Genomic DNA, 62,103 nt, shown 5'->3' with positions numbered 1-62,103 from the left:
CCCTTGTTGAAATAATAATGGCCCTATAATAATCTTCATAATTTATATGATTTAAAAAAAACAAAAAACAAAAAACAGGACATATAGCAAGCCGTTAAAATTGTCATTCACACAAAATTCCCTTTTGGAAAATGAGTGGGTCTACCTTTGTTGTACAAAACATTATTATTATAATAATGTTGTGAAATATTAAGCCTAATGTATCTGTGTTAAAATCAGTGATGAAGGAAGTATTTGGTTCCTTTACTTAAATGAAATTACTAATACCACACTGTGAAAATAGTGTTAAAAGTCCTGCATTGAAAATGTCACTTAAGTATAAATAAGTATAGTCAATAAAATGTTGCTAAAGTATGAAAAATAAAAGTTCCCAATGTGGAAAATAAATAAATATTTTTAAAAACACATGAAAACTCCAAATAACTAAAAGAAAAACCCACAAGAATTCTCTAAAACATTTATCAAAGTAATTGCCAATTAATTTCCTGTCTATTTAATTGATTAATTGACTAATTGTTTCAGCAGTACTTGTATAAACTATTTGGTAGATTAATATATAGCAAAACATCACATTTTCTAAACTCATGTTTTTTGTTTGTTTTTGAGGGAGTTTTTACCCCCAGAAAATTTAATTTATAAAGTAACTAGGAAAAAAACAGACAATGAAGTAAAAAGCACAATGTTGTCCTTTGAAATATAGCGAACTAAAAGTATAAAATGGTATGCTCAAGTAAAGTAATTAAGTATATTATTTGAATAAATGTAGCAAGTTACATTCTACCACTAATACTGTATAGTTTAATTCAACTAGATAAAAAAAAGAGTTATAAAATAAAATTCAAGTTCCACATCTTTTATTTATTTATTTATTTATTTTCTCCGATATGTATAGGCTACAAAAAGATTTAGCCATGACTTTTTTGATATTTTCCACATTGGTGTAAATATTGACCGACAGCCCCAGGACCCTGGTACCTCGGGTACTCGGGTTCTGTCGGATTTTCTGGGATGATCTGAATCACGCGCCTGGAGTCAGATTATTCCGGGCAGACCGTCGGTTGTGTTTGGTTGGTGAGTCAAACAAATCCGATCCCAGATCTGTGTCTGCGGACACTCTCCGCTACTGAGTGGTAAACAAAGGGCGCGCAAATCTCCCTTCGCTAACGCTAGAGTGCCGCACAGGCACCTGCTGCAGCGCTTCCATTGGCTGTTTAACACGCCAGTCACTTTAAGCCCCGCCTCTCGTCCGTTAGCATTGGCTAATGGCGGAGATACTTGCGCTAGCGCTAACGCCATTTGTCGCCGCACCCATTTCATGCCAGTTTCGGGGCGGAAAGTTTTCGTCGTATCATTGAGGCGGGTCTACTGCTCGGTTGTAGATTTTCATTGGAGTTATTTCTCTCCGAGGCTTGACTGAAAACCGTCTCCTCGTACCTGGTTGGTGTGCTAACAGGAAGTAGCTGCCCTGAGTTGAAGCCGTCGCCTTGCCCTCACTGCTCTCTGTTTTATTCTCATCGAGAAGTGTGAGTGCGGCTCCACTGAGAGAGCGGTGCGATGATAAAAGCCGCATATGCGGTAGGCTACACACCTATCAGGCAGGAAAATACCCGAGAAACAGCCTCACCCCGGTTCTCCTCGCACCACAGCCTTATCCACGACTCAGAGCGGAACCTGAAGGTGAGAGATTTAATTGCCTTTACCCTAATCCAACTCGTAAATAGCCGGTGTAATATCCTGATCGTATCATATTTCAGTTGGCGCTGGCTAACCTCGCTAGGTTGGTCTAAATGCGGTGGCATAACGGCTAAAAATGAAACGTTGGTGGGACGAGAGGCGATCATACTGCTTTGATCTTTATCTTCGGAGAGAGGCTTAAAAGATGACCTGAAGTCTGGTCAAGGAAAACTGTCTGTCTAATGGACACATTAGAGGCGATTTGGACCCATATAATTAAAAAGCATCGACCTACGATGATCTTTGTGTCATATAATTATATTCTGCTCGGGAAAAATGCCTTGTGGCTGCCACATGCATGCGGCTCACACAGTCAATTAGGCCCATGTGATTGTTCATGTCTTATGTTCAAGGTGTGGTTCGTCAGTTTCTGTGCTGGAGACCTGAAATGCAGGTAATTTATAGATAGGGGTCACTCCGCATCTGCACTGTTCTGTCCTGCAGCCGCACTGTAATTATCATCAGTGGCTTAATAATGTCACCTCTCCTCACTGGTGTACGCAGATGACACAATATCATCACCGATGCAAAGCTGAAGAAAAAAAAGGCGTCTCCTGCTCCCCCACCCGTTTAACAAAATCACGCGCAGGCTCCCACACATTAATTACACACCCACAGACACATAGATAGACACACAAACACACACAGACCAAAAGACCCCCCACGGTGAATGACCTCAGTTCAGACTCTTAAAGGTATTGTCTGTGGGCTGCTGCTTAGTGTTGCTATGGAGGAGAGCAGTCAGGTTTTTGGCAACTCCAGCTGCTGCAGGACGAGTTTGCTGGTCAGTCCAAAGCTGTACTGCGACAACCTGTGTGTGTGTGAAGACTTTGCTTTAGGGAAATCATTATCATCGATGGGACCCAGTAGCATCCTATACTGCGGTTATACTGTAGTGTTGGCATGCAAAGTCTTTTTCTGTGAGCAATGATAAAGCTGATGGAGTATGGTTGAATTATAAGGAGAGTTGGTCAAAACAAAGGGGTGATGACAGTAATTATTTTTACCAAAATTGATAATGAACATATGCACGTATTGGAGGATGAACTCATATCTCAAGAGAAATACTTTTTATTTCTGTAGCTGCAGCGATTATTCGCTTATTTGTTGACAGTTGAATTAATAGGCAACAAATTTGATGATCAATTTGAGTAAGTTTTCAAAAAACAAAGAAAAATTCTCAGATTCCAGCTCTTTAAATGTGCATATTATCTGATTTATTTACTCCTCAATGACAGCACACTTCATAGTTTTGGGTTTAGGGCAAACTAGACTTTTGAGGATGTCATCTTGGGCTTTGGGAAACACTAATTGTCAATTTTTCACAATTTTCTGACATTTTATAGACAAATTGATTAATTGAGAAAATAATCGACAGATTTATCAGCAACTAAAACAAAAATGAGTTCAAGTCCTCGTCTGACTATGAGTTCAAAACCCAAACATATTAAGGTACGATTCTTGATTTATTGTTTGGTCTTTTGAAAAAGTGACAAATGTCCAACACAAGTTCCAAGAGACCATGTCCAAGTCTTAAACTGTTTTCTTTATAATTCGTTTTTCGCCAACTAATTTGATATTTAATGTAATGGTTTGAGTGATTTTTAAGTTAAAAAGAGTAAAATTTCTATGGCAGCAAACTAAATATCTTTACTTTGAGGACAAAACAAGACATTGGAAGATGTTATCTTGTGCTTTTAAATCACTGATCAACATTTTTTTCACAATTTTCTCACAATTTGTAGACGGAACGACTCCTCAATTAATCAAAATGCCGACAGATCAATCAACAAAGAATAAAATCATTAGATGCAGTCCTAGATTTCTGTGAGGCTTGTACACAATTTCATATTTAAAGACAAAAAGGCTGTCATTATTCTTATTTATCTTATTCTTAACAAAATTTATGTAGAGACCAAAAGCCACAATGAAGTGATGTGATAACGATAGACAGTATTGCCTGTGTAGCCAAACCCTGATATAATGTTTATTCCTCCGCATAGAGCTTCACTGTTGTCCAAAAACAGTTAAAAACACATCAGTCAGCCACAGTGACGCACAGGGCAGCATGTTACTATATTACCTTCAAGTAACTTTTGCTAAAAAACTATGTTGCTTGACTTATGTAGTAAATCAATAGCCACTAAACCACATTTTTGGGACCAGTTTCTAAAGATGAAAATCTGAACAAAAAGCAGATGCATAGCTGTTTCATGTCACTGAGGGATCACATATTTTCCATACTGAGTGGCTGGGTGGTGGCAACTCTTTTGTCAGCGTGTGTACTCCACACCCAGAGTCATATTGGAGTAAAAGGTATGGTAAAGGCAGGGTTTATACCGGGCCCTGTCATGAACAGACAGAGCGGAAAAAACTAAGACTGAGATGCATAGCAGGAATCAAGCCAGATGACATACCTGCAGAGGCACGGAGACGCCTAACAGTTAACAGGCCGGCACAATAGCCTACCTGTGTGATCAGCGTCGACATCAGTTGTACTTAATCTCCTCTGTTTACTTAAGATGACCTTTTGTCAGCTCATTAACTCCTAACGTCTCATTTTGATAATCATAAAGACCTGTTACACATCATTTTAATATCAAAACTTTACCAGTTTACTCATTATTCTGTCAAACAGCAAATTAATCCACTGAGAATTGTTGCATCATTCAGAGCTCAGCTGGGACTGCTTGTAGGGTTTCATTCCTAAGTTGTAGCTGCCACATGAAATTCAGGTCATCAGCCTCCATAGACTCAGATCAACCTGTCCATAAAAATGTCCCTCCAGTGTATCAGCTGTAGCTAATGAGTCATTCACTTTCTATTTGTTGTATTTATTATTAAATAATCTAAGACCGAGTTCTCTCTGTTTTCAAAAGAAAACACTGCCATATGTTGTGATCAGTCATGTATTTTTTTATGTAGTTGCTATGTAAATAGCCCATTAGTTAGACTGTGAAAATGCTCTCATATTGCCTTTTGCTAATATACATTATGGCTTCAACTAATAACATTTTCATTATTGTTTCTTCTACTGATTTATTTTCTCAGATAATTGTTTGGCCTTTAGAGAGTCCGTTAATAGAGACAAATGCCAATCACCAGTTTCAAGAGACTATGTTGATATCTTAAAATGTTTTCTTTTGTCTGAATATGAGTTCAAAACACAAACATATTTTGTTTACTACTGTAGAAAATAAAAAAAAGATAAAAAATACTCACATTTGAGAAGCATGAACACCTACATCTTGACTATTCTTGTGTAAAAAAAAAAATTACTTAAATCGTGAATCGATTGAAAAAAAGTCGCTGATTCATTTTTTGTTAGTCATAGGGATGGGATCTGACAATATTTTATAGATATCAGTCATATTATCGATTCTACTCATCGGTCCGATTGCTTATGAATTCCCTATTGATTCTTGATCAATTTATGTATTGGGAAAAAAGTAGGCCTACACAGATTTTCAGCATTATTATAAAACTGGTTATTCACCTTCCTTAAAAGACATGCTGCTCGGCTGCGATGTGCGTATAGTGTCAAATGCATGACATTCCTGAAATTTAACTTCATGTTGCATGGAAAGAATTCTCAGCATGTTGCTGGTGTTTCCCCCCTTACTTGAAAATACCAATTTACTGACGTCTCAAGCGTTCCTGTTGTCATCTTTGTTTGTGAAATGAAGCCACGCTCAGACCATTTCTTCCTCTCCGCCATGACTCCTTTTGTCATCATCATCATTACTCCTTCGTCACATGCTGACATACATAGAATTGATAAACTTGAAGTTATACGATTCCAGTTGGAACTGGTTCTCAACTGGAACTGGTTTTCGTTTCCCAGCCCTAGTTAGTCGACTTCATTGTTTCAGCGCAAATTATCTAATATCTTGTACTGACACTATATGATCATTATGGGAAGGGGTCGACCAATATTCTTTTTTCAGGGCCAGTTCCCATTATTAGTAGTTAATCAGACTGATAACCAATATTTAGAACTGATATGCATTTACAATAAAAATGAAAATCTTTCTGCCAATGTTTATCATTTGGAATATAACAAACTCTGTTTAAATGCCAAGTGTTTAATCAAAACTGAAGCGCTCAACATCATATACAGCAAGTTCCAAGCAACTTTTATTATGAAGTCAAGTGAAAATTTAAATAAAAAATGAATAAATAAAAATAGCACCCCGATTCCCCCCATGTTGACCCTTTCTTTGCACTTTTTAATTATTAATTTTATCAGCGATCATTAAAATAAAATGCAGACACAGATAATCAGCAAATGTCGACCCCATATTATGGGCTATCCTGGACGTGGCAACAACCAGTCCATCTGAAACAATGTCACTGGCCTCAGAGGAAAGTTTTCAAATTCTCCTCCACCGAGAGAACTTCTCTCGTGAAATCGTCGCTCAGCGTTATTTCTCAGTTGTCAAAGCAAATCTCGAGACCTCCTGTTGTAGCGCAGCAGTCACTGTGACTGGAGTTTCCTTCATGTTTCAGAGCAGCAGCCACTTCTAGCTGCTGTCACCTCGTCTTTCACAGCATCCTGGGTCTACCGTGTCCACAAGTTCTCAGTGGGGGGTTCAGTAGAGTTTTATCTCTGCTGAGTGGCCTGTAGACGAAGGATGCTTCCTTTTTTTTCCAGTTAACAATAGATTCAGTCCATTTCCATCCTCTCTGCTGTCCCACCCTCTCTCGCTCTTCCTCGTTATCCCTCCCCCTCTCACTGTCATGTCAGTTTACTCAGTCGATTGATGTATCTCGCTCTTCCTCCACCCTCCACCCACCGATCTCTCTGTCTGTCTTTCCTCCTCCACTCTTAGCTGTCTTTCAACTAGGCCATCCCTGACCCAATCTCAGCTGGATGTGGCCTGCATGCTTCTTGCGTGCTACGACTGCTCTTCAGTTACGTGTGGTGGGTGCACATTGAGTGTGTGTGTGTGTTCTGACACAGAATCACATCAGTGTCACTGTCCGACCCTTCGTCGCCCTTCTCAGCGCTCCAGTTTTAAGCCTCCCACAAAACAGTAGTCGCGTGAAGAAAAAGTCTTGATAAAGGCTCACTTCTAAATGTCTTTTTTTTTGTTTCCCTCTTTCCTCACACAGTGCCAGTAGAACCATGTCCAAGCCAACGGGGGGTGGTGTCAATGACGTCACCCGTTTCCTGACGTCGGGGGCAACGCCGGGGTCCCCCACCTCCAACTCGATGTTCTCCGCCGCCAGCCAGGCCGACTGGGCGGCCAAGAGGCTGGTGTGGGTGCCGTCAGAGAAGCATGGCTTCGAGGTAAGGCGGTACTGGCTTTGAGAGCCTACTAGAATAATATAATCAGTTGTTTTTTCAGTTCACTAGATATTTGAGGGTGTTTATTTTATTTTTTTATATCAATTCAATATCACAAATACAGATTTAACATTTGAAAGCCTACTAGCCTACTCTATATATGAGATAAAACACATGTCGACAGAGTTTTCCTTTGGAGCCATAATTTGCAGTTTAAAAACAGTAGCAAATCGCAGTATATTGTAAAATATTTTATTGCAATACTCAGCATTTTGCAACACAGTAAAAATCCCAATGATATTGTATGGGGATAATATCAAATAATCTGACTTGTGGTGATTTCCACCCCGAGTAGATATATTTTGCTGCAATAAAAATTATTGAAGTGAAATAAACGGACTGAAAACTTTATCTTATTAGATGAAAGAGGTGTTGACAGAGTTTTCCTTTGGGATTCTCAGTTGAACAAAGAGAATAAATTGCAATGCATCACAATATATGTTACTGTAATACTCAGCATTTCGCAACACATTTAAGATTGCAATAATATTGCATTGTGACTTATGCATCGTGATAATATGGTATCATCTGGCCTCTGGTGATTCCTTCCCCTATTATTAAAAGAAATGGAACGTTTTTTTCTTTCCAAAAAGCTCAAACATCTAATTCGAATCATACTAGGTGTAAGGAGATGAAATTGTATGAATTTTAGGGCTAAATGCAATTTATTTTACACTTTTTTTCTTTTTCCCTACCATGTAAGTATTAATCCTCTGGTAAATAATTAGCTGTGAGTGTATGCCTTCGATTCAAGGTGTGTCAAACAGGTGAGGCGAAGCAGCACAGGGTGTGTGCACATCTTTGTGTGTGTGTGTTATCATGTTTTATGAGGTCTCTGTTTTCTGCTTTCCTTCTTTCTGTTAGATTCCTCGATGTGCCTTGTGATGCCCTCGAACACATTTAGGCCTAATAACTGTCACATGGCCATTGTCATAATATTAATTTGTTCCGCTTTTCCTCGGTACTTGTGTAATGTGCATTAGAAGCTTTCAGTGGACGTGACATATGAATTTAATGTCCTATCTCAGAGTCTCTCTCTCTCTGCTGGACTGGTTTCACAGAGCGCTCTATGAATAGAACAATACGCTCCTTCAACGTCCTAATGTTAAAGAGGCCGTTGTCGAGACACTGACTTCATTTTACACTCATGATCTGAGAATGGCACTGTAGGACAAACACATACCAAATATACACACTCATGCAATATAACACACAGAGTGACACACACGCTTTTCATCCACATTCATATTCTGAGCATGTATTTCAATCTGTGACTAATACGCGCCCACACATGCGCAAACACAAACGCACACATATTTTGAGTGCAGTGCATGTCAAGTAGCAGAGAGAATAAAGTGTAACGCAGCAGAGTCCTGTGACCTGGTCAGACCCTGAGTTCACCACTTCCTGTCCAGCAAAGCACAAGACCGACAGCACGATGAGAGAGTTTCTCTCTCCTCTGTCACCATCTATTCTTGTCTGCTGTCAACACAAAGACCACTCAGACTCTAGAGCTCAGTGTGGCAGAGATACTGTCAAACATTTTCACACAGATATTCTCAATGTTTGCTTCATTTCATATGCAGGCCAGCTGTGTTGCTGTAGAGTTAAAGGACTAGACCAGATTTTTTTCTGTATTTTATAGCCCAGTATCTACAAAAAACAGCTACTTTGATTTAGATTTTTGATTGCTACATGACGTTTTTAGTCATTAAAAAGTCATTAAATAGAATAGAATTAAATTTGAATTTTTGAGGTCTTAATTGCCACAAAGATTTGATCTAATTTCATTGTTGTTAATTTTTATTCAAAGTGGTATAAAAAATGTCTTGGGATTGATTTCCTGAAAGCAAATCTGTTAAATGCATAGCTTGTTAAGATAAGATCGGGGGGGAAATTTGCATTGTTTTAGCAGCAAAACGAGAGCGCAAAACCAAGAAGCATAAGCAGGAGATAATAAATAAGTAAACAGTAAAAACTTAAACAAGTAGAGAGACCGAAGGGTTAAATTCACATTATTGCACCTAGGAAATATTGACATTGCACAGTTAAATATACATTGAAATCCACGTGAGTGAGTCGTCAGTTTAGGTCTGTGTGGACTACTAGGTGCAGTGTGGATTTTTTAAAGTCTGACAGCAGCAGAAAGCTAATTGCTAATTGTGTCTCACATTCAACAGAAACTCTCCCAAACTGTCTTTGTAACATCACTCTCCTCTTCTGCCCTCAGTCGGCCAGTATTCGGGAGGAGCGCGGTGACGAGGTGGAGGTCGAGCTGACAGACAGCCAGAGGAAGGTGACTCTGTCCAGGGAGGAGGTGCAGCGGATGAACCCCCCGCGCTTCAGCAAAGTGGAGGACATGGCCGACCTCACCTGCCTCAACGAAGCCTCTGTGCTGCACAACCTGAGAGAGAGATACTACTCCGGCTTGATCTATGTGAGTGCACAAAACAATGAAGGGTGAAGGTGTTCACATCATGATAAAGAACCTGTGGACACGGTTCTCACGCCAATGCACATGTTCACATACGTGCATATTAAATGTTGTTGTGTACATGCATGTGTTAGCTCCCTGGCATCTCCTGTGTAACTGATATGAGGCAGTAAGAGAGGTGAGGAGTCAGTTTACAGGACTGTTCGTGTGTGTGTGTGTGTGTGTGTGTGTGTGTGTGTGTGTGTGTGTGTGTGTGTCTGGTACCAGTGGGAGGCAGCTCTGGTTTCGCCTGCACAAATGGGGGACGAGAGAGCAAAGAAGACATATGAGTCAGATAGATACAAATGAGAGTCAAAAGCAAATTATTATTGACATACCAAGGAAGCATATAGCGAAATAGAATAATATATAGGCACTTTGATGTAGCCGAGCTGCCTATGAATGGTATGAATGATGGGGGATGATGCTGAGAGGAGTAGGGATGGATTGTTGAAATAGCTGTGAGAGGCGTGTTACAATATGACAAGGTGTTGTGGATTATGTATCATCATGACTCGGAATGCATTATGAGAACAGTAATGTCTGGGTGTGGATGGACACAGTGTAGAAAATGTAACCACAACCAAATGTTTCTGTTTGAATCAAGTGATACTTTTTCCAGTTTATAAAAATCTGCACATCCAGAGATGTGCCCTCCATGGCTTAAGAGTCTGCGTCTGCATGTTTAGAGTTACAGATCCTTTTTCAATGTGTTCGTGTGTATTTTAATCTGATTGGAGTGATGTGTGTGTGCAGTAATTTGAATTGCACATGGAGCATCAGCCTGGAAATGCATGACTGTTTGTTTACTTGATGGAAATCAGTGATCAGGGACGATCGGGCTGACCTGCATAATATACTGAACCGAGAGTTGTCCAGGGTTCCCAAGTCTCATAAAGTACTGAAGACTTATTTTAACTTAGCACTTATTTTAAAGTAAAAGCCTTACTTGGTATTGAAATGTCTTAAATAAATCTTTCAAAAGTTTTGAAAGTGCTAACACACAGGAAATAGGATTTCATGAATCCCTTTTTTTCTTGATGTTCCATTATAAAATATCTAAATAACTGGTAACATCTATTTGAAAAAAACAAAACATATGTATTATTATTATTATCATTTTCAATTTTGTATATTTTAAAATTGGTCTTAAATTTCATTTTAGTGGCATTATGAAAAATCTTAAAAAAAACCTTAAGCTTAAGGCAATTTAACTTGAGCTGTAGTAACTCAGAGTTAATACAAGCTACAAGGTACCTGGTAGATTTATTTGTCATTTTTTAAACATAAAAAAGAATAATAATTTATTAGACAATTTCAATCACAAAGACATGGGATGTCGGGTTTATTTTTCGGCTGTTATATTATAAAAATCTCAAAATAAGTTCACCAAATACCCATCACATGATTGCCATGCAGATCAGGATAGCTGAACCAACAACACACACTTACATTTACCACATCCAATCCAAAGACAAATGAACTTTTTCTTGAACAATACACATTTGGGCCAAATTGTCCTTGCTCTCAAGTAATCAATGTTGGTTAATGTTTTTTTTCTTCAGTTTTGGTTAAATTTAATTTCAAATGGCATTTAAAAAAGTCTTAAATATAACTTGCCTAAATCTGTGGGAACGCTGTGAACCAAGTCAACGTCAGAGCTGCTCGTACACTTGACACCACAGCTGTACTTTCTGTTGAAACGAGTTTAATAGGAACATGCCACTCCTGCAGTTATCAAACAGAAGTCAAGTCGCCCACAATTATTGACAGTCTTCTTTAATTGAGCACAAACCACTTAACTCGAGTGACTGAGCATGTTCAGAGAAAACTGTTCTGTCAAAAACAAGAACATTAAACCCAACTAAAACAAAACGATGCAGATTTATTCTGACATGACCGATATTGTGACATAAAAGGCTCCACTGACTGCACTTTGTTCTGTGTGTTTTTCCAGACATATTCAGGGCTGTTCTGTGTGGTGGTGAACCCTTACAAGAACCTGCCCATCTACACAGAGTCCATCGTGGAGATGTACCGCGGCAAAAAACGCCACGAGATGCCCCCGCACATCTACGCCATATCAGAAGCCGCCTATCGCAGCATGCTACAAGGTGCTCAACACTGCTATCTGTGACCTCTTACCCCTGTGACACGTTTGCTAACCCACACATCTGCTATCAGCTCAGCTGGGCTGGAATGTGGTGTCGAATCCCATCTGTGATCTTTGATCGCGGAGCCACACCACGAACGCTATTTGAAGGTGTGGTGCCGCGTGGCTGTTATCAAAAGCATTTAAAGTGAAAACAAATAGGCAAGACGGTATTTTTTACAACAGAGATTTCCAGTAATGGCACTCCTTTTTACGATCTGCGATATTGTGTATTTGTTGTGGTGATGATAGTAACCACATTTTATACTTGTGACAGCGATGCATGGCAGACATTTTTTTCAAGCCCTACCTGTAATGTTGAGCTCGTGAGAGAGAATTCCCAGCAACCATTTAAAAGCAGTTACGGGCTGATTGGGTAATGTCTTCGCCTTAGGGTGTCTCCCAGTGATAACAGGACGGAACAGATGAGGCTCTGTGTATTTGCCACCTCCCGCCCCTCCCTCAGGGGAGGTTGTAGGTGTGTTACCACAGTGATTGAACCTGTAGGACCAGTATGAATTCCTCCAGACTGAGCGTGTGGGAATCTTTAATAATACCAGGTTACAGTTCAAACAGTGTCCACCCACTGACTGACAGAGTCGTGTGGTCTAGGAGCCCGGAGAGACCAGTTAAGCTGGTGACCTGCTTCTGTCTACAGTGCTTATTAGTGAAGGAGTGACTGACATGTCAAGAGTCAGACTACAGTCAAATTTATCTGTGCGCATTTTTATATGTATCATGATCAAAACTCGAGGTGTGAGTCCCTGTGGAGGCTTCCAGGGTACGTCATGCCTCAGTGTAACATGAGCCAACAACTGGCATTATAACCTCCTCACTCCCGCGCAGCACCTTACAGCGTGTTATTTCAAGGAATCATACGTCAACATGCGTAGACTTTCACATAGTTGAAATCCTTGTTTGACGTCGACTTTGCTGTCTTGTCAGCCACTTCTTAAATCACACGTTTTTAACTCTCACTGACATACATCAGTCTGTGTGTCACTCATTTGTCCTTATATTGTTTTTCTCTCACAGACAGAGAAGATCAGTCAATCCTCTGCACGTGAGTAGTCTAACTGTGTCTGTCTGTGAATGCTTTGTACTTTGCCGTGAGGACAATCTCTGTACGGGTCACATTGAGACTGTCTGCCTCTGCTGGAGTGTCTGTGTCTGGTGTGTTTTTAGGTGTCTTCATTTGTGTGTATTGCCGGCTCTTTGCATGTATGTGTGCAGCTGTGATGTATCCAGCTTCTGCTCTTTTACTGTGTCCCATCTGTATACAGCTAATAATACATCCGCAGCTCTGCCTTTTCAAACTTATTGGCCTTCTTAAAGGAATAATCCACACACCCATACGAGTGACCACTTGCATGTCAATAAGTCACCCCATGTTTGGTTACATTTCCAATACATACGTTACAATCCAAAAATGGCGGAAATTCTTGATGAACTGAAGTAATAAGGTTCCACGTTTTATTTCTCCCCTTCATTTTATCAAGTAAGTCGCATTGAGATTGAGATCTCAAGAGAAACCGGAGTGCATAAATAAAGACATAAAACAAGCAATTTAACGTGTACAATATCAGTGGTAGTTAATAAAATAATATAAAATGTATATCTTTTAAATCATAAAGTAATAAATGCAATAATTAGTCAATATAAACAACAGTAAAACTATATCAAAAATATATCAAATCATTCAGTAAAATTCAGGTCATTTATTCAGTTGTGTGCAATATATGCAATAATGAGTCATTTAAAACAACTGGATTACAACTTTGGGTTAGTTGTTCACCGTGGAGGTACAAGAGAAAAACAACGTTTTCTTTATGCATTCAGTGTAACAGGGGGGACGTAATTGACATACAAATGTGTTTTTGCAGGATGAAGTATTTCCTTTTACCATATTGCATTAATTCACGATTAACTGTTTTGCGTGTGTCTAATTTGTTGCAGATATTCAAAGTTAATGAGAAATTGTTTTTAAATCCAAATTTATACATGCAGGACATATCAATGTTTACACATTTTTATGGGCCTTATGGGCCTAGAATTTAAAGAATTGGGACAGAAAAAACACTTCTTCGCAAATAATGTAATGTGAATGCACCCTGCTCTCTGTTTGTCTACCTACCTGCTTACCCGAGGGCCTACCATCCGTCTCCCTGTCATCATGTCTTCCCGCCAGACTCTTCCTGTCATTGTCAAGGATCCCACTTTAGGTTCATCTTGAATCAGTGTATTTGGGACAAGGCGTCTGCTTCTTTTAGATCTTTTAAAGCTGCTATTTTTACTCCATTCTCCTTCGCTCTTCTCCAAAAGCAACAATACTGACACAGCCTGTATCCTCCACACCTGCTTTCTGTTTAGACCTGTGGCTTTGAACGCACTGCATGGGCTCTGTATTTATTGGTGTGATGAATGTGTGTTTGGCCCCTTGTTCCTGTGTGTTCTCGCTCTTTAAAATGCTTCTGTGTACCATTCATAATTGAGACCACGTGTTCAAGATGGACCGTTTTGTAAAGAAGATGGTATTTGGTGTTTGTGTGTGTGTTCCTCACTCAGTTTTGTGTGTGTGTGTGTGTGTGTGTGTGTGTGTGTGTGTGTGTTCCAGAGGCGAGTCTGGGGCCGGGAAAACAGAGAACACTAAGAAAGTCATCCAGTATTTGGCTCACGTTGCTTCCTCTCACAAGGGTGGCACTCTGGGTAGGAACAAGGAAGCTGTGCAGGTACGTCACAGCAGAGACACTTCATGAGTAAGGAGAAAAGAACAGGATAAAAGAGACGAGGTGTCATCTAAGAACATTAAGAACTAAGCAGGGGGGCTGGTAAAGATGGAGAGGGTTAAAAAAGTGACAATGGAGCGCAGAGGGAAGCGGAAAAAAGGCAAGGGAAAGAAATATGTAGAAAGACTTCTTTTTTACATTTACAGTGACACATAATTTAAAAGGTCTGAAATAACAGGGGCCCATTTAGTTAGAAATATATCTGTTGTTAATTGCAGTTTAGCAGCAACACTTTCCATATAAAAGACCATTGCTGTTTTCAATATGTTGCCAAGACTTGTGCCCTTAAAAATTCAAGTCACTTTACAGTATTTTTTTTTACCTAAATACCTGGAATCTGGTCAGAAAGCTGTGAAATGTTGCTATCTTTGGTCTACATGAAGAAACTGTTTTTCACTTTCTTTCTGAGAGTTTAACATAAATGGGAGAAGTCTTTTGTCTTTGTGGTACATTAAGCTCGTAAGACTGGAATCACAAGGTAATTAGCCTAGCTTAGCATAAAGCAGAGGGAAATAACAAGTCTGTCTCTGTACAAAGTAAATAAGAAACAAATGTTTACCAACGCCCAGAAAGCTCACTAATTATCACATTGTGTCTTGTTTAATTAAAGTCTGAATAAATAAAAATGAATACGTGTTATCAGCTTTTCACACTACAGAGAAACATGTCCCGAACCGCAGAGCCAGTATATAATATTAGTCTTCAAAACTGTGAAAAAATGAGCAGTATTCTCTGCTCTGAGACACTAAAAGAGCTGAAATAAGCTGCTGCGATGCAACAGACTCTTGTTAGCAGCTAACCCAATAGCACATCAATACAGCTGCTAATCACACAGCACTCAGACCTTGCTAACCTAATGTTAGCACAAAGTAGCCAATATGGGCTTTAAGACTGAAAGGTACATTACTGACAGCTATTTTAGTTGTATTTATATGATTGTGGCATTTAACAAAAGATATTGATTAATAATAACAGCAATAGTACTTATACATTTTATTTGTAATGCACTTAACATTTGGAACAAATCTCAAAGTGCTACACGGTGAAAGCATCAGCATAAAAAAACAGCTAAAAACAACTAGCATCAAAGTATATTTAAAAGTAGAGCAACCAGCAAGAGGTTACTTAAAAGCCATAGTATTTCAGGTATTTATTTGCCTGAAAGAGTTGAGAGAATTTATAGTATGTAGAAATTTCGCCGCTAGCATATGTTGGGCGAACCAAACGTTACGTTCAGGATCTCTCCAGTGCTTCATCAAGCCATGATTTCTGCCGGACCAAAAAATCTTGGGACACAGAAACTGTGCAAAACAGTTTAACGGTCTAACCCCATAATTCAGGACTACGCAGTTTACAGACATATTTTTTTTACATTTTCATTGCATATTTTCTATCATGTGTTATGTGTTTAGAAAGAAATCCCTGATTTTGCTTCACCCTGACTTTGAACTGAGCTCAAAAAGCACCGTAAGAATGAAGGTTTGGAGCTTTTTGGGGAGTTCTGTTCTGTAAATATGTCTTGGTGAGTCTCTCTGTGACGAGTCTTGTCGTCACAGGGAGGACGGATTGCGTCAATTAATGTTGTTGACCTTTGAACGGAGCCAGGCTAGCTGTTTCCCCCTGCTTCCAGTCTTTATGCTAAGCTTAGCTAACTGCCTCCCTTCTCCAATAGTGGTATTAGTCACTCATCTAACTGTCGGCATGACAGTGAATAAATGCATTTCCACAAAATGTTGAGCCATTTGACCTTATATGACACCTTTGTTGCAGTGTTTTCAGTAATGATATCATTTAACCCTTTAGCACCTGCATCATCACTTTTCCTGCGCTGCATTCAGAATCTTCTCACTGTCATTTAAACCTCTGAAACCTGAGAAAATTGTGTGGATTTATTTCAACGACACAGAAAAAGCATGATGAGCAACTTGCCAAAAAATGTCCCACAAAATGTAAAAAAAGTAGTAAAAGGTGACAGGAAAATGATCTGAAAATTTAACTGGGTGCGGTATAGATTATCAAAAGATGATGGAAAATTGTCGAGAAAACTATATTTATAATTCTCCGAATTGTAAGTTTAAAGTGATGTTACAGATAAAAGACAAATATATATAATTTTTTAAGCACTTTATTGAAGTCAATTCCTGTTGTTGTTTTTGTCGTTGTTGAGTTTTTTTTGCTTATTTTCAGGTAGTTTTCTTGTTCCTTTTTTAAGAATGCTCTGCTGTTTTTCGGGGCCATTTCTTGCTAAGTTAATCATTGCCTTCTTTCTATGTTTTTGGAAGAAGTCAAGCCAATCTGCTCAGGGAATCAAAGGACTAAAATTTCACATCACTCTCTCTCAAGACTGATTTTATTGATTCTAAGACATCATGGGTTTTCCTATGGGTGTTAATTTTAACCCTTCCTCTGTCAGTCCATCTTCTTTTTCTACATTTTCTCAGCAATTCTCCTGACCCTCTTCCTTCCTGCACTTGTTTCCCCTCATTCTCTTCTCTCTGCATCGCCCCTCTCTCCTTCCTGCATGCTCAGATGGACGGCTCTCGGTCCTTAACAAGGGGCAGTACTTTGGGGAACAAGGTTAGTTAACTCTGTCCTGCTCTCCTGTCCTGTGCTTTCCTTCTGTCCTATTTCCTGCTTAATGAGCTCCACGATGATACTGACTAAACCAACACAGTAACCTTTTAACTGTCCTCACTGATGTTGCTCCTCATAACAGTCAAGCCTTGTACTGTATATTTGAGTTTGCTTGTTTGTTTTCCTTTATTTGTTGTTGTTATTGTTGTCTCATTTGTCTTTTTTGCTTGTTTATCCCATGCATATATCCTCCTCACCCCTAAAACCTCATCTTTCCCCCTACAATTCGACAGAGTATGCAGTATGTGAGTATGAAAGTATTTAGAAAACTTTGGGTTTATTCACTGGTGGGGTCACATTTTATAGAAACTTAACATGTAGAACACTCACCAGAGCTTATATGATTCTCTTGATATAACGAGAATCATGTCTTCTGTGCAAAGTGATTTCCTTTTTGACTTTTTTTTTCCCCCTGAATGAATTTCCTGGGTTTTGGCTCGTTTTATTCTTTTCTTCTGATTACACCCAATGCGCTGCTGGTTGGCTTCCCTTTCCCAGTGACTTGTAAATGCCACAGCTCTCACACACACCTGTAGAACATGACCTGTGCAGTATGTGTGTCAGTTGAATGAGTGCAGATTCAGGTTTGGGTGTGGCTGTGTTGTTGCAGCCGTCTCTGTGAGTATGTTGCAAGTGTACACACTTATGTGGTTTGGTTAAAGTGTTCACTGAACACTACTAAAATTGCTGACCTCTTGGTCAATGTGTGTGTGTGTGTGTGTGTGTGTGTGTGTGTGTGTGTGTGTGTGTTGGCCGGCATTCCTTGACAGTTTTCACAGTAACCACCCCCTGTAACTACAATAACTCCCCATCACTGGCTGCCGCTGCCGCTGCTGCTGCTGATTCTGCATCAACAGCTGCTGCACTCGCAATGCGACAGCATTAAGTAATGCATTGCAGCTAGCTAGAATCAGCCATTATGTAGCTTGTGTGTGATGTTAGCATCTACATCTGCAGCTTCCCTCTGCCCTTGTTTCTCTACAACAGTGGTTCTCAACTGACTCATAGTTAGTTCCTAGAGATTGCCTTTTAATAATGTAGGAGATTAAATTTTAATGAATTAAATGTGATTGACGGCCTTATTATTGATGGCAAAACTAACGAGGGCCCATTACTCTTACTGACGTTGAGAATCATTTGTTCCTGGGTGTGGGGATGGTGTGTGTTCGCTATTTTGGGCCCTAAAATGCACCATTTTGTGTCACTGCTCTTTAACGATGAGTCATGATTTTGTTGTTTTACATAACAGATCAGTAGTTACTCTAAAGAGAGCAGGATTGGATGGTGCATTTTAGGAGATAGGCCCTGTGGAATTCTTTTGTTGAGGCTGTTGTCTTTGTTGTGCTGTGAATCTGATGTGACGTCTCCTGTGTGTCTCAGGGTGAGCTGGAGAGACAGCTGCTGCAGGCCAACCCCATACTGGAGGCCTTCGGCAACGCAAAGACCGTCAAGAACGATAACTCTTCCAGATTTGTAAGAGCAGACTGGATACATTATACAAACAGAATCTATCTATCCTGAATCTATATTCAGTATCATGAATTTACACTGAAATTAACTGAAACGTAAAACTTTTTTTTTTCTTTTTCAGGGTAAATTCATCCGCATTAACTTTGATGTGGCGGGGTACATTGTTGGTGCCAACATTGAGACCTGTATCCTTTTACATGTCTTCAAAGTTTTTTTCAAGATTGATTCATTATCTCTCTCTTAAAGTATGCTGCCTCATTTAAAGCATAGCTGGACAAAATGGCTTTTTATGCCTCTGCAACAGCTGTGGCCATAGGGATAATGTTTTCACGTTGTTCATTCTGTTCTCGTGAGTGCGATATCTCAAAGGATTTTCTTTTTCTTTTCAAATTTGTCACAAACGTCCACTTGGACTCAGTGATGAACTGATTAGAAAAAGTTTCAGCTGTAAGTATCCATGACCATATGAATTCAGACCTCCTTGAAAAGTCCCGGGCCACCCGCCAGGCCAAAGATGAGAGGACGTTTCACATCTTTTACCAGTTATTATGTGGAACTTCAGAAGAGACCAGAGGTGAGCCAACATTCAGAAGCTGATCGAAAACGTACCATATTTACTGCACTTACACTACTCAAATCTATCTCTCTGTTGCAACTTTTTTACTCCCTTCCCTAGCGGACCTGCTTTTAGGAACTGCTGATGAGTACCGCTTTCTGAGTGGAGGCTCCATCCCTGTTCCTGGTCAGAGCGATTCAGAGAACTTCACCCAGACCATGGACTCCATGTCTATAATGGGCTTCACTCCAGAGGAGTCGCTGTGTAAGAGAGGAGATGATTGAGAAAAGAGAGAAAGTAATTTGCTTTGTGCGTATTTTACCCCTGCTATAAATCACTGTTCCTCTTCCTGTCTCACCTCTCCTCAGCCATGCTGAAGGTCATCTCCTCTGTGCTCCAGTTTGGGAACATTTCCTTCATGAAGGAGAAGAACCAGGACCAGGCCTCCATGCCTGATAACACAGCTGCTCAGAAACTGTGCCATCTGCTGGGTATCAACGTGCTGGAGTTCACTCGGGCCATCCTCACTCCCAGAATCAAAGTGGGTCGAGAGTATGTGCAGAAGGCCCAGACGAAAGAACAGGTAATATTTTTGTGCATCGACATTTGTGCTCATACAGACAAGCAGACATGTGTCCCCGTGGAGTGTGTCTTACGGTGTGTCCTTCCTCCTGTAGGCTGACTTTGCTGTGGAGGCCTTGGCGAAGGCCACATATGAGCGTCTGTTCAGATGGCTGGTCCATAGGATCAACAGAGCTCTGGACCGCCGACAGAGACAAGGAGCCTCCTTCATAGGCATCCTGGATATCGCTGGATTTGAAATCTTCCAGGTTTGTTTATTTGATGATCTTGTGATTGTGTTTGATAGTTTAACATAAAGGATGATGGCTGAACTTTAACTCAGGCTGCATTCTTACTAAACCAGGCATTGTGGTGATTAGCTGCAGGGTTGTTCAGCAGTGTGGGAGTGTCACTAAAATGACCCATTTGTGGGGGAGTGGAGGGTGGAGACCAACAATAGAAAGCCAATCTGCCCATCTCAGTGACTTAGTGTTTGTCTCCAGTAAGTTTGTCTTTGATGGCTTAAAAGATCTGTAGATTATCACTGTTGTATCTTTATTGCCACGAAAAGACGTGCACACTCACAACCAAAGCAAGTGCTCTCCTTTGTGGCATCATACACACCAGCTGTTAATAGATACATTTAAATATAAAGAAACTGTGTTACAAGGCCTATTGTGATAACTGCTTTTAGATGATGATATATTTTTCCAGAAATAATTGCAATACAGTAAACACTGATATATTGATAACATAATAGAGGGCTCCCACAGTCAAGGAAAACCTGGAAAAGTTATGGAAGTAGTAAAAATCATTGAAAGTTTTGGGAAAGTCATGAAATTTTGTAATGTGTAATGAAATTGTAACAGTAACATCCTGATATAACCTTCCCTGTAGTGTAACATAACGGCAATTTTTTTTCCTGTAGCTGCTGACCTGACATAGGTCTAATATGCAGGGATGTTTGACAACATTTTGTTTATCATCATGTATTTTTCTTCACTTTCTCCCTGCGTTCTTTCTCTCCCTTCAGTTATGCCAGCTAGCTGAAATAATGTTTGAGTAGAGTCTGAATCTTATTCTGGGTCTTCAAAGATTAATGGAAAAGTTTTGAAATGTTGTCCATGATAATGTGTTGGAACCCTGTAATACAAGTACACGCATTTAAAAAGCAATTAATCATTAATTCTGAAGACTTTTCATGCATTGGAATTTAAAAGTTAAAAAAAGACTTTGACGCTGTGCCCAAGTCTTAAAATAGTTTTAAAAACCCTGCTGTTTATTCTGGCATCATGTTCGCTAAAACATCGTTGACGTTATGTAAACAAACACACAGTTAAACACAACAGGCGGTATTGTATAATATATGGACAGGACATGGATAAAGCTGAATGTAGCCCTTCCTCATCATTGTGAAATGTTTGCAATTAGAGAAATTTCATTTTTTGATTATTAGGTTTGAGCAAGTGTGATAAGATCGGCATTTAGTGGTGTGGGTTATCATCAGCGTAATGTCCTCACAAACGTTAGGCGTAGTGTTCATGTTCTTCCATAGTTTACTACATATGAATTATTGAGTCTTTGTTTACTCTCCTAAATCCCTCCTCTGCAGCTCAACTCCTTCGAACAGCTGTGTATCAACTACACCAACGAGAAGCTGCAGCAGCTCTTCAACCACACCATGTTCATCTTGGAGCAGGAGGAGTACCAGCGGGAGGGCATCGAGTGGAACTTCATCGACTTTGGCCTCGACTTACAGCCCTGCATTGACCTCATCGAGAGACCAGTACGTGCACACGAAATCAGTGATTTTTTTTTGATAATCTCACAGTATTAGCTGTCAAATGATGAGAATATAGATGCTGATAGTCCAAATTTACTTACAGTATGAAGCCGTGTTCGGGGATTGTAGGTGAATAGCATAATAAAATTTAGTTTGCAGATTTAGCATGCAGCCTACAGAACATGTTCACCTCGTCACACTTCAACCACACCCATAGATGAAGGAGTAAAAGTGAATAAAAGAATATAAATAGAACGACAAACATGCAGGCACACACTCTGCTTTGATCCCTTGTCATCTCCAATTATAATGTCCACATTTCACTCACAATAAATGTTCTTTCTCTGCGTCTGTCAGGCCCACCCGCCGGGTGTTCTGGCCCTGCTGGATGAAGAGTGCTGGTTCCCGCGAGCAACAGACCGCTCATTTGTGGAGAAGCTGTCTGCCGAGCAAGGCAGCCATCCAAAATTCTTCAAACCAAAGCAGCCACGCGGGGAAGCTGACTTCTCCATCATTCACTATGCTGGCAAGGTATCCCATCATTTGTTTAACAGCTTTCTGTGTTTGCCATATTTCCCACTCAAAGCAACCAACTGAAAAATGTCACCTGCCCTGCGATGTTTCTCAGGTGGACTACAAAGCACATGATTGGTTAGTGAAGAACATGGACCCTCTGAACGACAATGTGGCGTCTCTTCTCCACCAGTCTTCTGATCATTTTGTCTCAGAGCTTTGGAAGGAGGGTGAGACTGATTTTACTCTGGTGTTTATTCACCATGTACAGTTAACCTTTGATTTGTGGACTTAAAGGATTAATTTAGATTTCTGGAAGTGTGATTGTATGAGGTATTTATCCATAGTCAGTGTAGCACTTACAGTACGTAGTGGTCGGCACACCCCCAGTTTGGAGAAGCAGGCAGGAGGAACCAATGCGATGTACTGCTGTGGACGAGGGCAGCAGTGAAATGTATATTAGCCACCTAAAAAATGGCCACCAAAAATAGTCAATATCAGTTTTAGTGTATGCTATATTTAGAATATTTTCACTGCTTTACCTTTCCATCGACCAGCCCTTCCCAACGGGGAACCCAGACCGTTATATCCTCCTTTGACCAAATCAGTATATTTTTCCTTACAGAACACATGAGCTGCTGGTCTACTGCGGCCTCAATCGGTTACTTTTAGGTTTCCCACGGTCATGGAAAACCTGCAAAAATCATTGAATTATACTATCACATTTTTCAGGCCTGTAAAAATCATGGAATTATTAAAAATCATTTAAAGTTTTGGAAAAGCCATGGAATTTTGTTGCGTGTAATGAAATTGTTGCAGTAATTTTCTATGGCCAACCTTAACTCTTGATGTTAAGTAGCTTTAATATGCCTTGATGTGCGATATTTTGTTAACCTCAGATACATTTCTTCATTTTGTCCTCGTCCCTTAATGCATACCAGCTAGCTGAGATTATCTTTGGATGGAGTTTGAATCTCATGTTTGGCAAACAAAAGTCTTGAAAAGTCGTCGAAAAGTTTTGAAATTTTATCCATGAGAATATGTGGGAACCCTGATGTTTGTTTGTGTTATTATGTGACTTTGGTGCTTAAAGAGTTAGTTCAGATTCACCAAAGTCACGCAATAATACAAACAAACTAACTGATCGAGGCCACCAGCAACTCCTGCATCCTGTGAGGTAAAATTACTGTTGTTGTCAGTGGAGTCTGGTGGCTTTGAAGAGAACATAAATGCATATAACTGCTTAAAAAATGCCAAACCGGGGGAGTGCCAACCGCCATCTACTGTAGGTAATACACTGACTGTGGACAAACACCTCATACGACCCCAATTCAAAATATCCAAACTATCCTTCTAATACATGTACAGTATGTAATAACGTATGTACTGAATGAGTACTTTAACTGAAAAAGATGCCCTGTATTTTTAAGCATGTCAGATGTAAATAATGAAGCTTTATGGTGCAAAATGTTCTAACTTAACTGTATTTCTCTCTCTTCTCTTTCTCTATCATGCAACTATTCTATCTGCTCACTCATCTCTCTGTTTTTCCTCCTCCTTGTTCTCTCCTGTGTTTGCTTGCTCTCATCTTTTTTCCTTCTGTTCTTTTCTCTTCCCTCTCCACTGATTTGGTGCTCACTTTGGCTCTGTCTTTCCTGCCACCTTTTCTTTCTCCCTCTTCCTTCCTCCCTTCTGCATCAGATATACAAACTCTTCCTCGTGTATACTTCTTTGACTCCTATGCCACACTACAGGCTAATGGCTCCGACAGTAGGTTTTTCTCCTTTGCGTGTCACACTCACATTCCTCACTCCCACCTCTGCTTACATCACTCCTTTGTTTTCTGTCTGCCCAATTCCTAATGAATGTAGTGTGCCTTTGTAGTTTGCATTTGTGCTGTAGTGTCATGCGTTGTTATATGTTCATTCTTTTGTCATGTTGTCGCTGTGCTGTTTGCTCAGTTCTCTCTTCACTCTTTCATCACGTTTTTGCTTTTAGTGACAGTGCTGTGACTGTTTGAAGTAGCTTTTTCCATCGATGAAGAGACAATCCACCATGGCTGTGTAGAAATTCAGCCGTGTCAAGTGACAACGTTTACATGCACAAAATATTCCATGTTTTGTTCTTATTCCAAAAAATATTTCTGCTAAGCTGTTTACACGGCTAATGAAAATAAATATTCCACTAAAATTCCTGTGTACACGCAAACGTGCGCACACAGATTAACGTGCCAAAACATGATGTTTATTGAGCAAAATGTGGAAAAGTGGCTGGAGCATCAAAATAGGATTTTTTCACGGTTTTTCTACCATTGGCAGACCATATGAACACAGCCCCCTACTTTCATTCCTGCAGCTAAAATGTTGGCTTTGCAATATTTGTGCATATCCAAAAACATTTTGATATCCATGTTTTTCATAATGTTCAACAGAGGGTGTGTTTCTTCTGCTGACCAGATAATGTGAGCTTTGCTTTGGGTATGCATCTCTAACACAGCACTCTAAACTGTTTGCAAGGTGGTTCGTGTACAAAGTTTCCATAACCTCACACAGAGCTGACTGTAAACGGACAATAGGCCACGTATTAAGAGGCATATCCTGAATGGGCTGTATACATACCCAAATAATTCTGTTAATATCCGAAAAATAGCTGCATATCCCACATGTCTTAAAAGAAAAAAATGGAAAATCCAAGTGGAATATACTGTTTACATGACCTGTAACTAATAATTGTGGAATACTAGTGTGCATGTAAACGTACCCAAGGTAGCAGCATGCTCTCGATTAGTCACAAAAGCCACATTCAGGATCACATAAGAGTTTTGTACTGCCACAAATGACTGTAACTGGCATGGTTTTGTAAAAACCAACCAGGCAGAAATGTGATCCTGAATGAGCTATAGAGATGCAACATATCGGCGGACAGTACAGCCATTTAAAATGTTTAAAGAGTGACCTCAGAGCTGGTCTAAAGGTGTTATAAGTGTAGATATTTGGCTGATTGTGGGAAAGTTTTCTCACAGTACATCACCCCATTAAACTGTCAAAAGAGGAACAGATGAAATCATTATGGTCTTGTTTTTTTAGATGACAGGCAAACCCGCAGGCATGCCTGTCAAAACATGTCCAAAACTAACAGGCTAACTTAGAAAACTTGATATTCACCTGCACTGTGCTAACACTGTGTATGTGTGTGCCAATGGCCGATATGCTGTTAGAATTGGCTTTTAAAACATATCATTGCATCTCTAATGAATTCCTCTATGTTCTACCATCTGGTATCATCCGTCCAGAGACCTGATAACAGATGTGTAAGCAGGTGTGAAATCATAATGCCATGGTGTTCACACAGACATTGTCATGCCAGATCAAATCTGGAAAACGCTCAGTTCACACCACAAAACTGATAATTGTTGCTGAAACTGAGACTCCGTGTTTTCATCCAGTGGACAGGATCGTGGGTCTGGACCAGGTGTCGTCAGGAGAAAACAGCGGGCCGGTCACGTTCGGAGCGGCGGGGCTGAAGACAAAGAAGGGAATGTTCAGGACTGTTGGTCAACTTTACAAAGAGTCGCTCACAAAGCTGATGGCCACGCTGAGGAACACCAACCCCAACTTCCTGCGCTGCATCATCCCTAACCACGAGAAGAGGGTGAGACAGGGGATTGGAGGGGGAAGACATAGACATGTGGACACAGTTTTAAGTCAAAGGAGACTTGAAGGAAGTAAGAAAGGAAGAAACATCTGAGTTAATTTACTTTCTCTTGTCTGCTTGTGGTCAGGCCGGTAAGCTGTCCCCCCACCTGGTTTTGGACCAGCTGAGGTGTAATGGAGTCCTGGAGGGGATCCGTATCTGCAGACAGGGCTTCCCCAACCGCATCCCATTCCAGGAGTTCAGACAGAGGTGATTTGTGTTTGTATCATATTCGAGACATCGATGGGCCTTTTTCATTGCACTGTCATGCAGCGCCAATTTGCATTTCATCGTCAGTGTCAACAAGCCGCGACAAGGATGGTCTGTCTCTATAGTAGGGCCAAAAGGATGAATGGCAGGATGAAAAAACACCTAACCACCTAATTTTACCGTCCTGCTCTAAAAATGACATCCGGTTTTCTGTCTACCATGGGCCGGATTCCATGTGAGCGCAGCATCAGAGTTTTGTTTCTTTCCTGCGTTCTGTTTTTATATCTACTATATTTTACTTTTCATGTTCACTTTCAGTTAAGTTGCTGCTGATCGAAGTCGAACTTTTCCTTATTTTCTTGCTCCACAAAAAAACATTTACACAACAAAATAACAGGGGTCTTTTATTGTGAAGATCTATAGGAGATTAAATGTATTTATTTATCGAATTAGCTAAAATTTGTTAGCAGCTTGTCTTCAATCAAAACTAGTCTACTAATGCCATAATGCAGGAAGGAAAGTCAGAGCAGAAGCAGCCACAGTGAGATGTTAGATGAAGAGCTGCAGTCAACACGCTAAACTTATTTCACCTGCCATGCTTTGTGATGCAAAAACACAGTTTTAGCCTGAATCAGCCTGGTGCTTTTAAATGTCACCACTAAAGACAAGCCGTCATCAGTCAAAGACACTCCTTCAGGCAGGTTGCCCTGTTGTAATGAGACGCAAATCTGTGCCCCGCTGGGCTGATTGACTAAAGCAAACTAAGCAAAGTCAGCTTATGAGTGTGGAATCAGAACAAAAAACACACTAAATGCTGCATTAGACGGTGTCTGGCTCCTGCTGATGAACTTTATTAAACATCTTCAGTCTTGTGTCTCTTGCTCAAACACACACAGTTACAAAACCACATTTGTTTTCCAGATATGAGATCCTGACTCCTAACGCTATCCCTCGCACCTTCATGGATGGAAAACAAGCATCAGAGCTCATGGTGAGTGTGTTTTTTTTTTCTATAGCTATAAGAATTTAGAACAATGTAAAATGATTCAAATGGTTAAAGTCTCAAACCGCTGTTTCCTTGTTCAGATCGCAGCACTGGAGCTGGATAGCAACCTGTTCAGAGTGGGTCAGAGTAAAGTCTTCTTCAGAGCTGGAGTTCTGGCTCACCTGGAGGAAGAGAGAGACTTAAAGATCACTGACACCATCATTCGCTTCCAGAGTGCTGCCAGAGGCTACCTCGCACGCAAGTAAGAGCATTACCCAAGAGAGATCACGATTTAATTTCATCAGTCCATTAACAATCACTTTCTTACTAGAGTGATTGGAGGAGACAATGTGTCTCTCTTTAAGGAGCGCTCACTTGCTGCTGTTTAGGACGCAGTTTTGTATTTCGCTCTCAATTATAAATATTTAATTTTTTGTCAGCCCCTGTCCGTGTCTCAAGAATTGCAGCAGCATTGACAGGCATTTGGCCTTTAAACAACATAAATAATGAAGTCATATTTTTACAGTGGAAGCTAACTAATTAGAGGTAAGTTTATTTGTATAGAGTATTTCATGAACAGAGGAAAAACAGTGCTTTATCTCATACATTTGAGACGTCAAAATGCAAATTAAAAATTTGCTTAAAAACAAAATGATTGTTCCAGTCAGTCAGTGTTAGTCCTGTTGCATCACTGCACAGTGTACATGTTAGTAGAAAGCTGAAGTGGAGGTCAGAAAGGAGGTTATCCAAATCTCAGCCCACACAAAAGTAGTTAGTAAATTTACTTTGATGTTGATGTTGACAGATGTTATTTTCTGCTTAGTCCCACAAACAAAAGAGTAAAACATTTTGAGTTGGCATTTGTGAACTCTATTCAGTTCTGTTATTTCTGTGTCTGAAAGACAATGAGATCACATAAGACTTTATTCATCCGGAGGGAATTTTCTGTGCAGCAGTTGCAAGACAAAGTTGAAAGAGTGAAGATAAAAATAGTCAGTGCAAAATATAAAAAACTTGATCACATTAAGGTGCAAAGAGAGTGCAATCTAAATATATACAATGCCAATCCACCACCTTGAATCATTTCAGAGATTTCCCACACATGGATGATTTTTTGTTGTTGTTGATTTGTTGTGGCATTTATTTTACTTCTCAGAGCTTTCATGAAGAAGCAGCAGCAGCTGAGCGCTCTGAGGGTGATGCAGAGGAACTGCGCTGCGTACCTTAAACTCAGGAACTGGCAGTGGTGGCGGCTGTTCACCAAGGTACCATTCACACAGCTACATTACAATACAGACATGAAATGTAACTTTATTTTCTGATGCACCTTTCAAAACCAAAGCTACAAAGTGCTTTGCAAAATACAGCAGCATATAATATAGGTGCAAAGATAACAAATCATAAAGCAAGAATATTGTGCACAGAAAACACAATAAAACAGGGATTCCAAGACATGCTCAAACATAAAGAGATAAAAATGTTTTACTTTAACTTTTAGAAAAGAAAAAAAAGTGTCGGTTTGTACAGTTGGGTTAGGGTTATCTATTTGCAAAAAAAAAACAAGATATATACAGAGGAAGTCATTTCAGTGCTGGAGAGGCAGGAAGCCTAAATAGCTTATTCGTAGTCTTCCCCTATTCAAATAATAGAGAAAAACCTGACATTACTCATCGAGACAAAAAAAAAAGGCAACACCATTTTTACAAGCTTTTTAAATTGAGGCACTGACTCAGCTGATCTGATATTGAGGTGGAATTTATTTCTCCACGTTGGAGCTAAAATAGTAAATCCTGACCCCCTTTGATAGTCTAATCTGAGGTGTCTCGGAGCAGAATAAAGGGTTTGGAGTTCTGAAATACAAAGCGAAGCCAGACCATGTAGGGATTTAAAATCTTGAATTCAGTTCTGTACTGAATGGGGAGCTGCTGTACTTCCGCCAGGACTGAAGTAATGTGTGTAGTTCAGACGGGAGGAAATTAGGGTGAGGATAATTGGGACAACTCAGTTTTATGGTAGCATCGGCTTGACTCTGGCAGTATTTCTGCATTGTGAAAAGCAGGGTTGAACAAGACTCTTGACATGCTGAAATATGTGATAAACACATCTGCGACTGATCACTGACACAGCTGAAGAGTTCTGATTTATTGTTTGCATGTTTCAGTTTCTTTGAATTGCACTAGTAAAGCAAAGCAGCATTGTTTAAAAATTTACTGAAATGCAACGATAAAATAATAGAAAGGGATTGAATGACTACTTGGTGCAGAAATAAAAATCTGTTACAAATTATTACTTAACACAAGAAACACTTTGCTGTAAAATCCATACATTGAGTTTCGATTCGCTATGAGGGAAAGATCATAAGGGTCGCAGGAATTGGGACGTCTGTCACGTTGACCTCTGACTCTTTTTCTGTGCCAACCAGGTGAAGCCACTGCTGCAGGTGACCCGGCAGGACGAGGAGATCCAGATCAGAGAGACCGAGCTCCAGAAGGCCAAGGACAACCTCACCAAAGTAGAGCAACAGTACACAGAGCTGGACAGGAAGCACGCTCAGGTACACAAACCTCCGTCTTGTCCCACTGCTTGTCCTCCACTGCTCCCCTGACACTGAAAACCCTCTGTTATGAATCAGACAGAGCCTCTCCTCACTCCTCCTCTTCTTCCTCCTCTCTTTGTCATGTTCTAGCTGTTAGAGGAGAAGTCGGTGCTGGCAGACCAGCTGCAGGCAGAGGCAGAGCTGTTTGCCGAGGCGGAGGAGATGAGGGCCAGGTTGGCCAGTCGGAAACAGGAGCTGGAGGACGTGCTGGGTGAGCTGGAGAGTCGATTGGAGGAAGAGGAGGAGAAAGGCGTGCAGATGGCCAATGAGAAGAAGAGGATGCAGCAGAATATTCAGGTTAGGAGATTATATATAAATGAATTAATGCTCCAGAAATATGTAAACAAAAACAAACACTGACTGAATCATCTGTTCTTTCTGTCAGATTTGCTGAGTCATAAAAACAGGAGAAAATCTGCACTGTTACATGAAAATCATATCAAGTTTTTCATTTAACTTCTAATTATAAAATAAATGTTGATTTTACATTGTAATGGCTACAGAATAATGACACCATCAGCATTTAGATTGGTTCTCGCTTTCACTCTGCAATTCTGTCTGCCAACGAGTACGATCTCTTGGCCAAATGAAGGATCCATTAACGACAAAGGAAGTGTGTCAGCCGCACACACACACATAGGATACCACTTTTGTTTTTCCTGGTTGCTATTCCCAGTAACCAAAGAGTATTAATGTAAGTTCTTCACAGTTACTCTTGAGGTTGTAATAATACATTCATCTGGATTGATATATCGATTCAATAGTTAGCGATCCAGTATTATCAATGCAAAGTAAAAACATTGATACATATCATCTCTAAGATATGCCTTTATTTTGAAATTCCCATGGCATGTCTGTGTCACCATTTCACTTTACTCACAAATCCTTCCTTAACATTCAAACACAGGCGGATAATAGTGAGCAGTGTTGAGGATATTTACTGGTATCGTCTCAAGTTGATCGCAGGCCCCTTAATTGAATTCAATCAAAATTGAATCGTGACAGACTTTGTGATTTCAGAAAATATCAAATCTTTGTCCAAAGAATCAACATGATATCATGTCATGGTGAGATTTGAACTTTACACCCCTAGTTAATACCCACAGTTGTGGAAATGATCAACAGTGGAACAACTGCGGAAAACAAAATGTAGTGTGTCCTGTGTTGGTGGTAGATTGTAGGCTCTCAAGAAAACTGAAAGCTGTCCGGTTGTCTGTGCTATAGCGGTGATAACAATAATACCACTTGGAAACTATATGAGGGAATGCTGAAAAGTTGTTTGTTTCCTCTTGAAATCTTCTTCTCTCCTTGCCAGGACCTGGAGGAGCAGTTAGAGGAGGAGGAAAGTGCCCGACAGCGCCTCCTGTTGGAGAAGGTCACCTTGGAGACCAAAGTGAAGGGTCTGGAAACCGACCTGATGAATGCAGGGGAGCAGAGAGACCGACTCAGCAAGGTGGGCGTCACATTCTGACTTAATCATCTAGCGTGAGTTTGTTTTGCACATTGTTGTATACATACTTTTTATACACGCAGGATCCAATGCAATTGTTGTTTTCTCTGAGCAGGAGAAGAAACAGCTGGAGGAGCGTCTGAGCGAGGTGACCGATCAGCTCACTGAGGAAGAGGAGAAAACCAAAAGCCTAAACAAACTCAAGAACAAGCAGGAGGCCGTCATCGCTGATCTTGAGGGTAACTGTCTCAATATCAACCTTTAGTGTAATAACGTAACTTTGCTTTCAATGTTGCAGTCAATCCTATTGATCCACTCTCATGCTGTGATAGCATTAACATTACCGCGTCAAATGTTACTGAATAAGATAAACACATTTTTTTGCAAAACTTTTAAGTATTCTAAGTAGTATTATTTATAATTACAAGACCATATTTTGGTACAATGTAAAGTTGAAGCAAATTTCAACAGCTTTAAATTGATATTTATATTATATTATATATTTTTTTTATTGTTATCATTATTTTAACAAAATGTTTATTCAAATTTCAATTATATATTACTTTGTTGTCAGGAAATAAAAAGAAAAAAGAACTATTCACAGTTTGGCAAAAAGAAAGACACATTAAAAGAAATAGTAATGAGTTTTGGCCAAATTCAAAGTGAAATATGTAAAGCACCTTATCAGTCCATGGATTTAGAAACCTGTCTATCTTTATATGGATTTTTTAAAATTATTATTATTATTATTATTATGTATATATCCTATATATAGACCTATTTTACAAATATTTTTCTAAAAATAAATTATTGATATAAAAAAATACAATCTCAATAAAAGGCAGAAAGGCAATTTCATTCATTCAACTTCATTCCTAATTCCTGTTATCCAGCTTTCTGTGATCTGTGATCTGTAATCTGTTGCCTCTGTTGTGTTCAGGGCGCCTGAAGCGTGAGGAGCAGGGACGCCAGGAGCAGGAGAAGTGTAAGAGGAAGATGGAGAGCGACTCGTTGGAGGTCCAGGAGCAGCTGTCGGAGCTGAACATGGTGTCTGCCGACCTGAGGAACACTCTGTGTCAGAAGGAGAAGGAAATCACCACCCTGCAAGGCCGGTGAGGCACAGAGCGACATATGATGGACGCAGAAATGAAGGCTGGTCATAGGTTTTTGTACACTACTTCCCTTAATTCATCTGTCTTTCTTTGTTTCTGTCAGGTTGGAGGAAGAAGGAGCACGTCGAGCAGAAGCCCAGAGGTCACTGAGGGAGGCCATGTCCCAGGTGTCTGAGCTGAAGGAGGAAGTGGAAAATGAGCGAGGGATGAGGGAAAGGGCGGAGAAACAGAGGCGAGACCTGGGGGAGGAGCTGGAGGCTTTGAGAACTGAGCTGGAGGACACTCTGGACACTACAGCTGCTCAGCAGGAGCTCAGGTAAATGAGACAGTTAACTTACATTAGCTTTTGAAATTTACATGTTTACTTTTTGTGTTTCTGTTGTCAGAAAAAAAGGAAAGTTTAAAAAAAGGGCAAGAATTGGACCGCTTTGATCTTCCTCTTCCATCTCTGCAGGTCTCGTCGGGAGGCGGAGTTGAATGATCTCCAGCGGTGTGTTGAAGAGGAGACTCGTCGTCATGAGGCCCAGGTTTCAGAACTCAGAGTCAAACACAGCGCCGCCATAGACAACCTCCAGGAACAGCTGGACAACAGCAAGAGAGTAAGAGATACACGCTCACACACAAACACACATGTACGTGTAAACATGACACTCATCTTGTTTCTTCTGTGTTGTCTCTCAGGCGCGTCAATCCCTGGAGAAGGCCAAGGCGATGCTGGAGGAGGAGAGGCAAAATTTGAGCTCAGAGCTCAAGAGCCTCCAAGCGAGCCGCACAGAGAGCGAGAGGGGCCGCAAGAGGGCCGAGAGTCAGCTGCTGGAGCTCAACGCCCGACTGGCTCAGGCTGACAGAGAGCGAGAGGAAAGGGAGGAGCGAGTGCACAAGCTGCAGGTGCAAATGGACACAAATGCAATGATATTAAACTTTGAAGTTATATGTTCAGTTTTGAGTTTGTTGTTTGTTCAAAGGGGTGTTACTTTGAACGTCACAAAATCAGATTCTGGTTCTGCAGTGAAGAGAGCCTCCTGTATTTGTTTTGGTAAATTTGCCTTAATTCCTACTCTGTCTTCTTTCAGGGTGAGATTGAGAATCTCTCCAGCAGTGTGTCTGACTCTGACACCAAAACCCTTAGGCTCGCTAAAGAGGTCAGCAGCCTGGAGAGCCAGCTGAATGATGCAAAGGTAACAAAGTGAAACACGTACAGACACCAGCGTCGGGTCCACGGGGATGTTAGGCTGCAGCCACAGAAAACTTTAGCACTTGAGAGAATAGCAATAGTTTTTCAAATATTTTGAAAAAAAACCTCCATCGCCCTGGTCTTGACTCAAAAACATGCATTGGAAGATGTAGTTGCAAGCAAAAAAATATATAATAGCTTTTGCATCTCTTTTAGCTACATGACTTACTTAAATGGAAGGAAAAATGTCCTCCAAACTTTAAGCTATGAATTCATGACCATGTGCAGCATCTGACCTACAAGAATGTTATGCTATAAGCCAACCTGTTTTTAGCTACAAAGAAAAAAATTGAGACCATTGATAAAGCAGTTTTGTACTACTGATGCCATATTATATGTAGTTTAGTAATTATAATTCTTATTATTTGGTACTTGTTTTTAAATTAAGTATTTTTTATCTTTTATGTCTTATTTTTTGTCACATTGAATTTGTCATTATATATACAAAGAGAGAGATCCTGTTAGATTGCAATGGGAATTGGGCTCTTTTGTACGATTTTAAATATATAAAAAGACACTGAGCAAATAAAACCCACATGTCTGGTCACCCTGCTTTGGCTGACTTTCTTGTCTTTCTTTCTCTCTCAGGAGCTGCTACAGGATGAAACCCGTCAAAAGATGGCTCTGGGCTCGAGGGTGCGAGCACTGGAGGAGGAGAAGAATGGACTAATGGAGAGACTTGAGGAGGAGGAGGAGAGAGCCAAAGAGTTAAGCCGGCAGATTCAGACTCATACCCAGCAGGTAAATCGGAGACCCACGCAGGCTGTTTTTAGTTCTGGCACTGCTGCTTCATCTATGTAGATATCAATCAATCAACTCATTTTATTCCGGACTGTAGTTCACAGAAAGAAAAGATCAAAACTACCAAAACGCAGTAAAAAAAACTGTTTCTAACATCCCCTGATAATTCACTATATCCACAGTCTAACCATGTAAAACTGATGGTTATTGCTTTGAGATTTCAGTAGAATGACATTCATATACCCTCTCTGCTCCTCTGCAGCTGGCAGAGCTCCGTAAGCAGTCAGAGGAGGTCAACACTGCGGTGGAAGCCGGAGAGGAGACACGCAGGAAGCTCCAGAGGGAGCTGGACAGTGCTGTCCAGAGGGAGCGACAGAGGGAGGAGGAGAAAGAGAGGGTGGAGAGGCAGAGGGAGCGACTGAGGGAGGAAATAGAGGACATGACACTCGCCCTGCAGAGAGAGAGACAGAACTGCACGGCCCTGGAGAAGAGGCAGAAGAAGTTTGACCAGGTCAGAGCCTCAGGAGTTTGCATCCATGCACGGGCTGCAGAAATATTCATGAAATGTCTTCCTTTGACCTCAAACTTTATCTCCGTCACCCTATCAGTGTCTGGCAGAGGAGAAGGCGGTGAGCGCTCGGCTGGCTGAGGAAAGGGACAGAGCGGAAGCAGAGAGCAGAGAAAAGGAGACAAGATGTCTGGCTCTTGCCCGAGCCCTGCAGGTAAACCAACTGAGAAAAGACACCACCGATTTTTGTTGTGTATATGTGGTTGCAGTGATTGAATAGGACCTGATAAGATAAAACAATCCTTTCTTAGTCCCACGATGGGGAAATTGGGAAATGGGGAATTGTTACAGCAAATATTTGCGTCACTTGTGCATGTTTACATGCTTTGATGTTCCCTACAGCCAGATTCTCACTCACTCTAATAACCATATTCCTGCATAAAACCAACCTCTGCACAGGACTACATATGTACTACTAACTTTATAATGCAGTGCTTGAGAAAGAAAAAGATGATTTGTACAACAATCACTTAAATTTGTTTAAGAATTAACTTGAAAAGGTTCTAAAAAGTATTAAATGTAAGAGTCTGATACCTGTAGACACCCTGCTTTAATCTTGTGTGTGTCTGTGTGTAGGATGCCAAGGAGCAGGGGGATGAGCTGGAGAGGTCCAACAAGCAGCTCCGTCTGGAAATGGAACATCTTGTAAACCAGCAGGACGATGTCGGCAAGAACGTAAGAATCGTCCTCTCAGGACTTCTCTGTTGTTTCTCTGTCTCAGTCCTCAGTGAGTCACTGTCTCTTTCTGCTCTTGCGTCAGGTCCATGAGCTGGAGCGTACCCGCAGGACCTTAGAGACAGAAGCCCAGAACCTGCGGGTGCAGACACAGGAGCTGGAGGAGGAGCTGACAGAGGCGGAGAACTCGCGGTTGAGGCTGGAGGTCACCCTGCAGGCGCTCAAGGCTCAGTTCGAGAGGGAGCTAAGCACCAGCGAGGAGAAGGGAGAGGAGAAGAGGAGGGCGCTCAGCAAACAGGTAAACAGAGGAAGAGGAGAGTAAATCACAAAAGCTGTTGCTGCTGTTCTTCTCATCCAAAGGACTTAAAATGTTCTTCTCATGTCAGGTGAGGGAGTTGGAGATCCAGCTGGAGGAGGAGAGGAGTCAGCGCTCTCAGGCTGTGTCGTCCAAGAAACAGCTGGAAGCAGAACTGCAGGACTCAGAGTCCCAGGTGGAGTCGACCAACCGCGGGAAAGAGGAGGCTGTGAAGCAGCTGCGTAGGCTACAGGTAAAGACATCTGCCCGCACATACACATCGATTTTCTGTACTCGTCAATGGCCTGATTTTTTTTTTTTTAAATCTGTATTTGTCACAGGCTCAAATGAAGGAAGTGCTGCGTGAGCTAGATGAGACCAAGTTGGCTCGGGATGAGGTGATCGCACAGTCGAAAGACAACGAGAAGAAGATCCAAACTCTGGAAGCAGAAGTTCTGCAATTCACTGAGGTGTGTTAAACTGAAACCCAGCAGAAACATTAAGATATAACGCTTTTAACCCTCTGACACCAACATAGACCCATTTTGTCTTTTGAAGGGGCAAAAGGGGTTCTTTAGGGAAGCAGGTCAACAGTGTTTGTCGCATAAATGTTGTGGAAGCTGGTAACCTGAAGATTAATTTGAGATGCAGCTAACACTGAGTTTCAAGTTTTTCTAATCATAAATATGTAATAAACATTATGTTTTGGTTTGGCCCCTATTCAAACTTTAAAAGTTCAGAGTGTACCAGGACCTGCTACCACTTGATTCCTTATGTTTTCTAGTTTCAGCCTCTTAAAAACACGAATGTCAGCTGGGGTCACTGGCGGCCCAGCGGGTCTCTCTGGGCTGGAATGACTTGTAACGCCTTTCTGCCTTCATTTTTTCTGTGCAGGAGCTTTCTGTATCAGAGAGGCAGAAGAGACAGGCTCAGCAGGAGAGAGACGAGTTGGCTGATGAGATGGTCAACAGCAGCTCTGGAAAGTTAGTTCCACTTTACTGCACTATAGTAATCAGTGTGTTGCTGATCAGTTTGTAGACTTGTGTTGATTTGACTAAAATGTGATGTTTGTCCAGGAACGCTCTGTTCGAAGAGAAGCGGAGGTTAGAAGCTCGGGTCAGTCAGCTGGAGGAGGAGCTGGAGGAGGAGCAGAGTAACTTTGAACTGCTGACGGAAAGACAAAGGAAGAACGCTCTACAGGTACGCTAGATGATCCGGCACACACACACACACACACACACACACACACACACACACACACCACTCTCTCTGTCACCTCATGCATTGAGATTAATTACTAATTTCAAACCCGTCATTCTTCGCTTTATCCTGTTTGAGAGTTGATCCTTTGATCACAGTTTAAGTCATTTTACATGCTGTAACTATGGTTCTTCACAAAACTTCACAAATGTGAGGATTTTCTATTTTAAGTATTTTTAAAAAACAAAAAAATAATCACTTTTCTATGTCATCTTCTACACATCAATGTCAGGGTGTATCTTAGCTGGTCTCTTAATTTTTCTTGTCTTCATGGTTCACTTACGGCATATATTAATGTACTTTTTAGTCCTTCCTCCTAGTAACTGTATTTTGTGTTCTTTTTGTGTTTTATATTGTTTGTTTTGGAGTTGTATTTTTTTTGTATTTTTGTATTTTTGTTCTGTCTGTAATTTAATTTTGCTGCCTGTGAGATAGAAAGATATTTAAGATAAAGATGTTTTTCTGGTTAAATAAAGTTGTTTTTTTTAAATTACATACATGCAAAGCACTTTCCCTCATCCTTGCTCTGCTCGTGGTCCAGGTGGAGACTATGACCGTGCAGCTGCAGGGAGAGAGGACTTTGGCGCAGAAGGCGGAGGCGGCTCGGGAGCAGCTGGAGCGGCAGAATAAGGAGCTGAAGACCAGACTGGGGGAGCTGGAGGGAACAGTGAGGGGCAAACACAAGCTCAACGTCGCCGCCCTGGAGGCCAAGATAGAGTCGATGGAGGAGCAGCTGGAACAGGAGCGACAGTGAGAGAAACAGACACACACTTTGATCACAGTTTTTTCTTTTCAGTATTTTATTTTATTTGAAGGTACCAATTGTTTGTGAAGATGTCACTGTCACTGTGGGTAATTGTGACGAGATTTCTCACTATTTTAAGTATTTTTACAAATCAAAAAAATAATCAGTTCATTGAGTAAAATAATCACGGTGGTACAGTTGTCAGGTGAAGCTTTGAAGAAAGAAAAAAGTTCCTACATGAAACTGCTCATAGCACGCTCTGTTGATTATCTTGAGTTACGGCGTCATGATTTCTAGAAAGCGACATTTCTGTTGAGTTTTTCAAATGTATTTTTTGGCGCTTTGAGCACCACAAGCTGAGTGACATCTAGTTCCATTACGGCCGATATTTTAAAAACTCACACGAAAACATTTATTCTCATAAACAGTAATGCGGGTAAAAGGAAACATGTACTTTGGATTTGGGGAGAACTGTCTCTTTAAGGCTTCTCCATGTCCATAACAAACTTCTTGCCCTTTTTTCCTGGCCACACAAACCACATAGTGAACATGATTTTAAACTAATATCATTTTAAAATCACATACCACTTTTGAAGCGGGTCTGCGGTGTTAAATTGAGATGGAAACTCCCCTGAAACCGTGCCGAATGCCCCTAAATCACAGTTAGGCGGTAGTGTTTCATAGATGTCTTGAATTTTTTGGTGCAACAGGTATCTTTTAATGAACTTTCCCATCTCTCAGGGAACGAGCCATTGCCAACAAACTGGTGCGGAAGACGGAGAAGAAACTGAAGGAGGTGATGATGCAGGCAGAAGACGAGAGAAGACACGCAGACCAGTACAGAGAGCAGGTAAGAAAATTAACATCCACGAGAGGATACAGAGAACTGTAAAGCCAGAGACATGAAATAATCATTTAATGGGGGTCAGGTCCGCTAAGCTCTGGGCTCTAATTGTGAGCCGGAGCACAAAGAGAGTGTTGAAAAATCATCCTAAAATGAGTGATTTATCCGGCTCAGTCCAACCTAATCCTAATCCCACCGGGCATCTGTGTGTTCATTGGGAAGATGGAGCGTTTCCTTCTCCGAAAAATAAATCCATCAGCAGCAGCAGAGCCACCGACTCTCCTCCCAAAACATCATCGGTGATAATCTGCAGGTTTAATCTGACTCCTGATCCCTATCAGTCCTCCTGTTCCCGGAATAATCTCTCTTTTTATACATGCGTCCCTTTCTCTTTCTCCCCGACCTCTGCATTGCACTCCGCCCTTTTCCTCCTCCTCCTCCTCCTCCTCCTCCTCCTCCCCTCCTCTCGTCCCCCTTCGTCCTCCTAGCTGGATAAGTCGATGGTGCGCCTGAAGCAGCTGAAGAGGCAGCTGGAGGAGGTGGAGGAGGAGAACTCCCGCTCAAACGCTCAGAAGAGGAAGCTGCAGAGAGAGATGGAGGAGCTCAGCGACAGCCATCAGAGCATGACGCGAGAGATCGCCTCTCTCCGCAGCCAGCTCAGGTAATCTTTTCTGCATACGTGTGTGTGCATGCATTTTAAGTTCTCATCATTTATTGTTGTTTTGTTTGTTTTTAACCCCCCCATTAACTCCATGTGATTTTTTTGTTTTGTTCTTTTGTTGCATCCGTTTGTGTCCATCTAAAACCGTGTGTGTCCGTCACACCAACACTCAGCATCCCTGAATGGAGAGCAGATCAGTAGGTCAATGTGTGTGTCATATTTTTATTATTTGTGTGTGTGTGTGTGTGTGTGTGTGTGTGTGTGTAATGGTGGAGGCTTAATGCACATGTACATCTCATTTCGCACATGTGCTGAATGTTTTATTGTTTGCTTTTTTGCGCAATTCATCTGTAGTTACATAATATGTCTTGATTCAGTTTTAATCTTTGCTGCTGAACTTTCGCCCTCCACTGTCGTTCTGCTGTTCTCCTGAGAGCAAATAGCACAAAAACAATCAGCTGTTTAAATGTCTTGGATTGACAACCTTTCATTAGTAATTGATGGATAATTTAAGTAATTTATCAAGCGAAAATACAAGCAAACATTTGCTGTCTCAAGCTTTTCAATTGTAAATATTTGCTTCTTTCTTTGTTTGATGGTTCTTGTAAATTGGGAATATTTAAATTTGGGCTGTTGGTCGGACCAAGCAAGCCATTTAAATACATCATATTGTAGCACTTCTCACTATTTTTGGACACTGGCATATTTTTTAGACTAAACAATCAATTTACTAATAGAAAAATAATCAATATGTTAATCAATAATGAATGCAAGAAGCAGCTGATTCGCTGTATAGGCCTGAATACAAAACAATATCAGAATTTTTTTTATTAAAGTGGGGTTTGTATTATATTCAAGGAATAGACATTTACTTCTTGCAACTACTGATTTCTCTTTTTTTTTTTTTTAAATAATGTCGGCTCAGGCAGAAAGTGTTGCATTATGGGTTGTTTGTAGCCTTGATGCTAGGTTAGTTTTGAGCGCGTCAGTCCTGAAAGCGTTTAAGCTGCAGAAAGTGGTCTTGCTGACTTTCTTTTGACATTGTAGTCTTTTTTCTTAATGAGATGTATAACATTTAACATAGAATATCGCTTTGTTTCTTTCTCCAAGGCCTGTTGTCATTGTTAACTTGAAGTTTTTATTTTTTTTAAACTGCTTTTTAGTCTTGCCTTTTTTCTCAACATTTCGTGCTGATGTAGTCACTGTCAGGGTTAAATCATCACGTCTTATCGTATCATCTCAGTCGTGGAAAAGAGGGACGCTGACAAACACATTTAGACAAAGTTTTTGATAACAAAATGAACACCGCCATGGACTTATAGTATCTCTGGGACTAATAAACTTCAGAACTGCTTTGTATCTTCAAAAAATCGCTTTCAAAAACCAGGTCTTGGGAGAGGGAGGGTGGACTTCTGAGCAGGGTCGTACGGTAGTTTTCCAGAGAAATGCACTCAGCTGGTTTCCAGCACGATAGACTGTAACTCTGTCTCTCTATCTGTCCAGGCGTGCTCCGTTGCCCCTGGCGATGCGTGGACGCAGAGTGCTGGTTGACGACTTGTCATTGGAGAATTCTGACTCAGAGGACCCCCCCGCCTCACCAACCCCTTCCTCTGGACCCCCAGGGACCCCGACTCCCTCCTCTGAACACAGCCTGGACCCTCCGCCACCCTACAGCGTCAACAACACAGAGTGACGCACACACAGACTCAGTAACACACACACACACACACACACACACACACACACACACACACACGTCGGCCTCTCGCAGCCTCGACTACTCAGGGGTGAAGGAGTGACACACACACAACACATAACAACACCGTAGTTTATAAATTTAGGGTAAATACATCAGGCGCTATAACTGTAAAACAACCTCACTGAAAAAGTGTAAAAATTTTACAAAGAGGCATCTGGAATTAATTTTTATTTTATAACAAACTGTGACATTAAAAAAAAAAAATGTAACAGAGACTGGAAATTTCTACACGACATCTCTGTTATGCACTTCTGAGAAACTACATTTCCCAGAGTTCTGAGGAGAAATCAACCAATTTCATGATGCTGTACATTAACCAGAGCGCAGAAAACATTACGGTGGTCTTTTACATTAGGAGGTATTTCAAACTAAGCCATGTTTAACCCTGTGATGAGGATTGAATATATAATTTATATATATATATATACAATCTGATTTTCTAAAGGGCTGCTGGAGGGTGAAAATACTTCTGAAAGATGTTGAGACAGTCTATGTTAAATCACACAGGAGAAGTCAAATACACACATTACTTCTGACATTTTGATATGTCAATTTTAAAAACATTAAATAGGAGGCTTGAGATAATTTGGCAAACAGAAAGAAAAAAATGTGACAGAGAAACAGCAATTAATAACTGATATTTAATTAAACTTTTATCGTAAATGGTTGATCAGAAACTGGGAAGCATTACACTAAGTTCCATAATATATTATCAGATTTGTCTCAACATTTGACCATAAAAAAGTTGTATTAAATAAATAATAAATCCTTTTTCAGTAGATTAGAAATGCTGTTAGAAAATGCAGTAGGTGGTATTAGATAGTTTCTTTAACTAAAATCTTAACATATTGCTTCAGAAATTTGTATAATTTATATCCAATGTGAACTTAAGTTATTGATCGCTGGTTATTTTACTGTGCGACTCTTCTCGTCTTGTGGGGAAACACGTCAGTCGGATCATTTCTGCTCCTGCTGGCGCTGAACTGGTCAGTCAGCGCTCACAGCGTCGGGTCTCAGAGGTGAATTTGCATGGCAGACTTCACTGGTGGATAACTGGTTTGACTGGTGTAGAAAAAAATGTATTGGTTGTCAACACGATGAGAAATAACCTGCTGAGAACTGTATTAATTGATCTTTTCATCCAAAGCAGTACAAATTGTGACGTTTTTTTTCTTCTTTTTAGACTGATAAACACATCACATTTTATTTTGACAAGCATCTTGTACATTGTAATTTTGATTTTTACAAATTATCTGTGTAAAAATTATTGATCAAACAAAGCTTTTGTGTTTAACCAAATGGTGGGCGTATGGATGAGAAAAAGGGATTTAAATAAGTAGTAAACGTAGAGTAGCTGTAGAGTAGATGAGAGTAGAGTCTGGTGATTCTACTGATGATCTCGTCAGTAGAATAAACTCAGTCTCCGCTCTGTGTAGAATAACTGAGCACGAGACTCAAAGCATTTTCAGAAACTAGTAGTATTAGATAAAAAAATGACAATGGAGGCACTGAGGAATGAATTTTTATGAAGCAAACGGCAAGTAGAACAAAAGTAGATTTTTTTTACCTAGCTATCGACTCAAAGCGACGCTTGATGACCCTGCTGTGAAACAGACGATGTTTTTGTGAAACCTGGTTTCAGATACATGTTTATTTTTGGTGAGACATCTCCGTTTTCCTCAGCATGTTTAATTTATTGTTTAACAGACAGTTTTTATTTTATTTTTGTTCATGACCTCCTTCAGCACCCGTTTGCCTGTCGTAGCGCTTAAGGCCGTCCAGGAAGTAATGTTATGTCTAGGAGTTGGACATAGATACAGATAATGTTTAAAGAAGTGGTTAAACATTTTGGGATAAATGCTTATTCGCTTTCTTGCAGAGTTAGATGAGAAGATAGACGTGACTTTTGCAGCTATACGGTAAACATGACGCTATGGTCAGCAGCAGTTTAGCTTAGCTTAGATTAGCTTAGCTTAGCTTAGCTTAGTTTAGCATAGAGAGTGGGAACGGAGGGAAACAGCTAACCTGGTTCTGTTCAAATGTGACAAAATCCACCAACAGGCCTCTTAAAAGCGCTATCTTTTACACTTTGTGTTTTTCTACAGTCTGAATAAACAAAATAAAGCGTTAGGCGCCCTGTCTATACAAACTGAATCCGCCCACTTCACTGAGTTTGTAAAGAGTTCACAGTTTTGTCTGATATCAGGCAATTTTTTCCCCTTTTTAAAAAATAACTCTGTCCACAAAACCCTTATTTTACAAAATATCTCCGTCCACACTAGAAGGCAAAAATTATAATCGCCAGCGTTAGTCTACCTCGTCGTAATGGTAGTTAAGTGTGCAAGCTAGTCACCTAAAACTCTGTTTGGACGAGAAGCCAAAATTAGCGGTAAATATCCGTTCACAAAGACGTCGGTACACGTGTAGACAGAGAAGCTGGCAGGTTTGTTTTGTTCAGACAGAGCCAGGTGAGCTGCTTCCGGTCCTCGTGTTAAAGTGATCTAACGGTTATCCAGCTGTATGTTTACCTACAGACATGAAAATGATATTTATTTTCTAATCTAACTCTATTAAAAAAGTGAATAAGTGTTTTTCTACAAATGCAGAACTATTCCTTTAAATTATAAAGAATGTCACCGGTATTTTTCCTTTTAATTGGAGCTAAAGAAAGATAAAGATAAATCACAAATGTTGCTCTGAATGTTTTCTTTTTATTCTGGTTGTATATAAACTAAATGTCGAATTATTGATCCCGTTGGTGTTTACCGTTGATCACTCACAGGACCGGTACAGACACTGTCGGTTATCAGGGTCGCCATCACTGCTCCCTTCTTCTTCCTTCTCTTTTAAACGAACAGGTGTATATTTTAAGGAAACAGCAATGCAAATCTAACCGCTGCAAAACCAGAACAATAAGCGTGCTACTGTCCCGTCTCCATCAGACATGTTTTTATTTTGTCACGCCAGGTTCACCACGATTCACAGTCAGTGACCGGTGAAGAAAGATCAACAGTTTGACAACTGACGACATATATTTAACGCCCTATCAAAGGGTTTTTGGGGTTTTTTTTGTTTTATATTTTCTGTATTTACAATTCTTTTATTTTAGCAATATGCGATTTGAGTGTGAAGCTGTGTTTTATTTTTTATTTTTAATAAGATATTGTGTAAACGCTGCACTTTACACATGACCAGTGGAGATAAACGCCGTCGGACGTTGTCAGAACATCCTGTCTGCTGTCAGGCTGTGATTTATCTCAATGAGGCCGACATTAAGCATTAAGCCAAATGAGCTGACGTCACGTCATCACGATGCATCACTCTGAACTGTTCACCTAAACGTCGTGATCTCAGAATGTCGTATCAGCATCTAAACACGGCAACTTAGTTCTCGCCCTTATAGACCAAAATCTGCAGACGCGTGGATCGAGCTGCTGGAACGAGAACGGTTCTGTTCGCCCGTAGCAAGAGACGAGGCCGGTGCTTCTCTGAGGTGTTACTTTTCTCTCTGTGTTTCTTTATGGCTACTGTGGAACTTGAAACATTTTGGAAAAAATGTGTTTTATTATTTTAGCCTTTTTTTTTTGTTAATGATGCTGTAATTATAAAACATCTGACTGGGGTTAACTTTAATATATGTCGTTGGTTTTGACCTTTTTGTGTTTCTGTGTGTTTCTTTGGGCACATTTACTCTGTACTGGAGATACTTTGCTTGAGTATTTCTATTTTATGCTACTTCATGTTTCCACTCTGCATTTTAGATGGAAATATTGTACTTTGCACCACATTTATCTGATTTTACATAAAAGCTATCATCAGTTTATAACATGTATTTGCATGCATTTTTGTAAATTCAAACTGAATTTTTGTACATTAAACTACTACACAGTATATGCCACCCACAGGCCGCTGCTACACGTCATCCCCTGTCTCCCCCCTCTTCAACGTCATAGCTGTCTTATCAAATAAAGGAAAAAAGCCCCCAAAAAATCTAAATTAGCTCTACCTCAACCAGCTACAACTGTAAAATGCTACTATGATATTAATGTCAGTAATTTTAATCAATTAACACACTGCAGTATGCACTGTAATATAATAACACTCACAGAGGCCATTTTATTCTGCATTAAGAGTACTTTTACTTGATTCTTTGAGTACATTTCGTCATTAATATTTATGTACTTGCGTGACATTTACAATGCAGGATTTTTTTTTTATTTCAGATTGCTACTTTTACTAAGAATCTGAATACGTCCTCCATCACTGATACTTACACACACAACATTGTCACCATTTTAAACTTTAATGTTTATAATAATAATAATAATAATAATAATAATAATACCACTTTAAGCAATACACAGATTGAGAAATACACTGCTAAAGTAGCAGTTAGAGGCTTAAACATATGTAAATAAAGGGTTTGGTGCAAAAAGGGAGCATTTAAAAGTTAGGTTGAGAATGTAATTGTGTATGGGTATGTATGTTATTTACCGTCAGTGAAAAAGGTTTGAATTTAAAAACATATTTTAAATATCTGGTTGAATTGCAAGCAACGCATTTTTTTATTGATAGTAAATCATTACCATCAGTTCAGATCCTTTGCAGCAAGCTAACTTTAAAAACAAAAGAAAAACAAATTAAGACAATTGAGTACATTAATAGTGCTGCTACACACACAATACAGAATAATAATACTAATAATGATAATAAACAACTGAGCATGACGTTGTCAGTGAATAAAAAACAGACTGTCTTTTAGCTGTCGTTTATATGTCTTAAGTATAATTATAATTATACAAGAATATCTTTGCATTGTGCACCTCCATTTATTAGGAGCTTGTGGTCTGTAAGTTACCAATAAATAGATTTGTAAAAAAGGAAATATTTGGGTGGAAATAGAAACAAGAAAAAAAACTAAAGAAATAACTTGCTTTTTTTGCAAAAATAAAACATTTCAAAAATAAATAAATAATAAATAAATAAATTTTACTGAACATTACTGAATACAATATGTTCAGTAATTGTAATATTCATGGCAGAAAATATACAACAAAAAATAGTTAATTAATAGTTAGGTACATTTATAAATAAATATATCTCAAAAACAAAAAACTTGTCCTCCGTGTATGTAGCCAGCTGTTCATCAGTTCAGTAAGACATCCAAAATGTCATAAATGACCAGACAAATTGCTTGAGATTTAACCAATTTTTTTAACTTTCACAGCACATCCCGAGCTTTCTAAGCTAAAAACAACAGTTTTTAAAAATGCATTCAAATCAAGGATAACATGCAAAAGACACCTCCAGATATAATTTGCTGCAACAAGTATAAATGGCTAAAAATGTCCCATGTTATGCTTTGAATTAAAAAAAGCTGTTTTGTTCTTGCTCTTGCTCTTCTTTGTCACAGAAGTAACAAACCTCGATAAAAAGCATGTTTAACTAGCAGTTTGGTGACTTCCTGTCCTTTAAAATATCAGTGAACAGCCAGTCGTCCTCCTGCGGCGGTGTCGGTATGGGACGGTCCTCGGTATTATGAAGTGGGACCGAGAAATATTGAGCGACGCCCTCAAATGGTGTAAAATTTCGGATAATTTCTCCGTTACCCAGCATGCAGGAGCTCTGCTCCGGAGGATGCTGGTACGTGTGCAGTTCTGAGGAGTTGTAGTTGTAGCTGCTGGATGTTTGGAGCTGGTTTTGGATGATGTCTGTCTCATGGTTTGACTTAAACCTGTTAAACTGTGTCTCTGCAGCGTTTTCAGTTTGTCTCAGGGCCTGGTTTGAGGTCAGTCCTTGCCCTCCATGACATCTGTACTCAAATCTGAGCTCACCTGTGTCACCGTGAATATCCTGCACCTCAGACCTGCTGCTGAAACTACCTCCTGCAAAGACCTCCTGCTCGTCGTCGCCTTGGCATGCACAGATACTTTCAAAATAAGGGTCTACATCCAAGCAGCCTCCTAAATCCTTACTGCTGAAAAGATCCATAATATCCGTCCACTGAGTCTCTGAGATGTCAGCGATGCTCTTCTGCGCGCAGGCTGAGACATCTGTTAACATCTGGATCGAGAAGTCACACGAGTCCAGAGACAGCGGAGAGAGATCCGGAGAGAAAGGAGGAGAGATGTCCACATTTTGGCCAAAATGGATGAAATCCTGTTGAGTTGAGTCTTCTGCAAGGTGGCTGGTCGACTTCAGCTGACTTTCAGGATCGTAGCACTCAGTTTGAAAGAGCTTTGCCCCAAACTGAGGCACTTTTAAGGAGCTCAAAGATGTGAATTCAACCAGTTTTCTATTTCTAATCTCTGTCTCTTCTCCCCGTCTCTCACTGCTCTGGTCATTCTTTGGGTCAGTGCAGGTGGTCCGCTGTGATTTAGGGACTTGTTTACAAAGATGTCCCGAGTCTGGCTGCTTCCTTTTGCTGATTTCAGTTTCCTGTGAGCCGACAGAGATGTCATTCCTTGACTGACTGTCTTTGGATGGGCTGCCTGACTGCTCAAATGTCTTTGGCTTCTGTGATGGCGCAGAGTTTTTTTCATCCTCCCTAAAATAAAGAGTAGATGCCAGCCGATGGTTTGCTGCTTCTATGTCTGCAAACTGTCTGTTGAGAGAAACAGACGAGGAGAAAGATGAAATATTGAACAATCACAGACTTTCTGGGGTCTCTTCTCTAACTTTTGGCAAAAATATGAAGCAGCATATTTCCCAAAATATCAGAATTTAAAATGAAGATATGTAAACTCGTGAGCCATTAGGCAAGGAGCTGTGATTAGAGTGATTCTTCTGATCAGATTTTCTAATCTGAAGGATTTTAAGACGCCTGAAGAGGTGAAATGTACGGAAGTCAAGAGCGGCCCTGCTTGCAATTATTTTTTTTAAATGTAATATATTTCACATTGAGAATAAATCGTTTTGTTTGCTTGTCATAACAGGTTAATTTACGATTACTGACTGATTCTATGTAAAACAAAAGGTTGATTTCTCAAAATAAGATAATTTATGAGAAAGTGCAATCACATGATAATTATGAAGAAAGTGTTTATTTGACCGAACCTGATCTGATCTGATTATCTCCTTATGTTGAAATAACAGAACTTATTTTACGGAGATAACGAGATAATTAACTTGTGAATTTTAGAAATTTTACAAAAATAATTGTAAGCAGAGCCGCTCTCTGCTTCCGTACTATGTATCCAGTGTCCCAAAAAAATCTGAAAAAGCAAACATAATGCTGTGAACTTGTTTTTTGTTTTTCTGTTTAACATTTTGCTCTCAGTGAACATCAGCGCCTTTCTGCTGCTCGCACACACCTCTGGATCATGTTGTGCAGGAAGCGGCGATGGTTGACCTGGCGTTTCGACGGTCGGTTCTTCCGGGGTTTTTGAAGAGTCCTCATCATGTGACCTGCTGCTGAAGTTACAAAGGTGTAGAGGTCACGACCCCACGGGACCCCTCGCTCCAACCCGGGCTCGAGACTCACAGAGATGGACGGTCGCATGGCTTAAAAAGAGAGAGACGCAGGGACATGGAGACATGAGAGGACTGAAAAGGTGAGAAATACAAATACTGTTTTGAAATCAGATCATGTTAGTAACTGTCTCTTCAAAGCATTTGACTGTAACAATAATAATGATAACATTTATCATGCATTTTATTGATGTTACTCATCTGAAGCATTTTAACCACACAAGATGTGCCAAAAATGAGTCTCAGACAATCCTGTAGAATTTACCATTTTTGCGACTTTTGCTCCACAAAACGCACTATTCAAAATCAAGCTTTAAAAAATATTATACATTAATATTATTTTCTCTTTTCATTTACTTATTTTTTAACCAACATCAGTCCTAATCATTATTCTCAAATATTCATTAATTTCTGGAATTTTAACCCTTTAAATGCCAAATTTTTGTTATGATGCCGCTATGTTTTTAGAAGAAAAAAAAATTTTTTTTCTTTATTATCACATCCTGCAATATGTCAATGATTTGCAACAACAGTCCAGAATGACACCCAGAAATAATAAAAAAAATGCAGTTTGATTGGGTTTCAGTGGTGCATTGTTTGCACTTAACAGTATTAATGTAACAATTTTGTTAACACGGTGTATTTTAGACTTATTGTAGGAGCTAAGCTGGAAATTTCAAGATTAAACAAAAATATACAACCTTGCCAAAATGTATGCCATGTGCATGAACTCAAAATTATCAAAAAATAAAAATAAATAAATAAAATTAATATGAAAAGCACATAAAATGTGCCAAACAGTCCCTAAGGGTTAAAGTGCTAAATTCCAGAGTGAAATATTCTACTTTTTAGTTTATGATATTTATTTAACAGCTGTAGTTACTATTTTAGAATCACAATAAAAATGTATTACTAAGTAAATTAAAATAAGTTTGCTCTGGTGTTTGATACTACATGCCATAAACATATTAAGAGGAAATTAAAAAAAAGTCAAAGCACTACAACAACCAAAAACATTGGATAGAAAAATCACAAAGAAAACATGAAACAATTAGACTTTGCATACATTTTACCTCTAAAACAAATTTGTTTTTTACTTTATATTCTCATTGTAGGACTTTTACATGCAACTGAGTATTTTTACATGTTGGTACTATTGCTTTTACCGTTGCTTTTACTAAAGTAATAGAATACTTCTCATCACACTGCCTTTCATTAGTGTTACAGTCGAGGATTGATAAATAAGAAATGAAAAGTAACTACTGTGCATTGTTTTTAGATGTGTTCAATCCAGTTCAGAAAAATAAATGTAATAAAATAATGTTTACCTTATTCCTCGTCAGGTTGCTGTGTGTCTCCGTGTCTTCTACAAACTGCACTGAGGACTCGTCCTGACAGAGGCGGGCTGCCTCAGACAGAGAGGTGTGGTCATTTAATTGTTGCTGTACGTCTTTGCGTGTATTGTGTGTCTCTGTGCGCAAATTAAGTCAAGTGACACAAACGTTCAATGCAAATGCACAAATCCCCCCCTCTCTTTTTTTCCAGCAGCATGAATAGAAAAAAACTTGACAGATTCACAGAGGGAGAGGAAGTGAGACATGATGAGAGGCTCTGAAAAGAAAGAGGCAATTATCTGAGAAGTCAACCGCTCGTGGAGCTGTGGGCTCGCGTCTCCATTGTGAACACACTAAAGGCAGCTTGTTAAACACCGGGAGACACAAACGCACCAGTTGAGGCAGTTAAAAAGCTCTTAATAGATCAGCTTAATCTCTGGTCCTAATTATCACATTCTCAGAGGGAAGAGATCAGATAGTTGCTAGTGGCTTTAATTGACCTTTGCAATTCAATAGCACAACTTCCACAAACACAGTTTTACATATCTATGGCAGCAGGTGGAGGAGAGGCGCGTGTTTTTGCAAAGACTCATTTCATGTTTGTTTTTTCCTTTCAGCATTTGAGCACAGGCCGTATTGATTTTGGTTTTCACACATGTATGTAGAAAGATAAGAAGGAACCAGCCAAGGAGGAAATGTAGTTGCGTTTACGTCGTCACAGAGTTGCTTTTGTTGAGTGTATCTCCACAAAACTTGAGAAAAATTTGCCACCAGATCACCACAGACTGTCAGTTCTTCCAGTAGAAGGTAGAAGGTAGATTTATTGGTCATTTTTTAAACAAAGTTTGAAAAAGGAAATTACATTTGTCCTTGATCCTGCTACGTTTGGAGTTGAAGTATGAGTTAATTGCAGCTACTATGAAAAGTTCAATCCAGTTGCTGCTGATGAAATCATTCATTTCCTGCTGTGTAGTTTTTGAATTTGCATCGGAGTCTTGTGTCCTTTCGGCTCCCAACAAGGTCATTCCATCCACTGCATCAACAGCTTGATCCGGGATGTTAGGGGTTAACCATGTCTCTGTGAACATGTGCGCAAAGCAGTCCCAGATTTCCGATTGCTGAGTCAGCCTCAATCTGATCTCATCCACTTTATTGTCCTTTGACCGGACATTAGCCAGAAGACGGCTTGGTAGAGAAACAGCTCTCGGTCCAAGTTGGGTCAGCCTCGCCCTGATGCCGGCTCTCTTTGTAAGGCGCTTTTGGTTTCGTTTCTCTCCTTTCTGGTCTGACTGGCTGCTTGGCGAATGCTGTTTGTGGGGATCCTCTCGCAGTCTGCTACATTCAGTCCAAACCCCACACAACTTTTCCTGAAGTTGATAAGTGCTTCTCTATCATAGAAAAGTCGTGCTTCAGCAGAAGGGGTCATGGTGTCGACAAAATAGAAAGATATAGCAAAATATAACAAAAAAGTAGCAAGGATATGAGGAGCTACAGGCTGCTGCATCTACATGCGCGTGCTTTAGTTTGGTTAGCTTTAATGTATTGTGTAACACAAATCTTTTAATATTCTTTATGTAACTGTTTTCTGGGCCTTTCATTCAGACACTTTATCACAATCACTTTTCTGGCCTCTTTAAAGGCAAAAACTCAACCTGAATTCCTTCTTCACTCTAAGAAAATGAAACTTTTGTGCATATTATGTCCTGAAACTCAAAGCAGAGGAAGCCTTGCTGCAGGAGTGGCATCTATTTATAGTGACACCACATGTGCGTCTGACCAGATGGCTGCACAGCTAACTGTGTACTGTAGGTTCAACTTCAAGACTTCAACAAGTGAGAAAAATCTGTGGTAAGTCACATTTACTGGTCTACGTACATGAACGTTTGGTAAAATGAGTCGAGTAAATAAAAAGGTAGAAGAGGGCATAAAAACAACACATGCAATGGACTCAACTACTGTGCTAATGAAGCTTCAGCCAGTTCTGCTGCAGACTGTTGCTGTCTGTCACTTCTCTAACATCCTTCACATGTGCTGTTTTCTCAGATTCTTCTCCAGCGGGCTGATAAAGCTCTTATCACACGTTCACTGCGACAGTGGCAGAACTTTGACCCGTGAGAAATCTCAGCTCCTCCTCCTCTTCGTCCAACACAACCAATCAGAAAAGAGCTTTGTGTCTCTTTGACTTTGGAAATAAAAGCAGAGAGAGAGAAGAGCTACGCTGAAAGGTAGGTTTGATCGCTTCTTGGGTAAAAGCCAGCATTTAGAACAGAGCAATTATAATTTTTGATTTGCCATTTAGATCACTGTTGGTGAGTGATACATTTTTTTAATGGGATTTTGGTCATCGTAAATCATTTCTTTAATAACATGTTTAAGTTGAACGTGTATTTAAAAGCCATCATCACTTAACCTGAATATGAATTGACATCACTTCTCTTGTGCTGCACTCAGATGCCTTTCACAAGCAATTTAACCCTTTGAAATCTGAGCAAATTGGCTTGATTTCTTTCATCAACAGAAGAAGTTAAAAGATACGAGTTAGAGGTTTAATACAAAAAAAGGAAAAAAAGCTTTAAAACATAAAATAAAAAGGGTGACAAAAAAAATAAAATAAATAAATATAGATGAAATAGTTTATAATGATTGTTTATAATTATAAAGATAGTTTTCTGGACATTTTCTGTGTTTTTAAAAAAATATTATTAACTTATAATATCTGCCTCTTTTTAAAATAAAAAATCTGAGCAGAGTGGTCTGATTTCTTGAAAAAATAGGGAAAAAGGTTATATAAGGAATCTGACAAGAAATGTTCTGCAAGTTTAAGAAGAAAGAAAGCAGATTTAGAAAAAAATATTTAAAATAAGCTCATAAAAAATGTCCAGAAAAAACTATGGTTATTATTATTATTATTATTATTATTATTATTGTTGTTGTTGTTGTTGTTGTTGTTATTTAGCACTTTTTTTCATGTCATTTACTTGTTTGTTTGATTTTACTTTCCTTTTTCCTTTTCTTTTGTTTCCTTTCCTCAAAACCTTTTGGCTAATTTTCAGGTAATTATCTTGTACTTTTTACTTTCTTTAAAACTGATTTCTTGCTAATATTTGGGTGATTTCCTCTTACATTTCTCTTTTCCATCTGCCCATGTTTTTGCAAGAAATCAAGCCAGTTTGCTTGGGTCTTAAATGGTTAACAAATGCCATATAGTAAAGCAGTCAGTTGCTTTATCACAAATTAAATGTCTCTGTCTCAGATTTGTCAACATGAATCGGGTCTGGGCTGCGTTCAAGGCTCATCCGTACATCAGTAACGTCCTGGGATACACAACGCTGTTTGCCTCCGCTGACCTCATACAGCAGAGCGTGCTGGGCGGGAAACGCACTTCATCCTCATCAGAGGACTCAGCTGGCATCGACTGGGGTCAGACGGCTCGAGTGGCGACCGTAGGCCTCTGTTTCCATGCCAACTTCAACTACCACTGGTTGCGAGGGCTGGAGAGGATGCTGCCTGGAGGCGGAGTGAAGGCAGTGACGGGGAAAGTTGTGGTGGATCAGCTGATCGCAGCTCCTCTCACCATCAGCGCCTTTTACATTGGTGAGTTTGTTTCAGAGCGTATTCAAGTCATGTATTCTCAAAAAAAAAAAAAAAAATTTTTTTAAATAATAATAATAAAAATAGCTATATTTATTATTTTATTAACCACATTTATTTTATTATATCAGCTGGTATAATATACAAACTCCTCGTTGTGTCTAAAACCCTTTGAAACCTGAGCAAACTGGATTGAATTCTTTCAAAAACATGGGAAGAAGGCAATATGCAAATGACCAAAAAAATAGCAAGAAATTAGTAAGAAGTTGCAAGATAATACCTAAAATTAGAAACAAAAAAGAAAAGTAAAAATATAAGCAAACAAGACAATGACCCTAAGAAAATGCTAAAAAAAAAAAAAAAACAACAAAAAAACAATTTTAAACTGTAATATGATTTTAAATATCTAATTATAAGATTTGTATTTTCTGGATTTTCTTTTTTTTTTCTCATTTATTTTTTTTTATTACAACATAAACATGTAACCGAAGTCAACTGATTGCTGGGTACATTTGATTTTTTAACCCAAGCCCCACAAACCCACACCACAACCCTTTCACCAAACCCCACATAAGAGTAATATCTACATAGTCAGGCCTTTCTTATTTAGATAGAAGATCTTTCAAATTTGATATCAAATTTGTCCACATTGAAACTGTGCTTGCTGATGACAGTTCCAGGTATGAAATGTCCAAAAGCGTCCAAAGCCAACGAGTGCTTGACAAATCATGAGGAGGTTTCCAACGCTGAAGTTTAGCTTTTCAGCTGCAGTCAGGCCTGCCAGCCAAATTTTGGGTGTTCTGTCCGTCAGGGAGAGGTGGGAATCATCGTTTAAAAGCTTCACAGCAGGGTTAAATGGTAAATTCAACCCTGTTAATTCTGCAATGGTATCTATAACTATACCCCAAAAATGAAGAACCCCTGGACATTACCACATAACATGTATAAAGGAGCCAACGGTTCTGTGGGGGCAGAACGAACAATAAGGGTCAGGTATCGTTCCTGGATTTTCTTTTTTTTTTTAAAAATAATATCTAATAATCACCTCCAGCTAATTTCAGGTTATTTCCTTGTCACCTTTTTTATCTATTTATTTATTTATCCATTTATTTATTTGCAATTTGTGGGACAATTCTTGTTATGTTTCTCATAGCATTTCCCCCCATGCTTTCAAAAGAAATTAAACCAATTTTCTCAGGTTTCAGAGGGTTAAATGCATGCATGTTTCCTCTTACCTGTAGTGCTGTTTATCAGTCAGGAGATATCGGCTGTAGAGATGTCTGTCCTCTGGCACTCGGCTTGTTGTGCTCAAAGCTAAAAAAAACAACAGCAATGTTTTTTTCCAGAAATCATGACCCGGTAAGTCAAGATAATCCACAGACCTTGTTGTGCTTGTAGGGACTATTTTCTTTCTAACAAACTACACCCACAAACCGCATCACCATGAAGGACATTGTCAACAATTAACTGTTATTTCTAGACTTAATTAACTGATTATTTTCGGTTAGATCTGTTGCAGTTAATGTACACCTGGCGTGTAAATAGCCATATTAGCAATGGACACTTTGGTGCAAATACGTTCTGCCTATTAATAAATAAAGCCCTGGAATCTCAACTAATATTTGAAATAAAATGGGTTTGAATGATGCTTGTCCAGATAAAACAATGTTTCTAATCGTGGGCGGATTATGAAACAATATGCAAGGGCCGCACCACCTCTCCTACATAGGAGCAGGACACACAGACGTTGTGATGCATCTCTTTGTAGTCATTGTGCATCTTTTGTGGTTTTATGTGTCTTTGCCATACATTTTTGTTTCTATTTGGGGTTGTTTAGTTTGTTGTTTTGTAGTTGTTTGTATATCCTTCAGGACATTTGGAGTCTCTAAGAGTTTGTTTTTTGGTTTGTTTGGTTTTTGGTCGTTTTGTATTTGTGTCTCTTTGTAGTTTTTTTGTGTCTGTTTCTGGTTGTTTTCCTTTTTGTAGTCATTCTGTGTCTCTCTGCAGTTTCTTTGCATCTCTTCTCAATCTTTTTGAGTCTTTTTCTAGTCTGTACGTGTTAATTTGAGTCGGTGAAGGCCAAGGGGAGCCCTTACACTTTTAGGCCCCGGGGCCTGTGCTCAGTAGACCCATTCAGTAATCCATCCATGTTTCTAGTGATGGATCCATGAAAGAATCAGTCAAACATTTACCAACCATCTCTCCCTTTTAGGTTTAAGTTTCCTAGAAAAAAGATGATCCGCTTGAAGACTGGAGACAGAAATTCTGGACATCTTATAAGGTAAACATACGACTGACCTCATTAGACTATTATTAATTACTAAAATGCCATGTAATAAATATTTATGTCTTCTGTTTCTTTCTTTAGACTGGAGTCATATATTGGTCAACGATGCAGGTGAGATGTTGTCTTGTATTCATCCCATCATCGGTCACTTCCCGGCTACAGAGTCACAGACGTGTACACATTCACTAAAAACACAGATGTCTAATGACGCATCTTTTATTTCCTCCGTCATCTCAGGCTGTGAACTTTGCCTTCGTCCCCCCTGTGGCTCGGACAGCGTTCGTGGGAGGCATTGCTCTCACTTTCACCATCTTCCTGTGTCACCTCAGACAGCAGCGCGGCAACAAACTGGAATAAACTTTGACTCCATGATGCAACTTTTTCTACTGACTGACTGTGACATCAGAAAGGGCTCATTTAAGGGCAGAACTCAAGAAAAAAGGAAGATTCTCAAATAACATAAAGGTCACATCTGAATCAGCTGATTCGCCCACATGAGCTTTTGTACAGCTGTGAGGAGTTTCTTGTTTTCAACAGAAAACTGTATCCAAATGTGAATTATAGTGATGCAACAGAGTTTAATCCCTCAGTTATTCATGTTGGTGTAATCTTTTCCTCTGAGAAAACAGAGAACAAATACCCTGTTAAATCCTCATGTACTGTAACTGCCTCACTGTTTAAGTGTGTCATAGTGGAATAACTGATGATGCTTTGATTTTTTTAACCAATAAATGTTTCAAAAAAAAGAAGAAGAAGGAAAAAAAGTGTTGTTCAAATGTTTTTCTTTGTTGTTTTTTATTTTTATTTTAAAGGTTTTATTCAAGATTAAAATTGCATAATAATGCAAATAACTCTTTTTAAGGTGAACCTGGACTTCACCTTTTTTGGCAGTTCTCTGCTAATTGTGTTATGAACAATTTGCATTTAATATTTACTAAACTGTTAATGGATGTGTATTACAACATGTTATTTATTGTAATAATGGTTTTTGAAAATCTTTTATTTGATTTATTTGGGATAGTAAATTATTAGAGTGGGAAATGGTAATAATAATAATAATAATAATGATAATGACAATAATAATAATAATAATAATGACAATAATAATAGTCATGAACATGTATAGAAAATAATGAATACATATTAAAATTATATACATATCCTCTGCTTGTCCACTGATCTTGCCAGCAAGCTTTTCATTCTCCACAGGACACACACACACACACACACACACACACACACTCATTCAAAATACACAAATATTTGAAAGAATAATAACTAAAAAAAAAAAAATTAAAAAAAGTACATTACTCATTTTCAAAATTGACAACTTTCTCACTAATAAAATATTAATTGTAATGGTCAAAAAGTAGGCTTCAGCTCAGATTAAATTTATAATGAAAAGAAAACAAAGCGTTTTATTGGGGAATTTGCATTAATTTATATGAAACTCAGCCAGCATAAGCATATGTAGGCTTAGTTATAAGATTTATAATATGTGCTTTTTTTTTGTTTTTTAATTCAGTCATAACTCACGGTTTAAATTCATACATTAAAAATCAAAATCATCAGATGAAATAAAAAAGCCTTTCTCTGTCTCCAGCACTGGAGGCGCCACCTTGAGTCCTCGCGCTTGTTTTGACAGGAAGCGCGTGCTCTGTAACCAATCAGAGACCCGAGATTTCAGCTCAGTGTTTATCGCGAGACCTCCGCTCTTCCTTTTCCCTTTTCGCTCTGAGCCCAAGATGGTAGGTGCCGCTAACAGAAAATGTAAAACATGATAGCTTCACTATCCACGGTCATCCTCTGAATTAAAGCATCTCATGTTGTGTGTGACAACATTTACCGGTTCTAAACACAGTTTGCGTTACAGTCATGTCATGATTTGGTGTTATTAGACAACGTAAATGATAGTAGCTAACCCTCTTTGAATCCGATGCAGTGCTGTTCAGACAGCCGCTTTACTCCTTGATGTTGATCAGAAACGAGCTTTAAAAGTGTTTCTGGATGCGGAATATTATGGAAAAATATAATTGATATTTCCCCAAAGTTAACGTGTGTCCCCAAATGTCAAACTCGGCTGTATTTAAAGCGTAAACTCGTCTGTTGTACCGCTAATGATAGCAGTTAGCTGTGGAGTGTCAACGTGTGAACCGGCCCGTGCTAACGCTGCATGATGAGCTGCTTGTTGAGTATAATAAAGGGACATAAATCATCTTAATCAGAATGTACGTTCTGTCTGTAGTTAAATTTTGTGTTTATTGTGTTTTAGGTATCGTAGACTTGAATGTACAACTTAAACTGAGCACTGGATCCTGGCTGTCATTAGTGTTAGAAAGTACTGAGGGTTTACTAGACGAGCTGCTTGTTAATAATTTACCTTTTGATATATTAATAATGTGTTTGTTTACTTTTTTAAGGGAGTCGATATCAGACACAACAAGGACCGTAAGGTGCACAGGAAAGAGCCAAAGAGCCAGGATATCTACCTGAGGCTCTTGGTTAAGGTAAAAGATATATTTCTCTATACTTGTTGCAATAATACCAACAATGGTAGTAAATGTTACTGTTGCTTTAATATGTTAGTGTACAGCTTATACAGCATCACTACCAATCAATCCAATCATATTTAATTTTCCTGACCGTCTTTCTGGGTTGTTACAGTTGTACCGGTTCCTGGCCCGTCGCTCTAATGCTCCCTTCAACAAGGTCGTCCTGAGGAGGCTCTTCATGAGCAGGACCAACAGGCCTCCCATCTCCATCTCCCGCCTGGTCAGTGTCAGTTGTCTGTCATCCTGTCTGTCAGTGGTTGTTGTTCTTTTTGCTCTTATTAGATGTGTTTACTGTTTTAGCCAGTTGTAATATATAACCTTTATAGTGGTGGTTCAGACTTGAACGTGTTTTTAGATCAGTGTCTGCATCTGTCTGCACTCATCTACATGGATAAGTGTAGATATAAAATAAAATGCAAGATCAACACCAGATGCGTTTTCTGGTTTGCTGTTTTTTTGTCAGTAAATATAATTCAGTGGTTCTGCATCAGTTTAATTCAGTACCTGAAGTCATTGTGTAATCAAGATTTGTTTCATCCAGTGTACCAAAATAGATGATTGAATAGTGTCACAGTATCCCTGACCTTGTGACCTCATGTAACACTGATCTCATACCATTTAGAGTTTTGTGCAGTGTGGTATCCAAAATTTAAAATTGAGATAAAAGACAGCTTAGTTCAGAAAAAGTTGTTTTCATGTGGCTTGTTCTGCTGTCTAGTGGCTCTGACTTTCACGATGTGGTTCAGATTGGGTTCACAAATTAGTGTGGACTTCTGTCACTGCTTATTCCAATTTGGCTCTGTTCATCATTGCATCTCTAACCTTGTGAAATAATATGAAATAAGGTCAGTTGGGGATCAAATTTAATGTAATTGAAGACATCATGTTATCCATGCAATGAAGCCACACTGTTTGGATCATATCACGGCTTTATCATCAGTCTCATAAAAACTTGAATGCCAGAGAAGACTGTTGTTGAATGTGTATGAGTCCTGTTTGTCAGTAGTTCAGAGATGTGATTTTGTGTGCTGAATGTCTGACTTTGCTTCCATTGAAACCAGATCCGTAAGATGAAGATGCCCGGCCGTGAGAACAGAATCGCTGTTGTTGTGGGATCCGTCACTGATGATGTCAGGATTCAGGATATCCCCAAGCTCAAGGTAACACCTCCTTTATAGAAGATCGATCTATTGCACTGTGTTTTTTCTGTATAATTATTCTGTTCAGTCCACAGAGGATCTTCCCTCTGCAGTGTAATGCTGTCTGTAAGGCTGGGACGACGCGGCGACGCAAAAAATACGTCAATGCAAGAACTGCACGTCGATGCGTCGTCCCAGCCCTAGCTGTCTGACTCTCTCGAGATGGTCCTCATGTCCTGTTTGTTGTCCCATAGATCTGCGCTCTGAGGGTCACCGATGGTGCCCGCCGCAGGATCCTGAAGGCAGGCGGTCAGGTGATGACCTTTGACCAGCTGGCTTTGGCTGCTCCCAAAGGACAGGGCACAGTGCTGCTGTCAGGTAACTAAACATGCAGTTATGTTAAAATCATATTGCAGTTGTAGTAGATTATTTAAGTAATTATTGTGCCGCTGGTGCTGAGGGAACGTAAAACTTCAAGGTGGTCTACAAATTAAGCTCACATTAATAACAAATATAGCATAGTCAGGTGAGTCATTAGGGCTCATGGTACTTCTAAGTGTTTCAGACTGGTGTCTTCTAGGATGAAATATCAAATATATATTTTTTCTTTGCCTGAAAAGTTGAGAGCTGCCTTTAGTCGAAATGTCTATTGTAGCTTCAAACTTTCATGTTTAAGTTGCTTCAAGAGGCACTTGTGTGGAAACTTGGGCTGTTTTTCAATGCTATAATAATATGATAAGCACACTGCATGAAGTAGGACAGCCGGTTTTTATCTGTATTCTGACCTGATTGTTTGCCCAGACTCGCACATAATCTTGTGTAAGCTTTTTGTTTCATTTGTTCAGCACTTTTCGCTTGAATTTGTCAGGCTTTAGAGACCCAAATGTCCCAATGTTATGCTTTGTATGTCAGGCTGATCTTTAACGTGAAAGTGTTACCAAATGCTAAAAACTACGACATCAAGTGCTGGTTTGTGTTTTGTGGGAAAAAATATTTCAGCACTGGTTTTCAGTATATTTGCTGTTAGCCCACAGCGATCTTTGCAATAGAAGAAGGGAAGTCTGCTCTGTGCTCCGACTATTGCATTCTCAGCTGTCAAACTGGGTTTTTTCTTGTCAACAAATATCGAAAAAAATTCAGCAGTGAGCTAAAGGAAGTGCACACATTATGGGTTCCCTGTTAAATATAGTGTTCAGTCCGGACATCCATGTGGTTGTCTCATGAGGCAAGATATAAAAAAATGGCTAAGACCGCATTTAATTCTATCAATTTATATCAATTAATTATATGTTTTTAGAATTAAATGTGTGGGAATGCTCTTTGCTTGTATTGTTTTTTTGAGATGTTTATCATTTGTATTTGTTTTTAATCTCAAACGCTTGTTTGCTCCTCAGGACCTCGTAAAGGCAGAGAGGTGTACAGGCACTTTGGAAAAGCTCCTGGAACTCCTCACAGCCACACCAAGTATGTGTACAGTTGATGTGTTGAAACTGTTGTTAAACAAAACAACGTTTAAGTCGGGCCGTCACAATAATCCAACCACTGTCAGGCGACCAAATTGGGCCAAATAGAAGACTAGTTTTCTTATGCAAATGGGTAGAACTGGAAAAAAGTGGGGTTTGACAGTTGGACACAATGTTATTATACATTCAGCATTGTCCATCTGACTCTGCAGCTGGCTTTTTCTATCACACTATTGTCTCGCTCCATCTTGGCCTGGTTGATTGGGTTGTCTGATATTTTGGTCAACATGGTTACATCCAGCGTTTGTTTTAGTGCATTATTCATAGTAGATATTCATCTACCACATAGACAACACTGAAAATAATGTATAATTTAAATAACTGATTCAATTTGATAAAAAGGTAACTTAAAATGATTCGATCACATCTTGAATTTCTTGGGCAACGATATCTTTCCCTGTTGGTTTAATATTCAGAGGAATATGGTAATCAGGCTTTCATAGAGAGAGAAGCACAGGTGTTACTAATGTGAATCTTAAATTGGTTTCATAAGTGTTTGTCAGCACAGGACCAGGCCAAGATCTGCCATAAACTTGGTACAATTGTTAGGAAAAACCTGTTGAAATGATTGCTGTTGAATTATGGTAGTCCAGCAAGACGACACAGTGCATCGTAAAGTTATTTTGCTCTCAGTCTAAATCATGTTGTACTTGCTGTGGTTTGCAGAGGAGGGCAGATTTGTTAATTTTGGAAGTACTGGGTGTTTTCGCAGCAGACTGCTTGACTTGCTTCAGTAGAAAAGCCCAGGAGCAACATAAACAATTACTGAAGCTGTGATAATTATTATTTAATAATAATAGAATCTTGAAATGGAAGTAGTTAAATTAATTTCAGTCACCACTGATTTTAAAATGTACACCTGTGGGTTTCTTTTGTGACAGGTAGCGATGTCCTTTGTGTAAAAGGCCTGCAGTGTCTGGCTGATTGAATATGCAGCCTGTGTGTATATTGAAAAAAACAGGAATAAAAGTCACCATTTTCCTCTGTGTGACAGCTTTGATTACAAGAACAGCAATCTATATTGTGCCATAGCAAAGGGAAAAGTGCAAGTGTTCCTCAATGAAAAGAAAATTAGATGAAACTAGAAGTTTTGAATACAAGAAACCAAGATTAAGCTCCATTATGTGAGAGTTAAAATCAGTGCTTTGTCAAAGTTTAATCTTTGATTATCTGGGACATAGAGTTAAATAACGACTCTAAAAACCAATTCAGCTGATAGGTCAGCTTTGTTGTCATGTGTAGGGCAGCATTGATGTTGAGGAAATTGCCATGATAAATGAGATGTATAGCTGTGTTATATGAATGTTGGGTGTGTGACGTCAACATTTTATACTAACCTACTCATTCTCTCCTCCAGGCCCTACATC

At 39.5% G+C, this 62,103-nt stretch overlaps 3 protein-coding genes across 8 annotated transcripts in view; all 3 read left to right on the top strand.

Annotated features, from left to right (window-relative positions):
• Window positions 1-1,423: 1,423 nt before the first annotated feature.
• On the top strand, window positions 1,424-41,592 carry myh14 (myosin, heavy chain 14, non-muscle). 6 transcript variants are annotated; one of them, XM_042489720.1, is made up of 46 exons: window positions 1,424-1,677; window positions 6,850-7,027; window positions 9,315-9,521; window positions 11,515-11,671; window positions 12,745-12,772; window positions 14,324-14,438; window positions 17,025-17,072; window positions 17,363-17,374; window positions 18,510-18,602; window positions 18,721-18,784; window positions 19,075-19,173; window positions 19,276-19,419; window positions 19,524-19,738; window positions 19,833-19,985; window positions 21,329-21,502; window positions 21,857-22,030; window positions 22,128-22,242; window positions 23,714-23,782; window positions 25,458-25,663; window positions 25,794-25,915; window positions 26,837-26,906; window positions 27,002-27,162; window positions 28,057-28,165; window positions 29,323-29,454; window positions 29,587-29,793; window positions 30,812-30,949; window positions 31,062-31,185; window positions 31,887-32,058; window positions 32,162-32,374; window positions 32,513-32,657; window positions 32,740-32,946; window positions 33,132-33,236; window positions 33,881-34,033; window positions 34,296-34,544; window positions 34,642-34,755; window positions 35,178-35,276; window positions 35,362-35,574; window positions 35,663-35,824; window positions 35,913-36,041; window positions 36,466-36,554; window positions 36,648-36,771; window positions 37,373-37,581; window positions 38,318-38,426; window positions 38,909-39,081; window positions 39,255-39,288; window positions 40,585-40,674. In XM_042489720.1, the coding sequence occupies exons 2-45, from the start codon at window positions 6,863-6,865 to the stop codon at window positions 39,280-39,282; spliced, it is 5,994 nt and encodes a 1,997-aa protein (XP_042345654.1). In that variant the 5' UTR covers window positions 1,424-1,677; window positions 6,850-6,862; the 3' UTR covers window positions 39,283-39,288; window positions 40,585-40,674. The 6 variants fall into 6 exon arrangements, with proteins under 6 accessions (XP_042345654.1, XP_042345649.1, XP_042345652.1 ...); XM_042489715.1 differs by having other exon boundaries at window positions 1,427-1,677; window positions 39,255-39,278; window positions 40,585-41,592; XM_042489718.1 differs by lacking the exon at window positions 17,025-17,072 and having other exon boundaries at window positions 1,427-1,677; window positions 39,255-39,278; window positions 40,585-41,592.
• An 11,315-nt stretch (window positions 41,593-52,907) lies between these two features.
• Window positions 52,908-55,929, top strand: si:ch211-120k19.1 (uncharacterized protein LOC563199 homolog). The gene is made up of 4 exons (XM_042489132.1): window positions 52,908-53,264; window positions 55,463-55,516; window positions 55,604-55,633; window positions 55,760-55,929. The coding sequence occupies exons 1-4, from the start codon at window positions 52,908-52,910 to the stop codon at window positions 55,877-55,879; spliced, it is 561 nt and encodes a 186-aa protein (XP_042345066.1). The 3' UTR covers window positions 55,880-55,929.
• Window positions 55,930-56,880: 951 nt separating this feature from the next.
• The window catches only part of rpl18 (ribosomal protein L18), a 5,345-nt gene continuing 122 nt past the window's right edge, over window positions 56,881-62,103 (top strand). The window contains exons 1-8 of the mRNA XM_042489584.1: window positions 56,881-56,891; window positions 57,126-57,270; window positions 57,943-58,029; window positions 58,187-58,294; window positions 59,136-59,234; window positions 59,468-59,591; window positions 60,608-60,677; window positions 62,094-62,103. The exon at window positions 62,094-62,103 is cut by the window's right edge and continues 122 nt beyond it. Coding sequence (XP_042345518.1) covers window positions 56,881-56,891; window positions 57,126-57,270; window positions 57,943-58,029; window positions 58,187-58,294; window positions 59,136-59,234; window positions 59,468-59,591; window positions 60,608-60,677; window positions 62,094-62,103 — 654 coding nt within the window. The remainder of the gene's footprint in view (window positions 56,892-57,125; window positions 57,271-57,942; window positions 58,030-58,186; window positions 58,295-59,135; window positions 59,235-59,467; window positions 59,592-60,607; window positions 60,678-62,093) is intronic.

This window comes from Plectropomus leopardus, chromosome 7, assembly GCF_008729295.1.
Source record: "Plectropomus leopardus isolate mb chromosome 7, YSFRI_Pleo_2.0, whole genome shotgun sequence".
NCBI classification, from domain to species: domain Eukaryota; kingdom Metazoa; phylum Chordata; class Actinopteri; order Perciformes; family Serranidae; genus Plectropomus; species Plectropomus leopardus.
This window is presented reverse-complemented; position numbering and strand designations above follow the sequence as displayed.

Bases quoted from the DNA above. Each gene is read 5' to 3' on its own strand.
- myh14 (XM_042489715.1), top strand. From the start codon at position 6,863: ATGTCCAAGCCAACGGGGGGTGGTGTCAATGACGTCACCCGTTTCCTG. The intron at 25,664-25,793 runs GTGAGACAGGGG...GCTTGTGGTCAG, and splicing joins TCCCTAACCACGAGAAGAGG to GCCGGTAAGCTGTCCCCCCA. The intron at 29,794-30,811 runs GTTAGGAGATTA...TCTCCTTGCCAG, and splicing joins GGATGCAGCAGAATATTCAG to GACCTGGAGGAGCAGTTAGA.
- si:ch211-120k19.1 (XM_042489132.1), top strand. From the start codon at position 52,908: ATGAATCGGGTCTGGGCTGCGTTCAAGGCTCATCCGTACATCAGTAAC. The intron at 53,265-55,462 runs GTCATGTATTCT...TAAGTTTCCTAG, and splicing joins TTGTTTCAGAGCGTATTCAA to AAAAAAGATGATCCGCTTGA. The intron at 55,634-55,759 runs GTGAGATGTTGT...CCGTCATCTCAG, and splicing joins TATATTGGTCAACGATGCAG to GCTGTGAACTTTGCCTTCGT.